General features: G+C 40.4%; 1 protein-coding gene across 1 annotated transcript; it reads left to right on the top strand.

Moving 5' to 3' along the window:
• Positions 1-29,988: 29,988 nt before the first annotated feature.
• Positions 29,989-63,065, top strand: PTPN5 (protein tyrosine phosphatase non-receptor type 5; the record flags this gene model as incomplete). Its single annotated transcript, XM_080619133.1, has 12 exons — positions 29,989-30,189; positions 31,098-31,217; positions 33,075-33,158; positions 36,049-36,287; positions 39,680-39,869; positions 42,923-43,007; positions 47,268-47,347; positions 47,832-47,969; positions 51,209-51,319; positions 55,557-55,717; positions 59,148-59,261; positions 62,972-63,065. 12 exons carry the CDS (start codon positions 29,989-29,991, stop codon positions 63,063-63,065), a joined length of 1,617 nt encoding a protein of 538 aa, XP_080475259.1.
• Between the last annotated feature and the right edge of the window lie 9,024 nt (positions 63,066-72,089).

Here is a 72,089-nt window from a genome sequence, read left to right as displayed (position 1 = left end):
CAGAGGATTGCTTTATGCTAAGATGTGCTGCATTGATTGAGGTGATTTTTGAAGGAGTGCCTCACACATGACTGCCTACTTGCTTTTACCTGGATGCTGTCTTGTATCCTGGTGTCTTCCAAGTATGTGACTTGCTCTAAAATATGCTTTTCCTTGAGCAGTAGATGTGCTCATCTATATCTAGTGGTCACCTCGTCCCTGTGTCGGAGTCTGAATATCAAGGCGGTCTTTGATTTATTAGCCTGTTCAGAACTGGAAGGATAGTTTCTAATGAAAAGAGCTCCCTGTGATTTCAACAGGACGTCTATAGGAGAGGGCATTTTAGCTATTTAGTCCTTCATACTTCTTCAGGGTTAAGCCTTTGTCTCCTAAAAGCTCCTTAGAAAGTCCTTTAAAATTCAGTCTACAGCTGTCTCAAACATGGTTTTTATTTATTTGTGGTAAACTGTAAGTAAAATCAAGGAAGTGGGTGTTTTCAACTCATTCTGGACTTGGTTTTAAGCTTATTCTGTCTCTTACCTGAAAGTCTTGTTCGTCTGTGCAGTGAGGGCTCTTAGAGCTACTTGTCTTTGGACTTTCGTTATGCATCTGGTAAAGACAGACTTTTTTTTTTTTTTTTTTTTTCTTGGTTAGCTGATCCATTTATCTTCTGGTTACAGCCTAAATAAGCCTTCATGTTGCACTGAACCAGCCTTTCATACCATCTTGCAGGTATAGATGTCTTACACACTATTGCAGTCTGTGGTCTTTTTTTACAGTATCAAAGCTGGTACAGTATCAATGATACAATATCAATTACAGTATCAATGATGAGAGTGTGCCTTTGGAATCAACTCCACGCTGTGGAGGAGGCTCCGCTTATGGAAAGAGGATGCTGAAAGCCTTTATTAGAGAGTGTTTGGAGGGCAAAAACATGTTCTGAATGCAAACAAGCAGTAAGGTGAATGGGTTCATTTCATATTCTGTATGCTTTACTTCTGAAAAGCCCTTTAAGAGCAGTGACCTTTTATTACTTATGTAAGAATCCCAAGAAACTTCAGGTAACCTTTCTCCAGGGTGTTGACATTTTCTTTACAGATTAGATACAAGTGGTCAGCTTTGGCCAGCTGATAGTCAGTGCTTGCCCCTTACTTGATGACTATAGGAAGGATGCTTTTTCTATAAGCTCAGAGACTCATGCTAGTGTTCTTTACAGCCTTTGTGTTACACAGTCTTGTCCAGATTCTTTGAGGGCACTGTGAACCTAGCCCATAAAACGTCAGTATTGTTTACTGAGCTGGTGTGAGGTGTGCCAAGTAATTGGAAGCCTTTTAATGTTAGGACGATGTACAAACATGCAGTAAATGGCAAACATGCACTTTTTTCCTCAAAGCACTTACTCTTCATAGTTTAGCATAAGTCAAAACATAACATTGTATGTTACCTTATCTTTATAGTTATATGTTAATTTCAAAGCAGGATGTAAATGCAGTTCAGCTGGTTACACAATATAATGAATTCTGAAATAATTTTGTGGAGTTTATCAAATTTATTCCTGCACTGAAATTTGTAGTAAAATGTAGTTAAAAGTATGGAGTTAAACCATGAGTGAATTTGATCCAGTCACCAACACAGAAACACACACATCCTACTTTTACTAGGTAGTTTTAAAATATCGCTCTCTCTATGTATATATATATGTGGTATAAATCCAGTATATGATTCTTACGGATACTGAATATATTCACCCTGTATTTCTTGTCCACAGGAAATGGCTGCTTTGGGGTCAAATGTGTGAATGGTTGTGGCAGAGTAAGGTTTTTAGGTTTGTTTGGGGTTTTTTTTGGTTTTTGTTCCTCTTCCTCCATCCCCCCCATTTTATATGGCACTATTACTTCTTGTGTTTTCACTTAGGCTTTGACACTGCTCTAAGAGAAGTGTTCCACTCTTTTATTTGCTTCTCCTCATCTCTATTGAATTCTGCTTGGCCAAAATACTGTGTGTTCGTGCACGTAGCCTGCAGGTTGTTTGTCAAAAAGATCTTTAATTCAGCAGCGATAGTCACTTAATTTTATATGTGGGCAATACAAAGGGAAGTTTTTCAAACAGTTTTGTTTTTATTGCGTGGGTAGTTCTGCCTTGCAGAAAAGCTTAGCCTGGGAAAACCTGATGTGGGAGGGGAGGAAGAAAAGATCGACAGTCATTTATCATGTGACATCAAAGTGAAATAGTTCCAAGAAAAAAACTCATGGAAAAGCTTTTCAGCTGAATGTGAACTGAAGGTCATACACTTGCCTTCATTTTAACATAGTAGTATCAGCATAGAAGCATTGGTAAAATATCGTGGAAGACAGTCTTGTTTTCCTAGGCTGCCTCTGGCAACCATGCTTGCTGAAAAGGTACCCTGAAAAAACCTCAGTGTGAGGTGGCTTAACAGACTGGTTTTGGCACAAGAGGCAAAGACAGAGTACCAATGATACTAACTTGAGGGAAGTGTCACAAAATGATGTATGAAATGCAAATTTATGTTTTTAAAGTTGACAGAAGATGCTCCAATAAATGTTTGAAGTAAAAGTCATCATCCAGGCATTGTCACAGGGCTGTAGACTGGCCTTTGTCTCAAATTTGGCTAAGAAAAGGGTATCATTATGTTCAGCTGCCTTAAATGCACTGATAAACTTCGACATTGCAGAAAATGCTGGGTGGAATGTGGCCAAAGGTTTCCAGTGTTTTAGTGCCTAAGTTACGCCATGAGTACAAAGCAGGTATTATCAGAATCAGAATTACCAGGTCGGAAGGGACCTTCAAGATCATCGAGTCCCACCCATGCCCTACACCTCGACTAAACCATGTCACCAAGTGCCACATCCAATCTCTTTTTAAACACATCCAGGGATGGTGACTCCACCACCACCCTGGGCAGACCGTTCCAATATTTTATTATTCTTTCTGTGAAAAATTTCTTCCTAATATCCAACCTGTACCTTCCTAGTTTGAGACTGTGTCCTCTAGTTCTGTCAGTTGCTGCCTGGTGAAAGAGACCAACCCCCACCTGTCTACAACCTCCTTTCAGGAAGTTGTAGAGAGTGATAAGGTCACCTCTGAGTCTCCTTTTCTCCAGGCTAAACAACTCCAACTCTCTCAATCGCTCCTCGTAGGGCTTGTGGTCCAAGCCCCTCACCAGCCTCGTTGCCCTCCTTTGGACGTGCTCAATCATTTCCATGTCCTTCTTAAACTGAGGAGCCCAGAACTGGACACAGTACTCAAGGTGCGGCCTCACCAGTGCTGAGTACAGGGGAAGAATAACCTCCCTGTTTCTGCTGGCCACACCATTCCTAATGCAGGCTAGGATGCCATTGGCCTTCTTGGCCACCAGGGCACACTGCTGGCTCATATTCAGCTGGCCATCCACCAATACCCCCAGATCCCTTTCTGCCTGGACGCTATCCAGCCACACTGTCCCCAGCTTGTAACATTGCAAAGGGTTTTTATGGCCAAAATGTAGGACTCGGCACTTAGACTTATTAAATTTCATCTTATTGGATTCTGCCCATCTATCCAACCTATCCGGGTCTCTCTGCAGAGCCCTCCTTCCTTCCAAAAGATCGACACAAGCTCCCAGCTTAGTGTCATCTGCAAACTTACTGACGAAGGACTCAATACCCTCATCCATGTCATCAATAAAGATATTGAACAACACTGGTCCCAGCACAGACCCCTGAGGGACACCACTGGTGACTGGTTGCCAGCTGGATGCAACACCATTCACCATCATGCTCTGGGCCCGGCCATCCAGCCAGTTACTGACCCAGCAAAGAGTGCTCCTGTCCAAACTGTGAGCTGCTAGCTTTTCCAGGAGTATGTTATGGGGGACAGTATCAAAAGCCTTGCTGAAATCCAAATAGACAACATCCACAGTCCTTCCCACATCCACCAGGCGGGTCACCTGATCATAAAAGGAAATCAGGTTGCTCAAGCATGACCTTGCTGACTGAGTCTAATACCCTGGCCATTTCTTAAGTACCGCTTAATAGCACTCAGTATGAACTTTTCTATTAACTTTCCCGGTGCTGAGGTCAGACTAACTGGCCTGTAATTACCAGGATCCTCCCTCCTACCCTTTTTATAGATGGGTGTCACATTGGCCAGCTTCCAATCATCTGGAACCTCGCCAGTGAGCCACGACTGTTGGTAAATGATGGAGAGTGGCTTTGCATGCTCATCCGCCATCTCCCTCACCACCCTGGGATGGATCCCATCTGGTCCCATTGATTAGTAAGTGTTCAGGTGCCTCAACAATTCTCTAACTTCCTCTTCTTGAATAACAAGAGGACCATTCTGCTCCCTAACACCACCTACCAACCCCAATGTACAGTTATCTTGAGGGCAAGGTGTCTTCCTACTGAAAACTGAAGCAAAAAAGGCATTAAGCACTTCTGCTTTCTCCATTTTCATTGCAGGGTGTGTGAGCTAATGAGAAACCTCTAATGCCTTGCTTGGTTAGGGTAGATTGTTAAACCAGTGTTGACTTTCAAATTCTGAAAAATGCCTTGGGAAACCATTAGGATGTGTTTGTGCCAGCCATTGAAAAGGGATAGTAAAACCATAAAACAATGGGCTAGATTGAAAAATGGTCATTTTAAGCAATCAGCAGGCTATTTGTTTCACAAAACTGCCTCATGTGAGATTTTGCATGTACTTGCATCCAACATAGCATATGAAGCAAAAAGTGCGCAGAGTGAAATAAAACTAACTGGTGTTCCTGGAGGCTTGAAAAGTTTTGCTGTAGCTGTGTGACATAGCCATCAGCTGCTGTGATGCAGTGGAAGCCAGGATACGGATAGAAGAGGTCACATGAGTCTGTGGGGATGAGCAAAATTAACATACTATTTCTGAAGGAGTGTGCACTTGGGTTGACAGTTTGATGGTGAAGTCTTTCAGTTAAATTTTTGTTAAAGCAAGTTTCTTCTGCAGTCTGTACACAAAGCACTGTAGAAAATTAAACTGGTGAAAATCTCTGTCCATCTATGAATAGCATCTAAGAATCAGAGATAATGAAAATGAGGCAGGTTGCAGTGCCAATGTACACTGCATCTGCAGGGAGCCTGATTGCAACAAAGAGTTAAATTAAAAATCAGTCTGTTCTTTTTGACAAGTATCTATTTGATAAATTACCATGTGCCAGTTTTAGTTCTGTGGTCCTTACTGCTTTACTTAAGTTTCTTTCAGGATTATGTAAGACAGTTTGCCTTCAAGGAACTTGACTTTAAGAAAGGTATTGGCTATCAGCAATACGTGAGTGTCACTGTATTTGTATGGTTTTGGATTGGGTTTTTTTTGTGGGCCAGATTGTAATCCCTGCTTCATTTGATGTTGTTGCACAAATGATCCTGATGACTTGGAGAGATGTCTTACAAAAAGAGTGACGTGAATAAGAAAGCCTTAGTCTGGCTGTGTGTGGTTTGTACTGCTTCTGTTTGAGAAATAAGATATAGCAATATACCATCAGTGGAAAGAATGCTTCCCTGAGAACACAGTAGAAGGAAGAAGAGATTGCTTTCTTTACTTAATGGTTTGACAAATACAAGATGAGAGACTGTTCATTTAACACTGAGCTTCCTTTTCATGGACATTCCATAATTTCACTCTAGTATTTATAAACAGTAGTCAGCATTTCTAATGAATGCTTGATTCAGAAAGAGATTTGTGCTTATGAAATGTTTGTACAGTAACATACGCAGAGCTTAGCTAACCATATGTTTGCATGTGGAATGGAAATAGAACCATGAAAAAAGCCACTATGACTTTGGCTTGAAAAAAGTCTCACCTATTTTCTTGTAAGGTTGTTTTTCTTCCTGTTCCATTACAGATCATGAAGAAGTAGCATTTGCTTGCAGCACACCAGGTAAAAGTGGTGAAAATGTCAATTGCAACAACAAGGAGAATCAAAAGAAATGTAACAATGGTTGGAAAACCTTAGTATTTACCAGTGGATTAAATACATGGATAATTTGTATCTATGATGTGTTATATGCTGTATGGGTAACATGGGTAAATACTCATAACAATACTTTGTCAATATCTTAAAGGAAAAGCAATTACTAGGAAAGTAATGTTTGGGAGATGGGGCTTTTTTGGTGTGTGTGGCATACCTTTATGAAGAGCTGGAGAAGTTCTTAGGGTTTGGGTTTTTTTTTTTTAATTCTTTTTTAACTTCATTCTTTGTCAAGATGGCTGAGTGGCAAGTGAGTTGACTTGATGTTCTTCTCTCTTCTCCTGTGCTGTGCATAAAATTGTTTTCTTGCCTCATACCAAGTAAGCGATATGACTCTGGCAAACTGGCATTTGAAAGTTACAGAGTTGAACCTGTTGTCACTGTCTCTCAGTCTATGTTTATTCCCCTACCAGCTTCATTAGAGCCCAGCATAGCAGTCACAATATCAAAGGTATCTTTTTGTTTCATACCAAGTATAATACTCTGTTATTCGGACTGGGATTTTATGAGGCATTTAAGGAAACTGATTATTTGTTTTCCACTGAACTTTCAGTGGAAGTTGGAATCCTTCGGGCACCAGACATTCTGCATGAAAACAGCAGAATTCATTTGCTGATAGATCCCTGGGTCTCTGTGTCACTAAGTGACTTTCTAGGTCGGCATGAAGAGATTGCCATTCATCATGTCACTCTAGGAAATTGAAGCTGGATGGTCTCTACCAATGCTGATAGTTTGGTATTAGCAGAGTATGCATTTCAAATTATGAATTGCTACAAAGGTTTGAACTTCCAAATGCCTAGCAGGCCACATCAACTGCATTAGAGCACACGTTTCAGCAGGCAGCAGTTTGTAGTGATGTGTGTTCTCATCTTCAACCTAGCAGCCCAAGTTAAAGATACCACAGGCTGATCTGGCACAGTTTTTTAGTGTAAAGCTCCAGCCTGTGATTTGGGTTTCCACAGCAGGGTATTCTAACCACTATGCTACTGCTTCTCCAGCAATCAATTCTATTTCATGGTTTCAGCAATATCAGTGTTCCTCTGGATGCATTCTACACTGCTTCTTTCTTTCTCAGATAAACAGTACGTTTCCAATTGCAGTGCAGAGTCATTTGTAAGATGAAGCTGTCTCTTGTTTGCTTGATAATGCTATACTATGCTTGCAGTTTAAAAATAACCAAATTCAGTGGAATGCACCTGAGTTTGGGCTCATGTATTCATTTGACCTTACCAGTTATTTGTTCTGGATTTAGACTTTGGACCTTAATACAAGAATGTCACTTGAGAAGTTTAAAGGTTTGTCTAGAGTTACAAGCATATCCTTGCAGCACATTGAAGCGTACTTAATATGATATGATGCAGGAGTGCTAGCCCAAGTAGGCAGCTGTATTTCAAAGGTGGATCATGGAGTTTGTTTTTTTTAAAACTGTTTTCTGGTAGTCCCTATGAAGACTGGGATCCTAAGTCCAAGCTAGGAGTACATTCTACTGTATCTCCACTACTACACAGGCAGCAAAATAGTATATCCAGGCTTTCCTCCAAGGATTATTCAGGACTGTTCTGACGGTTATATCGTAGAATCATAGAACGGTTTGCGTTGGAAGGGACCTTAAAGGTCATCTTAATTGAACCCCCCTGCCATGGGCAGGGACACCTTCCAGTAGACCAGGTTGCTCAAAGCCCCATCCATCCTGGCCTTGAACACTGCCAGGGATGGGGCAGACACAGCTTCTCTGGGCATCCTGTTCCTATGCCTCAGCATCCTCACAGTGAAGAACTTCTTCCTAATATCTAATCTAAATCTACTCTCTTAGAGTTTAAAGCCGTTACCCCTTGTCCTATATCTACATGCCTTTGTAAAAAGTCCCTCTCCAGCTTTCTTTTAGGCCTGCTTTAGGTACTGAAAGGGTGCTCTAAGGTCTCCCATGAGCATTCTTTTCTCCAGGCTGAATGTGTCCAACTATCTCCTTCAAAGGAGAGGTGCTCCAGCCCTCTGATCATCTTCATGGCCCTCCTCTGGACTCATTCCAACAAGTCGACATCCTTCTTATGTGGGGAGCCCCAAAGCTGAACACAGTACTCCAGATGAGGTGTCATGAGAATGGAGCAGATGGGCAGAATCGCCTCCCTCTACCTTCTGGTCACACTCCTTTTGATGCAGCCCAGGATGCAGTAAGCTTTCTGGGCTGCAAGTACACACTGACAGGTCATGTTGAGCTTCTTGCCCGCCAACACCCCAAAGGTGGTGTTCTCCTAAGGGCTGCTGTAAATCCATTCTCCACCCAGCCATATTTGTGTTTGAGAGTGCCCTGCCGTGGTGGAGGACCTTGAACTTGGCCTTGTTGAACCTCACAAGGTTCACATGGGCCTACCGCTCAAGCCTGGTAAGGTCCCTCTGCATGGCATCAACTGTAACACACAGTTGATGTCATTGGCAACTTTCCTGATGGTGCACTCAACCCCACTGTCCATGTTACAGACAGAGATGTTAAACAGCACAGGTCCCAGTACCTACCCCTAGGGAATGCCACTCGTCACTGGTCTCCACTTGAATATCAGGCTGTTGACTATAACATTTTGCGTGCAACTGTCCAGCCAATTCCTTGTCCACCGAGTGGTCCACCCGTCAAATCCATGCCTCTCCAGTTTAGAGACAAGGATGTTGTCTGTGTGGTGTCATATGCTTTGCACAAGTCCAGATGGATAACATAAGCTGCTCTTCCCTTACCCACCAATGCTGCAACCCCATTGTAGAAGGCCACCAAATTTGTCAGGCATGATATTTCCCTTAGTGAAGCCATGTTGGCTATCACCAGTCACCTCTCTGTTTTCCGTATACCTTAGCTTTGTTTACAGGAGGATCTGCTCCGTGATCTTGCTGGGCACTGAGGTGAGACTGGCGGCCCTATAATTCCCTGGTTTTTACTTTTTCAAAAATGAGCGTTGTATTTCCCCTTCCACTGGACTGACACAACTTCTTCAATATGATGGATAATGGCTTGGCAGATTCATCTGATATTTCCCTCAGGACCCACGGATGCATCTTTCAGGTTCCATGGACTTGTGCACTTCCAGCTTCTTTAGATGGTATCAGGCTTGATCTCCTACAGCAGGCAGTTCTTAGTTCTCCCTATCCCTGCCTTTGCCTTCTGTGACCTGGGTGGTGTGGATAGATCTCTTGCTGGTGAAGACTGAGGCAAAAAAGTTATTTAGTACCTCAGCCGTCTCCATTTCACAGATAACCAGGTCTCCCATTTCCTTCCGGAGAGGGCCCGCATTTTCCCTTGTTTTATTTTTATCCCCAACATACTTAGAAGTGCTTTGCTTATTGCCCTTAATATACCTGACCAGATTTAATTCTGTGAGGGCTTGAGCTTTCCTAACCTGATTCCTGGCTCCTCAGACAGCTTCCCTATCTTCCTCCCAAGCTACCTGTCCTTGCTTCCATCTTCTGTAGGCTTCCTTTTTGTGTTGGAGTTTGTTCAGGAGCTCCTTATGCATCCAAGCAGGCCTCCTGCATGGTGTTCTTGCCTGACTTTGTCGGAATGCATTGATCCTGAGCTTGGAGAAGGCGATTTATGAATATTAAACAGTTTTCTTGGCCACTGTTCCCTTCAGGGCTTTTTCCTACGGTATCCTACCACGCAGATGCCTCAAAAGGCTGCAGTTGTCTCTCCTGAAAGCCAGGGTAGTGAGCTTTATGCACACCCTCCTTGCTGCCCTAAGGATCTGGAGTACATCTTGAACTTCATCATTTTGTGGTCGCTGCAGCCAAGACTGCCCTTGAGCTTCACATTCCCCACCAGGCCCTCCTTGTTGGTGAGAACAAGGTCCAGCATAGATTCTGTCCTTGTTGGTTCCTCTGTCTCTTGGAGAAGGAAGTTATCATCAACAAATTCCAGGAACCTTCTTGTTTGCTTGTGCCCTGCTGTGTTGTCCCTCCAACACATATTGAGGTGATTGAAGTCTTCTGTGAGGACCAAGAGTCCTCGGACGGCCCAGTCTGTTGTATTTGATGTTGTCACAACTGCAATGTGTTTCCTTAGTTGTGACTGACAAATGAAGACACAAATGTGTGTTTTATTCACAGGCACAATTAAAGGAAGTAAAAGCATATGGTAGGCAGCAGTTTGGAAAGCATGCCAGTCTGTTTCAAAAGCAACTGTGCAGTATTGTCTTATTGTCTTTCAGTGTGAAATGGACTCCATATTTTTAAGCAGATTTTGAAAATGACACTCAAAATGGCAACTGGGAAATGGCAATCACAGAGAAGTTTAACTAGATACTTTTTTTTTCCTTCTTTAGAGTTTAAAGCAAAGTATTCTAGAAAGGGAGGAAAGACTCTGAGGTTACTTAATCCTGCAGAAGTTTTTACTGTACTGTACTTCTTGCATATGATGCTGTGTTTGAGCTACTGCCAGATGCTGTTTTTAGTCTCCACTCAGTCCTGCCAGACTTTCACATTCCTCATCCTCCTCCTGTGGGCTTCTCTTCTAAGCCCTTGTATTTATTTTCCTTCTTTTATCTCTTCTTTCATCAAATATTCTCATTTCCATTATTCTCAAACATACTCCTTCATCACTTTTGTCATCTGTATTTTATCTTCCCCCTTCTCTGTTTGTTGCTGCTAGTCCATTGTCTAGCTTAACTTTCATCTTGTTACCTTATGAGAGTAATTTTGCAGGCCCTGGTTTAATGTCATAGAACAGATATTTTTTAGAGATGAAAAATACCAAAGGGCCTATTTCAGGGATGTGGGATCCAAAATGGTACAGTGTTTTGAATTTGGCATGTTGTTACATATCAAATTTTGTGCATGCTTCCTGGTCACTATTTGAGTTATTGAACTAGCTGAGTGATTAGTGGACTAACTAATCACAATTACCTGGTGAAATAAGCTGAAAATCAGCCTGGTAAAAATGCTAGTAATTTTTGAGAACAGAACCTTGCTGACATGTGTCTGCAGCAGTCTTATAAACTTATTTTAGCTGAAGCAAACCATCCTTTAGAAGTCTAATGTCTGTTATCACAGTATCTCAAACCTCTACTGCTTTTGGAAATCATGCTTTCTAGACCTCTGTCTTTCCAGTTTTCAGTTTGAGGTTTTATGCTTTCCTTATGCCTGCTGGTGACATCTCTGTCACCATGGGAAAATGCAAGAAACCTCAATGAGAAAAATATTTCAGTAAAGGTGGCGTTAAGAAGAGAGTAGGAGGGGAATACCATCCCGAGGAATTAGAGGTTTTAATGATGGAATGTTTTCTTCATTGTATCACAGTTCTCTCTCAGAAAAGAAGTCTTGGGAGCCTGAGACTTGCTTTATCTTTATGCATTTTATATCTTTCCACCCACTCATGATCTCTGATCTTCGTTAATCTGGATCTGCTGTGCATGTTCACAGAGAAAAGTTCTTAAAGGAAAAAGGAGGGACTGCAAGGACTGAGAAGCTGGCAAAACTGATGGAGAGAAGGCGTTGAGTCATGCTCGACTGTCCAAAAGCAGTGAGGAGCAGCCTCCCAGCCTTGCTGCCTAAGAAGACCTGTAAAAGCAGGGGTGACCATGGCATGGTCTCATCTGATTATTAGATTTCCAGCTGCAGTGTGTTGCTCTAAGAAATCTGGCTAAATGCAGCCTAGAGTTCACTGTGGTCCTTTCACTACAAAATGTGCCTTCCAGTTCAGATCTGGCTATGTTGCAAAAAATAGCCATATTCAAGCATATTAGAATCATAGAATCATAGAATAGTTAGGGTTGGAGGGGACCTTAAGATCACCTAGTTCCAACCCCCCTGCCATGGGCAGGGACATGTCACACTAAACCATGCTACCCAAGGCTTCGTCCAGCCTGGCCTTGAACACCGCCAAGGATGAAGCATTCACAACCTCCCTGGGCAACCCATTCCAGTGCCTCCCCACCCTCTCAGTAAAGAATTTCTTCCTTATATCCAATCTAAACTGCCCCTGTTTAAGTTTGAACCTGTTACCCCTTGCCCTGTCACTACAGTCCCTGATGAATAGTCCCTCCCCAGCATCCTTGTAGGCCTCCTTCAGATACTGGAAGGCTGCTATGAGGTCTCCATGCAGCCTTCTCTTCTCCGGGCTGAAAAGCCCCAACTTTCTCAGCCTGTCTTCATACGGGAGGTGCTCCAGTCCCCTGATCGTCCTCGTGGCCCTCCTCTGGACTTGTTCCAACAGTTCCGTGTCCTTTTTATGTTGAGGACACCAGAACTGCACACAATACTCCAAGTGAGGTCTCATGAGAGCAGAGTAGAGGGGCAGGATCACCTCCTTCGACCTGCTGGTCATGCTCCTTTTGATGCAGCCCAGGATACGGTTGGCTTTCTGGGCCGCGAGCGCACGCTGCCGGCTCATGTTCATTTTCTCATCGACCGACACCCCCAAGTCCTCCTCTGCAGGGCTGCTCTGAATCTCTTCTCTACCCAACCTGTAGCTGTGCCTGGGATTGCTTCGACCCAGGTGTAGGACCTTGCACTTGGCATGGTTAAACTTCATCAGGTTGGCATCAGCCCACCTCACAAGCGTGTTGAGGTCCCTCTGGATGGCATCCCTTCCCTCCGGTGTATCAACCGAACCACAGAGCTTGGTGTCATTGGCAAACTTGCTGAGGGCGCACTCAATCCCACTGTCCATGTCACCGACAAAGATGTTGAACAAGACCGGTCCCAACACCGATCCCTGAGGGACACCACTCGTTACCGGTCTCCAGCCGGACATGGAGCCATTGACCACAACTCTTTGCGTGCGGCCATCCAGCCAGTTCTTTATCCACCAAGTGGTCCACCCATCAAATTGATGTCTCTCCAATTTGGAGACAAGGATGTCATGCGGGACAGTGTCAAAGCCTTTGCACAAGTCCAGGTAGATGACATCAACTGCTCTGCCCCTGTCCATCAGTTTCGTAGCCCCATCATAGAAGGCCACCAAATTGGTCAGGCAGGATTTCCCCTTAGTGAAGCCATGCTGGCTGTCACCAACCACCTCCCTGTTTTTCATGTGCCTTAGCATGCCTTCCAGCAGAATCTGCTCCAAGATTTTGCCAGGCACAGAGGTGAGACTGACTGGTCTGTAATTCCCCGGGTCATTCATTCCCCTTCTTGAAAATGGGGGTTATATTTCCCTTTTTCCAGTCATCGAGAACTTCACCTGACTGCCATGATTTTTCAAATATGATGGCCAGTGGCTTAGAGACTTCATTCGCCAGCTCCTTCAGGACCCGCGGATGGATTTCGTCAGGTCCCATGGACTTGTGTACATTTAGGTTTTTAAGATGGTCTCGACCCAGATCCTCTCCTACAGTGGGCCTAGGGCCTTCATTCTTACAGTCCCTGCGTTTGCCTTCCAAGACTTGGGTGGTGCAGTCATAGCCTTTGCAGTGAAGACCGAGGCAAAGATGTCGTTAAGAACCTCAGCCTTTTCCAAATCCCGGGTAGCCAGTTCTCCCGATACCTTCCGGAGGGGGCCTACGTTGTCCCTAGTTTGTCTTTTATTCACTATGTACCTATAGAATCCCTTCCTGTTATCCTTAACATCCCTAGCCAAATTTAATTCTAACTGGGCCTTAGCCTTCCTCACCTGGTCCCTAGCTTCCCAGACAACATCCCTGTATTCTTCCCAGGCTGCCTGTTCTTGCTTCCACCACCTATAAACCGTTTTTTTCCCGTCTTAAGTTTCCTGAGCAGCTCCTTATCCATCCAAGGAGGTCTCCTGGCCCTCCTGCTGCACTTCCTTCTAGTTGGGATGCAACATTCCTGAGCTTGTAGCAGGTGATCCTTGAATAACAACCAAGAGTCTTGGGCTCCCCTGCCCTCTAGGGCTATATCCCATGGAACCTTACTAAGCAGGTTCCTGAGGAGGCCAAAGTCTGCTCTCTTGAAGTCCAGGGCAGTGAGCTTGCTGCACGCTCTTCTCACTGTCCCGAGGATCTCGATTTTGACCATCTCGTGGTCACTGCAACCAAGGCTGCCCTGGAGCGTCACATTTCCAACCAGCCCTTCCCTGTTGGTGAGCATGAGGTCAAGCATGGCACCTCTCCTTGTCAGCTCCTCTATTACTTGCAGAAGGAAGTTGTCTTCCACACAATCGAGGAACCTCCTGGATTGCTTGTGCCAGGCTGTACCTTCACTCCAACAGATGTCAGGGTGGTTGAAGTCCCACATGAGAACAAGGGCCTGTGAGCGTGAGGCTTTTCCTATCTGTCTGTAGAGCGCTTCATCCACAGATTCCTCTTGATCAGGCGGTCTGTAACAGACCCCCACAGTAATGTCCCCCATAGGTGTTCTCCCTTTAACCTTGACCCACAAACTCTCTGTTGACTGCTCACCCATCCCCAGACAGAGTTCCATACTCTCCAGCCTATCCCTAACATAAATAGCAACTCCCTCCCCCCACCTGCTGGGCCTGTCCTTTCTAAAGAGCCTGAAACCTTCCATTCCAACACTCCAGTTGTAGGAGCCATCCCACCATGTTTCTGTGATGCCTATTATATCATACCCCTGTAGACATGCACACATCTCTAATTCCTCTTGTTTGTTCCCCATGCTATGGGCGTTTGTATAGAGGCATCTGAGCCGAGCTCCAAATGAAGCCGGCTCATTGGCTGGGGCGGCTGGAATATCTCTACAATATTATTGAAGGAAAGAACACAAAGGGAAGTCTGTCTTGGGGAACCTTCCTTTAGAGCATTCAGAGTGGAACTGAGGAGCTTAATCTGTCAGATTCAGTGGAGAAATGAGAGATTCTGGCACTCAGTGAGAAGAGCTTTTGGGCGGACAGAAGAGGAGTTGAGTAGTAGATACTGATGCATTTAACTTTTTTGGTATGCATTTGAGCAATGTCTATCAAGCTTTCTTTAAAAATATCCAGCCAGCTGTGGCTTAATTGTGGATATTTTCCATACTTGATTCCCAGTATAAGGAATTGGCGTTTTAATTTAACAAAGAAATCTGTTATCTGATTAGATTCATCCACTCGCTCATGGAAATGGAAACCCAGTAGGTTAAGTTTGTTCTTACTTGCTGTCACAGCTTTTTGGTTGTCATCTAAGCTTTTCATAGTCTATTCTGTCCAGATTTTGTGCTGCGCTGAATTCTATGTAATTTCACCCCTGAAATTGCGCCCACCACTGCAATACATGCTAGCACTGGGTTGTTAGACTGTTCTCACCGTGAGATCTGAATGCCTCTTTGCTGTAGTCTGTCTGGCTTCTTGTGTGCTGCACCCCATGCTGTGGTAGCAAGCTGCCTGGGTATTACTATATTGTGGTTCTTTACACCTACCAGGAGCATGAATGCTTATCAGGTGTCCTTAATAGCATGAATTCGGCATTGCTTTCTTTTCAACTCAGCAAGTTTAGCTTAAAGAATGTGTTATTTAAAAGAAAAAAGCAATTTCATCTGAAAGTAAATGGCCAAATGGAATTTTACGTAGTCCTGACAATAGAGGCCATTTGCTGTTGCTGATGGCCATCATGGCACACTTTAAGTGAGAAAAAACATACTACCCCCCTTCAATACACACAGGCCTTTTTTCCTAACAGATTTATTCATTAAGCATATGTTCAAAGACTACAGCTATTACCACTTAATAAATAGAACCATTTTTTCATTGCTTTTCATAGATACAGTAGCACAGTATTATAAAAAACCCATTAACGTTCCAGATTTAATTAAAATACTCTATTAAAACCGCTTTCTACTCCAGCAGTTGTTTGACAGTAAGGCAGATAAATACTGTATGTTGGAGACTGACCTTCAAATGACACTCCAGAGACATACCTTCAAATGACAGTCCAAAGTTGCTACTTTTTGCAAAGTCTTTAGCAGTTTGAATACCTTTTTGTCTTTCCCATACATAAAAAATGGTCTCTTCTGAGGCCAGGAATAGGAGGGGAGGTGGTGAGGCTGCAAGGCTTAGTCCCAGCTTCTGACACAGGTGTGTTCCTGCTGAAATAGGTAAAAGTTTCATCTTGCCAATTTTGCAGGCTTTCAGGAAGAGAGATGGCGCTCCTGAAAGACACTAAATGCCTTCTATTTTATATGCCTTCAGTGAGAGACAAAGATAAATACAGAAAGCTTTTTCAGAATAGGTAATTTTTCTTTGTCATGTTCATACAGGAGCTTTCAAAATGGCCCCTTTAACACACTGTGTGCTCACTGGTACTGGCAGGTTCTGAATGTCCTTTGCCAGGACATCGAAGAGCTTGTGCTTTTTTCTATAGGGGAAAACGCTTGTGCGACTGATCTTAGGTGAAGCTTCCTTTGTTCTTCAGGATTTTCTGCATGCTGCTGAAATGCTTTTCCTGTTAAATGCATGTATAGATTCGGTGATGCTATGTCTTTTCAGTTGGTAAGACCATTCCAAGATCTGTAGAGAATGAAAGGATGGACTATAATGTTATAATTATCCCCCAAAATTAGGACTAGGTATTTCTTTGATTTGTCTTTTTGTCTTTGCTCAGCATATCTGAAGTAGGTGACAGTGCTTCTATCTGAGCCATGCATAAAATATAGCTCTTTTTCATTCTGCGCATGATTTTCCCAGCATAATTAATGCTGTCTTCAGGAAAAAGGGCATAGTTATTGGGAGTTATTTATTATTGGGAGTTATATATTATGCTGGGAGTTGAGGGGTGCAACAAAAAAGATCCTTACTAGAATCTGGTCACTGAGGAGGAAGACAGGTGGGATGGGTGGAAAGTGCTGCATTGGTCCTTAGACGCTGAGAATGAGATTTACAGGATTACTCAGTGCAGGTTTAACTTCTTCATGTTGAAGTCAAGTGTATACCTCTGTGGGAAGAAACTTGGCATTTCCTGTTAATGTAGATGAAGTGTTCTGGATAGCATAGCAAGAATATAGCTGTGTGGATGAAATTTTACATCCAATTGACATATACTGTCACCCACAGTTCGTAAGAAACAAGCAATTGAAGGGAATTGACTACCCATATTTCAAAGTATCTTACATACACAGTACTGTTTCATCATGGAGACTGAACAGTGGGACTACTAGGAGACTGTAAAGATAAGCTTGTTGCCTTTGTGGTGACCTGAATTATAGATCAGAAAATCAGGAGCTCCTGAGAAGGAAGAAATGCTTTCATCAAGGCCTAAGAAAACAATGTTTTTGAATAGCCGCAATTTGTGTGGCATAGATGAGGCAGAAAAATAACTTGCTGTCTTTTCATCCTCAGAATAGAAGATACTGTGAGACCATTTATACCTGCAATAGGAGGTTTTAAGTGTGCCTCCTTGTCAGCAGTACCTCCTACAAATGCAGCATACCTGCAACTTGCTTCTATCTAACATCACATCATATTCAAGTCTTCTCCATAATGGTCTCAGTCTGAGGTATCAAAGAACATTTCTGCGCTGTTTGCTGGACTACAGAATGAAGATCGCTAGGCTAGCTAATACCAAGCTGGCCCTGGAAATAGAAGTGCTATGCTAATGCAGGACCAAAAAATGGTGTCTCCATATCACCTTTTGCCGAGGTAATTCAACATGAGGCTGTGCTGCATAAGATACAGTCACCTCAGATCAAGTGGAGCCTTGGAAAGCATGTGTCCATGAGAGGTTTGTTTCTTGGGGCTGTTTTGTAGAGTGAAGCTCATAAGTGCAGGCGAATGATGCAAGATCCTCCCAGAATAATTGCAAAGCTCATCATCAGTGTGTGCTTTTTTTATCTCACCTTCTCTGACATAGATCCATAACTACTTGTGCATGTCTGCTTATCTGTCTAGACAAAACATTGCTCTGTGGATCTTCCCTCACTGGGAAGAAGATGAGAAGGCAAGCTGTTGCATTTTTTTAGTTCACTACTTAAGGCTGTGTAACTTGTGTTGATGAGCACTGTATAGGAACCCATGTAGACTACACGTAAGTAAACAAAGTGGACTGTTACCTTCTCCATGCACTGTTCATTTTTGTGCTGCTATGTGGTTAGCTAGAGAGAAGGAGAGATTGAGACAGTTATACTTAAAACATTTTAATAATCTAAGCATGCCTCTAACATGAAGGGACTGCAGTTAGAGGTAACAGAGCATTGAACTGAAAGCAATGACATTTAGTTGTGCAGGCTTTGCATTTGGGCCCATAATGGTGTAGCCCTGGATGGAAATAGCACTCTAGTACAGAGAGAAAATTGAGCATGGGCATCCTGTTTCCAGATGTCCACACCTTTATCTATACAAGTGCTTACTTTGGAGCCTGAGTTACAGCATCTGAATTGATGCCATTGCTTTTTGAGGAAGTCAACCAGTGCAAGCATAGCCTTTTTAAATACATAAAAGAAAGCAAGCTGCTTATACTTGGGATAGTACCTTTGAGGCATGTATCAGGTTTGTGGCTGAAGATGATTGTTGAGACTGGTCTTGATATACTTTACTTTGCTCAGGGAGAAGAATGTCTTTGAAATAAATGTTGAATGTGATAGTGGCTTTCCTAAATGTTTTTGGTGAAGGCTCCGGGGCATAAAATTTTAGTCACTTAGTAAAGCAAGCTATCCCCAAATGAGTGACATCAAAGCGTTCCTGTTTGAACCTGTCAGGAAGCCATCATATCACCCATCTGCACATTCAGGGCGTAAAACCTCTCATTCACCAGAGCAGAAAGCACATTTAATACCTGTGGGACACCAGGCTAGCAAGTCACTGAAGAGAAATCAGAAACAGACAATGGTATTGGGTGTTGGAGCTGTAGAAGTTATTAATTTATGAGAAGAAATGTGCTTTTTTCAAGTGTGCTAACACCAATTCAAATGATAGTAATGTGAATAGTAAATACTTTCAAAAGTGCATGAAACCAGAATGTGTTTGTTGCTTTTAATTATCAGATTCGCTCTTGTGTCACAGAGGCCATTTGATGGGTTTTAAATTATTGCTGCTGGTTTTTTATTATGACTTCAGGCACATTTGAGTATATCCTGTAGTTACAGGCTAAAAGCACAAAAGTATAATTTGAGTTTGGGAGGGAGAGTTGATGATCCTCTTTCAAAAAGACAATTCGACCGTGTGCATCTCAGTTTGCATCATTGAGCTGTTGACAGTCCTCCCTGGTTATGTTGTCTGTGCAAGGCTGATTCATGAGCAGGAAAAACCATATCTTTTTAACTGTGGAATTACAGAGCTGCTTTGTGGGTTTCCATTTTCAGTGTTAAAGGGAGTTTGCAGGCTGGGAATAATTTGGGACAACTAGCTCCACTGAAAGTCAACTTGCAGTCTCTTTACAAAAGCTCAAGGCACCTCCAAAATTATCACCAGGCACTTGAAAACTTTCCCTGAAGAAAACAGCATGGCAAAAAAGTACTTCTTTTTTTTTTTTTTTTTTTTAAATAAAGAGGCATTTTATTGTTAAGCTGTAATGAGATGGACCTTTTCTATGGGGTTTAATAGGAAACAAGGAAAAAGCCTTAAGAAAAATAACAAACACAAGAAGCTTTGAATAGAGCCCTGGTTGAAAGATGGCAAATGGTAATTATGTGTGGGTGTGATAGAAGTTAATATTCACTGTCTCCGCCCACTGAGGGTCTCCGTTCACTTAAGAGCTATAATTTTATACCATATTTAATATTTTGTTTTGAAGCAAACACTGCTGTAGGGGCTGTAGCTGCCATGAGAAATAGCATATCCTTTAACTTGACATGCTTCACCGGAGAAAAAAGAGAAAGGACAGTGCGTAACAACGCATCTTGTGTTTAAGATCTGTAAGCGTTAGTAGAGCCATTAAGAATAACCCTCTTGTGTATTTGATTTAGTAGTGGGAGTACGATTCAGATGTGGACAAGAGCATAACTAATCTTGCACTGGAAATTAATAGCAACTCCCCCATTATTAGTAGAGACACAGCAATTTATAATGAGTGCTGGAGAAGAATCAGACCCCAACAGATGGTACAGTAGCTCTCATGCTTCCCATCTGGTTGTTTTCTTTGACAGCCCCTTACTGCTTCTGATGGCTCCTAGGAGTTCATCTTTGCTGAGCTGGGAGGCCTGTCTTTCTATAACAGAGTGCCTAATGACTTTGTTTTCTTCTCTCTCTCATGTGAGTGAGGCTTACACCTGATTGAGAGTGGTGTCAGCCAAGTATTGCCTTTCATATTATACTTTAGTTATTGGGCTGTTCTAACCTCAACCCATGGGGTTTACATTCTTTCTTTAACGTAAACAGCTGCTTTGCCCTTGCAACTCTATTTCATGTGAATTATTATGGACTAGAGATTTGGTGAGATATCATCTAAGTTACTTTCTCTCCTACTAGATGGGCTAGGTAAGCGAAGTAGTCAGTAGCACTGTTTAGGACTTCAGGTCTAGGGGGAGTGCTGTCTTGAGCATCTGGCTTCTTCCAGGAAGGAAGGGTTTGATGGCAGCTCCAGTGAATTCTCCCAGTCTCTTAAGTGAAATGAAGCCTCTGGTAGCAGGCTGCATTCTTCCTTCTTCAGGGATGACTTCGTAGACTGGAGTCCTGTCTTGTAAAATTGTGTTTTGCAAATTTTTTTGGTTATTTGGAACAAAAAAAAAATGTATGGAGCCAGGGAAATTTGAGAAGACTTTGAGTTTTGCTTTTATCTGTTCCTTATTTCTTTTCCCCCACAGTTACATTCTTTCATGAACTATTTCTTGAGCAACATGATGATAAGCCGCTCTAGAGGGTGAAGTTATATTAATGTGACATGTTAATGTGATGTCATCAAACTCTTCCAAGACCAGAGTCTTTGCACTCCAGGCCTGTAGAGTACAAGCACATTTTCAAGCAAACAGTAATTCTTCTGGTGCAAATCTGAGAATCAAGGCTGAACATTACCTAAGAACAGACTCATTCTCACAGGATAAAACAGGCTTATTTTTAGAATTGCTGATTTTGCTTAATAAAACAAAATCCTTATTTAGTTCTTAATAAGCCCTCAATTTTTATATTGAATACTGAGAGTAGCAGTAGGTTAAGAATGAATCTGAAAATTCATCACAGTTGTCCTGGTTTAATCTGAAAGTCAGTTTCAGAAGCGCTTTTTCAGACACTGATTTCATAAAATAGGATGCCTCATGGCATTTATTTTTGTCATTATCTATAAACTGTACTGTCCAGAAATCTAATTACAGAAAAAAATGCTATCTTGTAATTTAATGAAACTTATGTTTCTATATGTACAGCATAACTTATGAGCAATCTGGACCCTCTGTAAGCATGATAAACATGTATCCCCCCACTGATACCAGAGTCCCTTTTCTATATGAGAATTTAGTAGATAATAGGAGATGTTGGCTTGTCTTCTGGTTGGGTTTTATGAAAGCTACAAAAAAATGGCTAAGGTTTTTTTTGTTGTTCTTGAACGATGAAAGTTGGGGCTGATGGATGTTTCCACTGCGGCAGCTCAGCTGAAGATGCCCTTAGGAACTGCATATGTCCAGATGGTATTGGGGCTTATCATTGTGGTATGTCCCTGTGGCACCCACTCCATTACTATGCAGTACCTGTTTATAGCATCTTGAAAGCTCTTCTAAGTCACAGAAAATAGGGAAAACCTCTGATCTGAAACCCGAAACTTACAGAACATAACAGCAAGCACATCACATCAGTGACCGAGAGTCGGATGAAAGTTTGCAGCTTGTTTGATGGTTAGTCTTCTTATTGAGTGAGAGGGGGAGGCAGCTTGTTTTGGAATCTTCTCCATCCCTCTCTAGCAGCTTGCAGGCTTGCTTTTTTATGTGACCCTGCAGTATCATAATAATGGACCTGGGTGAACATGAACGTTTTTTCTGACTTCACCTCTTTTTCTCTCCTCCCACCCATCCCAGATGAAGTAGCAGGTGGACTGAGTGGGAGTAATGTGAAAATTAATGCAGAGAAAATGTGTGACTCAGCAGTTCAGTAGGGAGCTGCTGAGAGGAAAGGCACCTAATTCTCCTTGCACACTCTGGCGTCAGGTGCCTGTTCCCTCAGAGATGAGAATAGGCCATTTATGGATGGAGCTGTGCAGCCCACCAGCAGGAAGAAGGGGTTGCATATTCTTTTCAGGAGAACTTAATTCAAGTAGAGAGGAAAGTTTCCTCTCCAAGTTTGATAAAAATGTTGGCGGTGAAAGGGGAGAAGGACTAGAAACACATAGACCTTGGTTTGCTGCCTGGCTTACTCACAGATTCTCTGCATAACTTTCATCCTTGCTAGCTTTCTCTCTTGATGCATCTTTCCATTTTGGTAATTGGAGCTTGGCTTAAGCAGTAGCCAGCCTCTACTAGCTGAATTTGAAAAGCCTAAGTTGCCAGTGCTTTCCCTGAGTAGTAAATGACATCCATTTCCCTCTCCGCACTGTTCTTTCAAGAATTCCACAGAAAAGGTTTGCCTTTCTTAGGATGAGGCTGCTGGCTATAAGCATGCTAACTGCCACTCATGGACAAGCAAGTGCAAAGGAAAATTGCCATGTCTGGACTGTCCTCTGTCAAATAACCATAAATTAACCTTTTTCTCACTCAGTATTAGGGAGGGGCCATTGCAGTGTCTTTCTAAGCAGTTTTGTAATGATGCAAGAAGTCGTGGTATTTTATTATCAGTTTCTGTATTTTTCTTTCAGAAGGTAGGACTGAAGCAGATTTTTCTTTACAAGCTAAGTAACAGCAGGTAGGCATTTTTATATTTTATATGCTCATACTTACTAGAAGCTCCATTTGAAAACTGTAGTGTGCATCGTTGTCACTGAATTTTCCAGACTTGTGTTCCAGAGTTTGATCTTTCAGATGAACTTTCTCCCTTTCAGCTGATGTAGATAACGTGCAAAAACCCCCAACACTCCAGACCACCTCTAAGGCATGGGGTGGTGTTCTCTTGAATATTCAAAGAACCTGAAACAATGTCACTTGAGAGCTCCTGAGCAGCTGAATTCCTCGATAGGTGTATCAACACAGGAACAGGAGTGCATTAAACACCAATATGCTTGGCAACTTTCAGTGATCATTTTAGCAAAAATATCCAGCTTTCCAAAATAGAATCCCTGAGTCTTAGAAATTTTGTTTGTTCCTCATACAGCTATGAATACCCGTAGCTTGGCCCAGCTAATTCTTATGTTATCAGGGTAGATACACTTAGTGCAAACTGAAAGCATTAGAAATTGTAAGCTTAATTTCATCTCAGAATGAGTAACACGGGAGACTGACAATCAAGTTGCTGGTATGTAGACTGAGTCTTGGTGAAGAGTTTTCCGTTGCTCTGTAACGTGTCAGAGATGGTAATTACAGTTGCTTGGACCTTTAAGAGTGGGTTAGTGGTATGTCAGGCTTATTTCTTCTTTAAGTTTTGTTACACAGAAGAGAACTAAGTCTGCAGTTACAGTTTGCTGTTGTACAAAGGACCACTAGATAATTTAACTGCCTTCTAATTAGGTACCAGAGTGATTTTCAGAATTGCTTTGGTGCAGTGTTTAGTGGTAAACTGAGTGTGATATGTGGATTTGTCTGGGTTGTTGCTAGTGTTTGAATTAAGCTGGCTGGTATCTTCTGAAGTAGCTCTCTATGTGGTTTTGCATTACAAATGCAAGATCTACCAACCACAAGATCTTGGCAGCTAAAACTTGGACTTTTCCCAGAGGGGAATTGGAAGTATTGAAGTGATTACATTGTTGTGAATTCCTTCTACCTCCAGTGATGCAGTAGTAGGTAGCTGTAGGGTGCATTGGGGAATGTTTTTGTTTGCAGCTCTTAATCTGGGTGCTTTTAGGGACTAGATAGCTCTCTTCACAGTTAGTGTGTTATTCAGCCATTTGGAAAAGGTAAATGTATCAAACTCTTGTAAACAGAGCAGGTCAGGGATCAAGTAAAGCAGAAGTAATCACTGCTGTATCATGACTAGGAATGGAAAAAAAAAATAAAAATAGAGGAGCCGGAAAGAAAAGAGATGCATTCTTAAGATAACAGCAAGTGTTGGAAATAGCATTCCCAGCTTTCAACACAGCTCATTAGATCTGAGTGTAATTTTGAACATAAGTTGTCAGATAAGTTAGGAGTGCAGAGGGTGTCAAGAAAAAACAGACTTTTCTAGGTGGTGAATTGTATCAATCTGTAAACAGTAATCGTAGAATCATAGAATAGTTAGGGTTGGAAAGGACCTCAAGATATCCAGTTCCAACCCCCCTGCCATGGGCAGTGACACCTCCCGCTAAACCATGTCACCCAAGGCTCTGTCCAGCCTGGCCTTGAACACCGCCAGGGATGGAGCATTCACAACTTCCCTGGGCAACCCATTCCAGTGCCTCACCACCCTCTCAGTAAAGAATTTCTTCCTTATATCCAATGATGCAGCTTCTGTCATCATGTTTAGTTCCTTAGTATCTGAATGTGCTCAATTATAGAGAAGTTCAGGAAAAGTTTCTGAGTTGTAGAGTAGTGACCCACCAATTGGTTTCCTGCAGAGAGAGTAAGCGTAAGTACACAAGTTGTGTTTGCCTTGCAAGTATGAAAGGTCTTCTTCTTCTAGCCAGTTTCCTCTCATATCACTACAGTGCAAAAGAAAGATTGACTCTTAGTCCAAAAGATAATAATTTTGTTTCCATTCTTCTCATGTTGCACTGACAAGCAAAAGAGAGAAGGTTGTCTTAGCCAATACCTTTCTCCTAAAGCTCCATTCTTTAATTAGATGAGCTGTGTTTTTACCGTCCAGCGCAAGCTACCTCTCATTCATGTGCGCTCTGAGGCACTCCTTCAGCTTTGATCCAATTAATGTGTCTTATGACCTGCAGATTTGACAAAGTCTTGACCAGATACGTGAGATAGTATGCCAGGGCTATCCTGCATATGCAGTTTTTTGATGTATGTGAAACTAAGGAGTTGATTTGCAACACTCTATCAGTAGTATGCATTCATCTACTCTTCTCTAATCAACAGCAAGTCTCCCTAGTGTTAAGATGGAAATCAGTGACAGTGATTTCAGTATGCAGTTGCATTTTTATATCTGAAAATATGAAGGCTATACTTGGATTTAGGGCTCTGGTTTGAAGTGTAGGTAATCTTGAAGAATGTGAAGTATTGCTTGTATGTTCATACTTTGCAAAGCTTCCACTCTATGATCCCTTCCTATAGAGTGAGTTCTTGCCATGCACAGATATAAAAATACAGTGAGGCTCAGAGGGATGTGGATCTCCACAAACATAAAAATGTGGGGACAGTGCAGCTGAGCTGCTGTGGTGTGTTGACTGCTACAGCTTGAGAGTTGGCAGAAGAGGTGAAGCCTGTTTTTTCCCTCCTATCTTTTGTGTCTGTTGGGTAGTTCCACAGAGCTCAGGGATTCTGCCATGAATGAAGAAGCAGCCACCATTAAAAAAATATGTATTTCCCAGTGAAAACTCAGTACCACTCAATTCTGCAGAAGCATAATTCCCACAGGCACAATACAGTGGATGTAAGTAAAAGTCTAATAGCTGTATGAGTACTGTATTTTCATTGCTGGGTACATCTTTTCCTTTTGGTAAGGAACAAGTCTCTTTTTCATCTCAATAACACATTGTTAATTAAGTCTGCCAACGGAGCTGTGTCAACTCTTGAGCATTACCATCCATGCACAAGAGAGGACACAAGTTCCTTTGAAGTGCTAACTTCATTAGGAAATACAGACAGTATTCATGGTCCTGCAGGGTTGGTTTCTGTTTGGTTTTTATTTTCTCTGAAAGCTCGAAGTATGAATCAGTTGAGTTACAGAGCTGCTGATACCTCGCCCACAGCAGCATTTCAGAATCACATTGTTGCTAGGGTTGGAAGGGACCTCTGAAGATCATCTAGTCTGACCTCCCTGCCAAGGCAGGATCGCCTAGAGCAGGTTACACAGGAACGTGTCCAGGTGGGTTTTGAATGTCTCTAGAGAGGGAGAATCCACAACCTCCCTCAGCAGCCTGTTCCAGTGCTCTGCCACCGTCAATGTAAAGAAGTTCTTCCTTATGTTGAGGTGAAATTTCTTGTGCCTTAGTTTATGGCCATTGCTCCGCATCCTGATTTAACTGGCATATTTGTTACTCTGAGGCATTGTTGATTTATCATTAGTACAGTGCCTTTTAGTGTTTTAATTAAGTCTAATACCCAAAGCACGTGTTTCTCTGGGAGTGTATATGGGTATTGTTTCATTCTTCTGCTGTTTATGTACCCACATAAAGTCGGGAAAAGAAAGAGGTGGAGGCACAGGGGTTGTCTGAGTAACAGAAGCCAGCTGTTAACCTTGTGAGTGGACAAAGATGTTTCCCGTATAGATTATTCAGTAACAAAGTGTTGTGCCGGTTATTTTTGGCAGCTTGTACTGGTAGCTATGTTTAAGGGAAGAATACAGGATGAATAGATCACTGGCTTGTTCCAGGAAGTTCCTTTCCCTGAACAGCAAGGCTTAGGTTATGGTGGTGTTTTGAAATTTTAAGTTGCTTTAACAAGACATGTGGCTGCTACAGATGTCAGACCTTTTAATTCTTCTGCCAAACGGGTTTTTCTAGCAAGCATAGTCCTGTGTCAAAGCAGAAGTACTTCTGGAACTTCAGTCCCGATCTTCATGATGCAGGAATTCATGAGGATATTGCATGGATGTTAGATTTTACAGTCAGTGAAATCACTAGCCGTGGAGAGGCTTCATTCACTCCTCCTGCATGTAGTCATCCTGGTCAGCTGACTCCAGACCTTCATGCTGACCTTGACACAAGAAAACTTTACTGATGTCTCCTTTACTGCCTAATCTGTGCACTGAAATAGTCCAGTGTCCATTAGGGCAAATAATACAGGAATATAGGATTGCAAGATGAAGTGTGAATGGTAATTGAAGTATTGTTTAAAACTGACATAGTTAAATCAATACAGAACCCTAGGTGGGCATGTTTGCTAAAATCTAATCTTTTGTGATTTTAAGACTTTCCTTAATCCAGGGCACTTGCTTTGTATACCAAACACCTGAATCATGATCTGTACGTCTATACATATGAATTCAGACAGTTCTCCATTGTTTTAGTTCTTGCCCCCGTTGTCTTTTACTGTGTTAGTGAAAATACCCGTTGATAACAGTATCAATTCAGCACAGCTACAATCCTGGGCTCTTAGGTCCATAGATAAGATCTAGATCTCTATGTTATGCAGTGAAAATAATTGAAAATAGATGTAGTCTGTTGTCCTTCATATAGGGCATTCATAAGAAGGAGAATATGACTTGTACAATTGTACAGCTGTTGCTAGACAACACTGGAATACTGGGAATTGGGCTTCTGGGGTGTGGAGAGGCATAGATCCCATTGTGACAGACACAGCAGCCCCCTAACTTTGATGTCTTTGTTCCAGAAAGCATGTGGTTAAGTGGCCTTCACGTCATCATATTAGAGTCAGGATACTGTTTCCAAACTCGACAGAAGTGACCTTGTAAAATTTCAGGCTGTTACAGATATGAAAAAAAGAAATTCTGTTTACATGCTGCATAAGGCAGGTGAATGTGCTTTTGATCAGTTTAAAACAACAAAAAAAGGCTTTCTGAAATATGAAATGTTATGACTTGTAGTTGAAAGCTGAGCTTGGTATCTGCATTCCCTGGCTTCTTGTTCTGGTTGTCTTCCCAACATGTTTTAGTTTTGCTCTGTGTGTACTTTACTTTGGGAGGAGTGTCCAAGAAAGGAAGTCATTATGTTTTGGAAAAACAATAAATAGGTTCATTAGCCATTGTTAGGGACAGATGTGCATTATTTAATGCAGATAAAGGGAAAGTAGAACTTAAAACATGATAAGCGAAAATGAAAACTTAGATACTTAGGGAGCAAATCGTAATAAACTGCATGTGAATAAATACTATTGAAGGTTTATATCTCAGCCACAGGTACATGTCTTTTTGCATGGGTGGCAAAAATAATTCCAGACATCAAGGTTCTGTTCCTGCTAGATTTCAAATTCTTGTTGCGAAACATGGCATAGGCATCCCACAAAAGTAGCCGGAAAAATAAAATGGCAATCACTAACAAGGGCTTTCATCTTAATTCTTGTCCAAATCCAGTGAGACATGGAGCAGTTTGGAAGCTTGAAAATTTTCAACTGCTAAGTTTTAGCACATTATAGAAAATGAAAACAAAGATGAGCATTAGAAGTATTTAGGCAGCTTAACCGTGGCTGCTTAATGTGTCCACTGTGTTGTCTTCCTAGAGAATTTTGAGTCCAGCTCCATGTCCATGGTATCAGAAGTCAAGGTGTTAATAATATGGTCAGTGTCCAGGGACACGGAGGACTTTGTGTGGGTTTTCTGTTTCTTGGCAGGGGATAAGGGGAAGGTTTTCATTGACTGTAGATTATCAGTTGGAGCCTGAAGGACAGAAAGGTAGAGCTTCCACGATTTCTTGAGCTATATTCCAGAAGCTAAGTGCTTTTCTTTAAAAACCACTGTTTTCAAGAGATTGTCTTCTAGCTTTAAAGATGAGTCATTTCATCATTGTGAGAAATTAAGGCTGGATTGTTGACCCTCCTTATTTTACCTCTTTAGTTCCATATTTTCCAATGTTTTATTGACCTTAATATGTACTTAATATGAAATCTTGATAGTATTTATGCAAAAAGTAGAGTTTTTCTTGGCAAATAGTCCGTTAATTTCAGCATATACCTGTGGTATGACACACATGGGTGTATGTCTAGATGCACATTCTCTGTGTTTCCTGGGAAATACCTGTGTAACGATAATGAAAATAGCTATGTATAGCCAGTTACACCCTGCGTACCCTGCTGAGAAACCAGTAATCTGAGCTCCTGGGAAAGTACCTGGTAGTACCTTGAAGTTGCTCTTCCTTGTCATTGTACAGTGATGACCCTCTTGTTTCTGGGCAGCTGTGGGAATGGAGAACTTTGTAGAGGAAGCCATCTGCATTTCCCAAACACCTTGTTCTTTTGTACAGGGGTGGGTATCCTAAGGTCTGTTTCACTGAAGGGAGGAAGAACAACCACAGATTGGAAGTAAACATCTCACGTTCACATTCGCTCTTGCATCTCTGTATTTTAGAAATCATAATGGGAGATTTTCATGAATCCTTACTGTAACAATGGCCAGACCGTCAGCTGATACACGGATCCTATGTTTCATTTGCCTAATGAGAGCTGTGGCTAGTTAATGGATGCTTACCTGACGTAGGGTTACTATTGTGAAATATTTGGAGAGGAGCATTTTGTAGAAACTGACCTCAACAAACCATGGAAGGGCCAATGACACAGCCATTCCCTGGAGCACAGGTGGCTGGTTTAGGCTTAAGGCTACAGTGTTGTACACAGGGCACCCCAGCCTTGGGGATTTCTTCATGTAGGAAGATGGAAATAATTAGTACTTCCTTGAAACTGGTTTGATCTTTCACTCCTTTTAGCTTGTAAATTAATTTGTAGCTACACAGACTGTGTTCAGAATACTGTTAGTGAGGGACTAGCTGCTCCAGTGCATATTTCTCCTGAATGGAATAGCATTACAACATTATTAAATAGTACTTGAGTATGAATTCATCCAAGAAGTAGGTTGTTAGAATAAAGTCTATTTTATTAGTGCCTTAGGACACTCAACCAAAACCCAGGGCCCTTAAGTGTTATTCAAGCACATAATATGAAACTGTCTCTACCTCAGAAATTTATAATCAAATCAGACAAAGCAGACAAAAAAGTGAAAATAAGACAAATTGAGGCAGGGAGGGACAAAACATTTTCTCTGTCACCAGGTAGCCGAGAATGTGGAGCTGGGAAGTAGCACAGATGGTTCCTTTTAACAAGTAAAACCGAAAAGGTGCAGCGATGTAAATGAGAATTTATTAACAACAAAGCCCAGAATCTGCACCTCAGGAAAGAAAGGGAAAATAATTTATCCACCCACTCTCACTTTTTTCTGATGAAGGCAGGTGAATACAGCTGCACTAATAGAGTGTGACGCTCGCAATCCTGAGCCGTGCTTAGTGATGCAGAACTGAGAAGTAACCATCGTCTCTACGAAAACAATAGCCCTTGCAGCCTCCGCAGTGGCTGCAGGGTTACATGCTATTAATTCCCTGCACATGTCATTTTCACATGAAGGTCTTTCCAATCCAGCTGTTATGGAGTCAATGGATGAAGCTGAAGGACAACACGGGCAGCAGAACAGGAAGGAGCAGTACCTGAAAACCTCCCAGAAAACAGCACTACTTGGTTGGGCTGCATGGTGGAATGAATTAATGCCTGGAGACAGGATGTATCTGTTTGTCCTTTCACAGATACTGGTAAGGCAGCTTGTCATTGCTTTGAAATGCTAGGACCTTTCTCTTGAGTTTTGTTGGCTTGAGAGGTTTCCTCCTCATTCATTGTAAATGTAGCAATGGGCATAGCTGCAGTACTCTTCTTTCTGAAACCACCTTGCTTTGCAGGCAGTCCCTGTCTTTTCATGTGCCAGACTTCCATCCTGTTTGTTCCCTGCCTTTCTCTAAATGCCTTCTTTGCCAAATGAGACATCTCCCAACAAATCCATATTCTGTAGCTGAAAACGTATGGGGGTAAATAACTATCTTGTTAACAAGTTGGTTGGGACGTATATCCTTTAAAGTTGCAGTATGCTCTTTATGGTCAGGGTGCAGGTATACCTCTGTGCGAGGGTGATAAATATAGCATCATTGCTTTTGTAGTGGTGTGGTATGTGCAGCAACCTTAAGTGATTCAAATGAAATGTTTCAACGTGTGCATGTCTCTCTGTATATGCCTTTATAGGGATGCCTATGTGAACATGTCTATTTGTGAAGTTTGTGTAGATGAAATAGGCCTTATTAGTCTTCTAATAACATGCAAATTTCACTGAATTACCAGTTTTGATCTTAAAGTAGTAATGCTGAAAGATCAGAAGTCAGAGGAATCTGTTGCTTTTTCAATGTACAGGCTACCTTTTGCTGATGTAGATTAGAGTAAGCTTGCTTAACTCAATGATACACATCTAGTTAATGGTAGCTGAGCATTTAGCCTTCAGTCTTCTTATTCTTGTTAAGCTACAGCCTAGAAAATACCTGATGTCTTAAAGCAAAAGTAATTATCAACATGAAATCAATGAGAACTAAATTAGTTAATTATGCAGTCTTGAAATGAAAATGAATGTTTGTATAATGAGAGATGCTCATTATGTATTTTCTGATTGCTTGCACAGCTTCTCGGCACGATGCTGTGGTACAGCACTTATGGGACCATCCCAGCAGCTCAGAATGCATTTGACCTGCTGTCTTACTTGCTTACTCCATTTAAGCAGTTTTTGTCAGATCAAGGAGAGGTAAGACCCTGTACTCCTTTCTGGTTATATAGTTGATGTCAGTAGCCTGAGGTGGTGCTTCTAATATCTCTTCTTATTAAAAGTATAATACACATGTACTTCATATAATATAGTGATTGCGGCATTGTATGTGTGTCCTGAAATAGTGAAAAGAGTTTACTGAAAACAGATCCCTATTTTATCTTCAACATACAGGGCTGAATTTTTGGCTATGATGTCAGATCAGCACAGCAGGGTTTTTTTTTATAATGTGCAAATGATTGCAAATGAAACAAAGCAATAAGAAATCAGCCCACTAAGGTTTAGTCCACAGTAAAGGAGGAGCTGGAGGTTAATTTATTAGGATGGTTAGAAGCTTAGATTTTGGAGGAACAGATTAACCCACGTAAAGGGTGCAAATCAGAGGATACTCAGTCACAAAATTCTGGTTTTGTTGAGTATTTAGAGCGTATCTGTGTGCAGTAAAAGTATTTCAGGTATACTAGGTGTACAGATTCAATGCTATACAAAGCTACCCCAGTAAAACTGCCTGTCTTCTCACTATGACATAATGGCACATACCAGTATGATTCATCTGACAAATTAGTGGGGTAATTATACCCAGTGCAAATTTCTCTAGTGTGGACAGAACGTTAATTAAGTGGTGAGCAGCTGCTTTCAAAAATCAAGTAAAATGTATTTGCTATCAGAATGTTTGGATTCATTGTACATAATCTTTGTAGCAGAGGCTATGCAGTACAAATAGGAAATCTGACTCTTGTGGCTGAAGCACAATGGAGACTGTGTTCTGTGTTCTCTTTACCAATGTTTGAGCTGCGTGTCACCTGCTCTTTTGTTTATTTGAAAGAAGCACTTTTTCTTTGCCCTTCATCAGTTGGATTTATTATGCATAATCAGAGCTATTCATAGGGTATTGCCTCTATCTTATTTGTAGGGGGTCAATTATTTACAAATTGTTCCTTACAGAAAATCCCTGATATATAGGATTTTGACTTAAAATTAGTGCTCATTGTGATTCCTAGAATGCACCACAAGAACACTCCGAGTATGACTCTGTGCAGAAGTTCATGCATCTCTTTGAGAACTTCTTACAATAGCACTATTTATTGTGCAAAGTTAGGCTTAAAAACAGTAAAGAAAAAAAAAAGCCCCACATCAGTTCTGGAATTAAAATAAGCAAATGAAAGGTTTTAATTGTGAATTTCTCTTTAGCTAGCTGTACTAGTGGGTCAGAAACAGTAAAATTCCTTGCCCACTGAAGCCCGTTAGAATTGAGTTTTGCACCTACTACTGAGAAGAGGCTGGGCTCTGAATTACTTAAATATGCCTAAGACATCAGAGGGGATTTCACTGCCAGTGCTGTGAATGAACCTGATGGTATTTCACAGGATGTGCAGAAAACATGGGGAAGTCCCTTGTGGCTGGGTTTTATGTAAGGACCCACAAACACAGATACAGTGCTAAGCTGTGTTCAAAGCCCTTTGCCATAGTATAAAATCACACTGCCCATGGCAATGAAACATTGGTCCAGGCTGCAAATGGAATTGTGGATCTAGATGTCAGTTTTGGCAATGCATGAGGGTAGGAAGCAGGGTTCCTTCTTGCTTTCACAGTGAAATCTGGTTTTTAGACCTTCTGAAAAGCTGGGGCTTAGCAATGGTTTCAGTTTGTCTTTTCCAAAGCCTAGCATTTTTTTCTGATGGTGGTAGTGGCTTTTCCACAGACAAGTGTATGGTATGACTAAATCTGCATGGGAAATCCAAGGATGAATACACAGTTTGCCCAGAACATGCATGCAGATGCTATGCTGTGCCCCTAAATACTTTATGAATCATTGCCAATTCTGTTGTTTCACAGGGCCTGACAAGAATAGGGAGCATTGTGGTATCATACATCCTGCTGTCTTTAGCTTCTCTAGGACTGCTATTTGTAGGATCTCTGGTAAGTTATGATACTGTGCAAACTATGTTTATGGCCTTTCTCAGTGAGTTTTGATAAGATGTCTAATTTACCCGAAGTTGTTGAGGTTATGCCCAAGTTCATTGTAAGAGAACATTTTTTGGGGCTATTTCTGTATAATTATCTGCTTGCTTTTATGTAGAGGTATCAGAGCTACACTTATCCTTACTTAATTTCTTGATGAATTGGGGATTACACTGATGGGTTTTATGCATTCCATCCGCAGACAGGATAAGTAGAAAGGATATGGTCCAATAACAAGACCATCTAATATTGCTGCCTTATGAATTGCTGCGGAGCATCCATTGATTTACGTGGCAGAAAGAGCTGTTCCAGAGCACCAGTGTACTTGAGTGTAATGCCCTTGTAGATGTAGGCCATGAAAACAGATTTCTTTATTTTCCCTCTTCCTCTCATGGGCTTTAAACAATGTGCTGCCTAGAAGAGACCATAAAGGGGTATTTTACGTTGAGGATGCCTTTATATACTAGAAGGTATACCAGTTGATAAGCAGCTTATGCATTGTTTTTTATTCAGCAACTGTGGTACTAAAAGTAATGCTTTAGTAGTTCCCTGGGGAAGAAAAATGTGCCTGTTTATACAGGTGCTTTGTTGCTTCAGTGTAGAGCAGTAACTGTTAGTCCACATAAGAAGGCTGAGGAATGGTGGTCAAGTGGATTCTTAGAAGTAATACCAAGAGAACAGAGCCGTGCCTCATCTGTGCACTTGCTGAAGTCCAGCTCATTCTTGTATCAGGGAGTTTGCAACTCTAATACATGTAGAGCCAATTTTTCAGGAGAGCAGACCTCAGCTAATACTGGAAGCATTTGGCTGAGAATACCCAGGTTCCAGAATGCATTGGGAGACTAGGTTAGCAGTGAAAATAAATGATAGAGTGCTTGAGGCTTTTTGTGTTGTCGTCTGTTTTATGTCTCATGTAATGGTGCGTTAAGACCCAGGCAGCTGCAGAAAACCAGCATTGAGCTGTCCAGTCTTCCTGAATTAGATTTTCAGAGCTGACTATTTTTCCATTATTTAGTTTAACCCCTCTATGTTTAAGTATAACTTAATTTCTTCCAATGTCTTGGTCAGCTTCTTATTTACCACACACTTCTTACAACCTAAAGAAAAACTGCTTTGTTTTTAGGGTGAACTTTTTGTTCCTTTGGATTTACAGTATGTTTAATCACCAGCTCTAGAATCTGTGATACATAATTGGTACCTAGACCTTATATTTGACCCTCAACACAAGTGTTGATTTCAGTAACAACAGGACTCTCCAGCAGTACAAAGTAGTTGAGTGGCTATGTTACACTGTGAACTGTTCAGCTATTACAGCCTTGCAGTATTTGAGAGAACCAGGGCTGATACTGTGGGACTGTCAAGCTCTAGAATCTTTCTTGGGGAATGAAAACAGAATCAGATCTTCAAGCTTCTAGCTTGTCATCCAACAGGCTAGGCATGTAACACAAGACTCAGTTCAGACTTGATCCCAAATTTGTGTAAAATAAAAGTCTAATAATCATGTTCCTGTCTGCTTTTGTAATTACTGTGTACTCTGATTAACTGAAACAAAAAAAAAAAAAAAAAACAAAAAAAAAATTTTGTCTGAAGTAACTGTCAAATGAGTACTGCTGCTTTGTGAGAGTAAAATCAGCTAAAGCTGACTGTGGACAGAGATTAAAACCTACCTCACTTCCTTTCATTCTCTAGATCCAGAGAAATGAGAGTACATAAAGATGCACAGGCACAAGAAAAGTTGTTTAAAATCCTGTGCAAGCTAATGTGCTTTAGTAGCCTAGGAAGAGAAATTTGGCCTTTTTTTAAATGGCATGTTTTCCAAATTCAACTGCCTATTTCAAGCCAGATAAGAAAAGGACAGAAGATGCTTTGCTCTGGGGCAAAAAAAAGACCTGTTCCTAGTCTCAAAAGGATGCATGACAATACAATATAGTTCATATACCATTTAGCCTGTTCAGTACTGCTCTTAATTCAGTGCTAGAGCAATGAAGTTGGCCTAAAGTTCCAGATCCTGCAATTCAAAGGTAGGCTTGAAATTTTTAACTGAGGCCTGTGTGGAGGATTAAACAGTTTACTGATATAGTCTCCAAGTCAGTTGTCTGCCCCAGCATCCATGCAAACCAATGTGATGCAGTAACTTTTAGATTCATGACATTTCAACTTATAAATTTTAATATTACATTTATGTCCTAGGACTTCACAGGATTTTTTATTTAATGTCTATACCATGTTTAAATCATAATTATGTTACAAAATGGTCTTTGTCACTGGCCAAAAACTGATATGGGCGTTCTGAGTCTCAGAAATATATATCAAAATCAAGGCCTCTTAAAAAAAAAATGATTAGTTTATACATTAATTCAGGGTACAGTGCCAGATTATCGAAGACTTGCAGTTCAGGAAAACTGTGTTTATTTAACCCAGCTATATCTAAATTTTAGATGGAAAAATGACTAAGTCAGAAGAGGTTCTGTGATTTGTAAAATAGTATAGTAGAATGTTATTTTGTAAACAAGCCTAGGAAAGGTAAGAAACTGAACAAAAGGACAGGAATATCACGTTGGCTTGCATGTGATGGTCACAAGCACGTTCTGCTTCCACTGTATCCACAAGTTAAGCCTGGACAGCTCTGTGGAAACCTCTGTGGCTGAAAGCACGTTTGAATGGGTAGATGTGAATCCTTGTAACATGCACCACAAAGCTATTTAGCATGGAACATTCCTGTCCTCTTCAGTACTCTCCAGTTCTAATATGTAACAGTGAGCTGGGATGCTGCCCTAAAGACCCATCCTCTAGGCTTTGTGGAAGGGTGGCAACAAGCCAAAAGCTTTTTCAAATGTTTTTTCTCCAGTTTTGGCATCTAGTGAGAGCCCATCCAGACCCTGCTTTTCCACTACAAGAGGACAGACGCCAGTCTGTGAGCCGGCAGCCTTCATTCACGTACTCAGAGTGGACAGAGGATAAAAATGAGGACGACTTCCTAGATTTGGATCCTGTACCAGAGACTCCAGTCTTTGACTGCGTGATGGACATTAAAGTGGAGACAGATCCAGCTACTCTAACAGTTAAATCTGTGGGCTTGCAAGAAAGGTAGGGTAGATGTGACTAATAGGGGAAAGTCTGGTCCCAGATTTTGTAGATATAGGAGTTCTGTGCCTAGTAGGAAGCTTTATTGCCTTCACAAATGTTTTTACCTTTGTTTCCTGTCTTGTTTTCAGTCCAGTCATAAATACAAACATATTAGCCAAAATTTCAGTTTCTAAATACCTGTCCTTTGAAAATTCAGTTGTGTTTGATCAGTCTTTTGCCATTCCTAAAGATGGCAACTGCACAGCATGAAATCTACTATAGGGCACTGAAAACTTTTACTTCTGAAAGAGGTGGATCTTGTTTGGTTTTTTTATTTTCTGGCACTCATGTGGAAGGATCAGTCCTTTCTCCAAAAGCAAACTATAGGACAAGTGGTAATCTTCAGTAATTCTTATATAAATGGGTTAGTCCAAAAGTAAATTAATTCCTTTGAAATTAACACATAACAAATAAACTTTGGGGTGAGCTGATGTTCACTGCTTGAACCATCAGAGCAAAGGAGCTTCTCTGAGAGATTCATAGATGGAAAAAGGCAGTTATAAGATGATAAAAGGAAGATACTTTTCTGGTTTGTGTTCTTTCAGTTGTCTTGGTGAAATAGAACAAAGATCTTGATCATAGAAATCCTGTGAAGAAATTCTGCAAAGGTGATGATCTTATGAATAAGAACGAGGTTACTGAAGGGCCCAGCACAGCAAAGTATCACCTTTCTCTATTTCTAGATTTTCAAGCTAAATTGGAGTGCTAACCGTAGTTAATTCTCATATCTAAAACTTAAAGTGCAGAACTTAGATTTTTCGAAGTATGGTGCTGATTTTCCAAAGCTCCACATGACACAATAAGAAGGGAATGTATCAGAAGAGGCTTCTGTTTTGCACAGGGGTAGTAACCTCTGGGGCTTGTCCCTGAACCTCCTGCTGTCAGTGAGTAGCCATTTTTTCTTATTATGAGTAAATTGGGCTTGAAATGCATCAGTCGTTTGTGCTTTTCACTATCCCTGATTTCATTCCATCTCTCTCATTTTAAAGGTGCTGACATTTCTTTTCAGGTTACTGCTAGCCTATGGGAAAGATAATCACTATTTCAAGAAAGTTGGAGAGAATCAGTTGGGGAGTATCAGTTGGTTCAAGTAATCATAGAATCATAGAATGGTTTGTGTTGGAAAGGACCTTAAGATCATCTAGTTCCAACCCCCTGCCATGGACAGGGATGCCTCACGCTAGACCGTGTCGCCCAAGGCTCTGTCCACCCTGACCTTGAACACTGTCAGGGATGGAGCATTTACCACCTCTTTAGGCAACCCGTTCCAGTGCCTCACCACCCTCACAGTAAACAACTTCTTCCTTATATCTAACCTAAACTTCCTCTGTTTAAGTTTAAACGCTTTACCCCTTGTCCTATTGCTGCAGTCCCTGATGAAGAGTCCCTCTCCAACATAGACCCCCTTCAGACACTGTAAGGCTGCTATGAGGTCTCCATGGAGCCACCTTCTCTCCAGGTTGAACAGCCCCAACTTTCTCAGCCTGTCTTCATATAAGAGGTGCTCCAGCCCCCTGATCATGCTTGTGGCCCTCTTTTGAAGTTGCTCCAACACCTCCATGTCCTTCTTATGTTGATGACCCCAGGACTGTACACACTACTCCCAAGGGGGGTCTTACAAGAGCAGAGGAGCAGGATCACCTCCTTCAACCTGCTGGTCTCACTCCTTTTAGTGCAGCCCAGTATATTGTTGGGTTCTGATGAAATACAATTAAAAAAAACTGTTCAAGAAGTAGAGATGGGGAAAATAAAGAAAGAGAAAGCAATTGCTTGATGTTTTCACACTCAGTAGAATGTGTACACTTAGGATGTAAAATAAATTTGTTTTCAACATACACATATGCTTGAGAAGCCAGACATCATTTCAGGTTTGGGCTGTGCTCTGACAGATTTCATTTATACCACATATTGGTCATTCTTCCTTTGTTTAGTTTTGTATTGAATTATCTGCCTATCCCTTTTTTGCATCCATTCTTCCTCTCCATCTTGCTTCCCCGTCACTCTTTAACCATCTACGCTATTAGAAGAATTCAAACAGCAATTCTTAAGAAGAAACAATTTCATTTCCTCATGTGAAGAACTATTAATACTGTTAAATATGTAGCCTCTTCTACCTTAAAAGAACCAAAAACATTTGTTACCAAAGGCAGCTTTTTCTGGGGAGGAATGCAGGAGCTATTCAACAGCACACAGGGTCAAAGTCTCTTGAAAGGTATCACTAAAGATTCAGTGTCTACCACTAGTGATAACATTTCATGCAAAGTCACTTCCCCATGACTCTGAATAATAGCAGAAAGCTGGCTGCACATTATTTTGGAAAAGCTTCTGAAAAACTTCCAGAAAAGGACTGTGATCCCGGTGACAACTTCTACTGTCTTTTCTGTGAGCTGGTCATGCCTGCGTGTTTAATTGGTTTTTCAACAGCTCCTGCAAACACCTCCCAACTAGACTTTGCCAGTTCAGAGTCATCAAAAATAGATTTACTGTGTGGATGCATAGAATATTACACCTAGTAATCATCATGTTGCATGCTTTTATTGTTATCTTTAAGATATTTGGCATTTGACTCTTACCTTTGTCTGTGATACAAGATTGACGAAAGCTCAGAAATGCTTTAAAACTGCATTCAGTAAACAATGCAGGCATTTTGAATTTTTTGTTTTGACGTGTGGCTGACTTACAGTAAATCCACTAAAATTCTATGTTCTATATCATCACTGTTTATAATGTAACTGTTAAAATATTGGGACCTTCATTTTATCCTTCCCATGGTGTACTGTTGTGGAAAGAAAGTTTTTCAGGCAGAAAAAATATTTGCTGTAGTGATTGGCTTCTCATGTCTTTATTAATGTTGAACAGGTAGTGTTTATCCCAAGATCTTACCCCACTGATGTTTGTGCTACTAAAAAATAGTTACTCAGTGGGATCTGGCCTGACAAAAACTAAGACCAAGATTTTTATTTATGGTGTCTAAAATGTAAGTCCATCTTAAGGCATCCAAAAGTATGGTGTGATTGACACAAGTATGAAAACTTTCCTGCAGTTGTCTGCTCAGCACCTTTGACAAGCAAATCGCTTCTATTTAGGTGACAAAGTACATAGTTACCTCAGTACAGACAGTACTTTGAAAGTGTTGGCCTTCATATTCCAGTATACAAAATCAGCTTCTGGTTGTCTCTATTCAAGAAGCATCACCCATTTTTTCATAGTTAATGACCCAGTTGTACACAGCAGAATGAGCTGGGTGCTTTTCTAAAGCTGGTGTTTTTCCGTCATTGGAACTGTGTCCATTGCTGCCCATGATGGGTCAGGCTGTTCCATTGTAAGCAAACTTCAATCACTATGTTTTGCAGGAGAGGCTCAAATGTTTCACTCACACTGGATATGTGTACCCCAGGCTGTTCTGAGCAAGGTTTTGGCTATGTCATGTCACCACGGGAACAGTCAGCCCAGGAATACCTTCAGACGGCATCAAACATCCTTACTGAAGAGGAACTGCACAAGAAAGCACTGGATCCTTTCATACTCCAGGCAGAGTTCTTTGTGAGTATCTGACCTCTCTCTTCTAGGAGCATCAGAAAAATTGGTTATTGTTTCTCTTCTATGAAAGTTGCTATTATTTTCTGCAAATCTATAATTAGTACATGCAAACTTCACTTCGGTCAGCGAAGCATCTAAGCAAATTTGTCATCTCCTGAAATTGCAATGTCTGAAAGCTTTCAGTGATATTGTCTCTTGAAAACTAGAGGATTGGTTCTAGTAACCAAAAAAAACCTCTGTTTCCACAAATCTCTTTTTTCTGTCAGCATGCTACTTTTTAACAAAAACAAAACCAAACTTTTTCACTAGACTAAAGAAGAAAAACTAAGTTTTCTGTAGGCATAACAACTCTGTGTCTGGAGTTGCCCTAGGAGTAAAATTGGTTCAAGTGCATGCTGTTGAATGCTTGGCATGGACCTACTTTCTAAGCTTGAATGTTCTCCAATTGACCAAAGCAGAGGATGGCTATGTCATTCAGCAGGAGCTGTAGCAGGTATGTCTTACTGAGTTTTCTTCTGGACAGAAAGTATTTGCTAGTTGTAAGCTGTTCTCTCAGTTGCTTTTAGGGTTCTGAAGTATGTTTCCTTGGCGTACTGTATCAACTGTTGCTTTGGGAGAATGCTTCAACTAGTTTTGGAAAAAAATAAACATGTACAGACGAAGCAAGCAGTTGGAAATTGTATTTCTAAGTAGCTTAGGCTAAAGGCCAGATACAATTCAGTGTAGTGAGTACACTGACTTTTCAAATATTTGCATTATCTGAGTCTCTTCTCTAAGTGCCTGAGTGTCCCTGATAGGCATTGTCATATTTGTTATATCTAGCAAAAAAACCAAACAACAAAAAACCCCAAACAAACTACAAAGAAAATCCGACATGCAAAATGCTGCAGTGGGTCTAAATATGATGTCTGCTAGGCAGAACTGTAAATTCGTGCACAAGATGGGAAGTAACCAGGGTACAGTCTTTGCATGCTAGAGTATTTCAGGGCAGTTGAAAAAGTTAATGCTGCCAAGTCAAATACTCTCTTAAGCATGCAATCTCAGCAGAACAGGAGGAAGATGATGTTTTGCATCACAACAGCCCTTTCAGCCTGTCCTCTTTATGACCTGTATGGGCCTGAGAGGGTAGGAGTTTGCTTGCTGTCATCCCCTCTTGTGCAATTTCAGGGCTGTTGGTTGTTTTTTCTACTTTGCAAGCACAGGCAGAAATGAAATAGTCTGGACTTCCGTTTTAAAACAGATTTCCAGATATCTTTGGTCCTTAATTCACTTAGTGCTGTATAAGTTGGAAAAGAAGGCAGCTTTTGTGTAGGCAAACCCTGATTCTTTTGAAGTAAAGCATATATTGCTGTTGTAGGGAGGAAACATTTACTTGGTGAGTGTCTGAGCTGTCTGCTGAACAAGTTGACATACAGTTTCATTAGTCTCTGAGGTGCAGTATAGCTTTCTTTCAAGCAAAAAAAATAATGTCAGAAGTAGGAAAAAAAATATGCTTCATTTCTGTAAAAGATTTTTGAATTAGTTTTCCTGGCATTTAGAAAATCATTCAACAACCAAACTATCCCAAGGCATTTTCATTCTTTAATGAAAACTGAAAAAGCATAGATAAAAATGCTCTGTAATCAAAATGTCATTTCTGTAATTAAAAATTGCAAACTAGTTATTTTTTTTACACAACAGTTATCACCAGCTAGCTCTGCATCATGTATTTTCCTTTTGTCAAACCTAGTTGGTTTTCAAAGTCCTGATCCATGGTGAAGCAAGCAGCTCTGTTTCATTTTGCAAGAAAAGTCAGAGGGAACATCGCTTGCATGGCTAAGCCCTGAAATTCTTTCAAAATTTAGAGTTTTTGCTCAGGCAGACCTTCTGTTGATTTCACCAAGAATTTGCTTGAGAAGTGAATGACTAAGTCCCAAAAACAGACCATGGAACTTGGCTTAGAAAGAGTTTTGGGTGGCTAAATAACAAGTAACAATTGAGGAAAACTTTAAGGTTTCATTCCCATGCAGTTCTCCAAACTGATAGAAAACTTCTTGAACAAAATTATTTTACCATTCATCACCTCTGGTTAAGCCCATTTAGTGCTATGTAAGAGGCAGAATGCAGACAGTCAGTCTTCCGAAGTTCCAGAATTTAATATAGTTCATAGCTCTGCTCATGTTAATTTCTTCCCAGAGTGAGGCTTCTTTTACTAAACCCTGACTCCTGTTAGCAGTATTTCTGGTACTGGCCACTCAAATCCAGTATGCACCAGATGGGATGCTGTCAAGCTCCCATGAGCCTTTTCTCTGCTGAGCCTGGATAACACGTCCTGTCTCATCGCATGCCTGTTGACTCCAGTTGGTGGGATGTTCCTCTTTGTTCCTCCCTGGAAGTGGCATTGGCCACTTTCTTTCAGGAGATGAGTAATGGAGAATAAGAATCCTATCCATCTTTGTGCATTCTTTGCGTCAACAGTGTAGAAAGCAGGTAATCGCTGAGCACCTGTTTGATGTCCTTGCCCATGGAGCTTTAAAGTGTGCTGAACAAAAAGAGTGATGTTCCCTCTGCTCCACAGAGTCAGGCCAGTACACCAACCTGTCATAATGTGTGTCATAATTTGTTGCTGATGAAAGTCACTAGAAAATTACTTCCTTCCACCCTCAGAGAGGAAGGAGGAGTGTGAGTCAGAAAGGATGGTGTCTGAGGTCCATCACTTTTGGAGCAGAGTGTCTTGCGTACCACCTTTTGCTTAGTTCTGTGCCTACACTTGCAATACAGTCCTAATAATATTAGGAGCTAACATAACGCCGTCACATGTATTACTCAATGAATTAGTCACTCTGAGCGTGTTCATTTTAAGGATTTCAGAAAAGAAAGCCAGTGACAGTACAAGGAAACATCAATGGTATTTTGGTGGTAAATTGCTATAAGTATTGTACCATGTCAGTTGACTTCATCACTTTGCCTCCCTCACAGGCAGGACATAACGGGCTTGGGGTTTTTTTATTCCTCTTGTGAATCTAATAATACTACCTACTTTGTTTTGTGGTTTTGTTTCTTTCTTTTTTAAACAGGAAATTCCTATGAACTTTGTTGATCCAAAGGAATATGATATTCCAGGCTTAGTGCGTAAGAATCGCTACAAAACAATTCTTCCAAGTAAGTTTCTGCTTTTTAAGTCACTGAGGTAGGCTGGTTTATTCCACATGGTGAAGGGCCTTGTACTTCCCTTTCCAGAATGCATGACATATGCTGTTACTACAATGTATTGTCCAAAAGCCGTATTTATGAAGCACCAACATGGCTTCAAAGCATAAATCAAATTTCAAAAGAGGTGCAGAGCATAAAGAGCCTAATATTCACCGAACAGCAGCAGCACTTAAGTTTTAAGTCATTAGAATTGCATCATTTGATGCTGCTTAAAAATTCTACCCAAGAACTCAGTGTGTTTATTTAGATGTTAATTAGGGGGTTCTTTGATTAAACTCCTTTAGAAGGACTAAATTCTAGTGATGTTATTTTCCTGACTGATGTTATTCTTGGAATCATGCCTCAAATGCAGTCTGAGAATATTGGGAAACGATGGTCTGATGGCATTAAGATGATACAGAAAATCAAAATCTTTTTCTTTTCTCCTACACTATTTTTATTTGTAGACAAGAGTAAGAGTTTAGAGACTCATTTTGGTACAGATTTTTACAAGTGTCATAATTTCCCCTCTGTCATACTATATCACTTTTCAAAGTAACTTTAATCAGATGTCATGCTTTTAGCTCTAAATTTGCAAAGCCCGTAAGTTTCAGTGTCAAGTTAGCAAAGATAACTGCAGAGAAGTAAAAAATGTCTTCAGCTATAACTATAATTTCAGTCAATAAACCTAGGCTGGAAATGGCTCCAGAAGAGGTTTATTAATCTAGACTTACAACTGTGGCAGTTGCAGACAGTGATCCAATGTGCACAACTCTTCTGATGACTTCGTACTCCACTTTAGACCAGAAGTGCAAAAACATTCAACTGCATTTCACAATTGCTGTGCTAATGACTGAGGTGAATCATTCAAGTGTTAATTCACTGGTTTTGCTGTAATAGAAGGTTGTGAAAGTGTCTAGTGATTTCAGATGCCCAAACTGCGAGGTTTTAAAGCGATCTGTATATTCTGAATTTGATATCTGATGTGTCCTTTTAGAACTGGATCCATTTTATGTATCTCATATTGGATGTTTAAACTGAAAATGAGAATTTCTACTGTTTTGAACACCCAATTCCAGAGTTGCAAACAGATATGAACTGGTCCACACCATATGGACCACTACCATGTATTTTTAAGAATCATCACTTAGTGGATTAATTATTTGCTGCAAACTTCATCTTAGTCATATGGGTATCTGCTAGCAGCCATTGGTTTGTCACATTGACCTCTCCAGCAAACTAATTTCTACCCTAACATGCCTCCAAGGGTTAATAAGCCTATTCCAAGCTCATTTGATTTGGAGGCTAAGATGAAGGAGAGTCCAGTGCTTTTCAGGCTTTGATCCACTGACTTCTGCTTCTGAGCTGACCAAAGGTAGCCTGTGCTACCTTGAGTATCTGTCTACCTAGCATTCCTACAGGTTCCAGCTTTAGAAAGCAGTAATGACAGGAACTGCTGAACAAGCTGCAGTACAGCAGACTCAGACGACTCATTATCATAGGGAACAGCAAAAGCTTGATTATCAAACTAGAATCAAACCCAAAATTGGAATTTAAAAGTAACTAAAATTCCCTTACCAGCTGTATCACCAGAAGCAAACTAGGCAGTCATCATTAAAAGGTGAGCAGTCATGATAATATGATAATCAGTTACTTGCAACCCTAGAGTTGATTGTAGTAAGAGACATGATAATAGTCTGTAGTTCATCGCATTTGTATTTCTTTTGGAGAAGAAGAATTTACTACAATTTTGCTGTTAGTAGTAAAATGGCTTAGAAGATGGCTTTTTTATGGGAGAAGGGTGTTTCTGTGAAAATGCCAAGCTAAAGAAGTTGATTTGGATATTTCATAACTGCAAATTTGTTTGTAGGTAGTTCTCTTCTGAGGATGAGTCCTATGGCATTTTCTGGAAAATAACTTTTCTCTAAGATATTTGGAGGAGGCACTGTTTTAATATATAGAAAAGAAAGTTCTTGTTACAGAATTCTAGAGGTGGCAAGAACTTACTGTAATGTTGTATATCAATCTCATAGAATCCTGTTCTGAAGAGTAATGTCTAGACAAGCTTTTTAGATTTCTACATAGCTCTGTTGCTTCTGTACCATTTTAAGTTATACAAAACATTTCAGTTAAGTCTACTGAGTTCCTCTAAAATGTCAGACATAGTATAAACACAAAATGGCCATCAAAGAGGCTGTAGAAAAAATAGCTGACATGTCATTTGGTTTCTTAATGATACAGACTGTTACTGTTTTTTTAAAGGTGTGTTGTCATCTTGGACCTGGCCTGTGCACTGGTTTTGTTCTAGGATAAGTGTTTTCAGTAAGAGTAGGATCTTGTTTTGCTTAAATGCCTCTTTACTGAAAATTTGAAATTCATACTGCAAGCTCTTTCATTAAAAGTCTTACGAATTTTTTTAAGGGAGGAGTTATTCCTGTTCATATATTTCTAAGAGCAACTCAGCTTCAGCTACACTTTCTGCCAAACAGTGTATGTTCTTGTATCGACAGTGTGTTAATAGGCCTGTCTTACATGAAATAAGATTGAAACTGTTCACTAATGTACTACCACAGCAAATGTGTATACTACCTTAACAGAAAAGTCACAAGCCAAGTATTATAATTTAAAATAAAAGTGTATTCTGAATAATGTTTTAATATTTGTCGATACAGCAATAGAACAGTCCACAGTGAAAGGTAACTGAAATTCTAATGCAGTTGAAGAATACTAAAAGAAGCCTGTGCTTAAAAGTCAGTGGCACCCATTGATAGAGTTTTTTCTGCTTTATGTCTCCCTAAAGACCCATGAAGAGATGGACAAAGTAGGATTATTTCAATTACTAGTAGGGCAAAATAATGGAATTTTTACTCAAACTGCAGCAGACTCCATGGATGGATGACTGCATAAAAGCCAGGCAAAGGAACTTCATGCAAGGGGTCTAACTACTCTGTCCAGTGACATTTGAATAAACATCTGGCAACCAATATCATTCATCTTTTTAATGGTGTGACATGTTGCAGGCTATCAGAATCACTGATTAAAAAGAAGATTTTTATCTCTTGTCTCACCGTCTCCCCAGCACTAGTGGTGTGAGCAAAGTTGAGCGGGAGGAAACTGTATTAGAGAGGAACTTGCTCGTTTCAGTACTCCTGTACTATAAAACAGTATCTTTGTTAATTTCTTTACTTTGCAGATTGTGATTATATTATCACATAATAGATAACATGAAGCTGCTCTTAGGACAGCGTTTCATGCTGAGTCTGGTTTTGTAGTACTGTAGAAGTTACTGTGTGCTTAGACATCAGTGTGATTACACTGGGTAAAGTGCAATTTTTTGCATATGTTTTGTTTTGTTCTGGTTTATAAGCATGCTGGATATTTTTTACGAAGAAGTCATCTGTGGTTTGTTTTTAATAATCTCCTGATGATGTATACTGTTGCTGTTTGCTGAGGCCTCTGTCAGGAGAATATTTCTTGTCAATGATAACAAACTGTAGTAGTGGTGGAAGTGGATGAATGTGGGCCTGTGTCAGCTCGATTAAAATCAGTGGAACAGCTCCCATTGACTTCAGTAGGAATTGGACTGAACTTCACAGGTGGAATAATGTTTTCATTTGTTGTGTTATTCAAACAAGAATAATGCTTCATAAACAGCCCCAATGCAGGAAACTCAAGTACTGAAGAGACTTACAAAAAGTACAAGAGACTGTTAATGTTCTTTAATTTCTCTTTAACCATTAGCATTTATTAATAGCACATCTCGGAGTTTAGTTCACTGAAAGATGAAACAGGGAAAGAGTTACTGTCATTTGGCCTGCCTGTGTGCAAGAAATGCATATTTATGGTTTGGGAAAAAAGCTGCTTGTTGGCATTTCACAAACTATATTCTAATGTCTTACAAGTCAGAATGAATCCGTTGACCTAACAAAATGAGAAATAATTTTCTGGAGCAGAAAATTGCTTTTCTAGATTCACTCTGGCACACTGACTTTGCAACAGGAGCAATTAAGCAGGCTTCAGAGAGTGGATATCAGAAGCAGCCAAATTACCCCAACTGTCCTTTCCCTTTTTTATGGTAACGTTTAACATGGGAACTCTCCAAGGCCACTTGCATCTGTTGTGATGGCCATGAATACATGTAAATGTCTTGCTGTACAAAATAATCTTGTGCATCTCTTTCTCTCCTCTGAGCAACTAATGAACTATTACTTATCTCTTTACCCCTTTCAGATCCTCACAGCAGAGTGTGCCTTACCTCAGCTGATCAGGATGACCCCCTCAGCTCTTACATCAATGCTAACTACATCAGGGTAAGAGCTCAGTAGTCTATTATGTCTGCCTAGCCTTTATCAGCCACTGTTTATGTTAACACAATTGCAACAACCACTGGCTTTTAAAGTCATCCTATTGCAGGAGAGAGATTGCTCTTCTCTCCTGCTTACATTAACTGAAAACCAAATCTCAAAGTGCAACTGTACAGGTTCAGACCAGACAAAACCACACTTTTGCACTTCTTGATTCAAATTGCTCGTCAGCTGGCCTGACCAAGGCCAAGTCTGAATAAGGCTCTTGACCTAGCCAGCATCATGTGGGCTGTTGGACACTCATTGCTGGAGTTATGTGAGTCCATCTTGTGCCTTTGCTCCATGTACACATGTGCAGGAGAGAGAGAGGGGAAGAACTGATGCCATGAAGTCCATTTCACCCAGTGGTAGCTCTCTGTTTAAAGACTGAACCTTCGTGGTTGCGGTGTACTTGCCTGTTAAAATTGATTTTGTGTTGTTTTGTTGGCAGGGCTATGGAGGAGAGGAAAAGGTATATATTGCTACTCAGGGACCGATAGTTAATACTGTCAGTGATTTCTGGAGAATGGTGTGGCAGGAACGTTCTCCCATCATTGTCATGATTACCAATATAGAAGAGATGAATGAGGTAATGGTATTACATATAGTCTGTATTTTTATCTGTGCTCTAGCAGATATTTTTGGCATAGATGCAAGACAGCGAACACAAGTTAGTTCAGTGGCCTGAGCAATCAGAGCTAGATTAAATTCTTCAGGACCAGAGAAGACATGGGCTTCTCTTCTAGTTCAGTTTGTCTTGTTTTGTTGTCTGACTTAGCCTACTGCTGGTTTTGCCATTTTTCCTCTCCCAGCTGACCTAAAACCTCTCCAAACCCAGCTCTATTTGCAGACACTCCTTCAAGTTCTCCCTAAAGGTATCAAAAACAATAGTACCCCATAACTACTAAGGTTGACAATCTTTAATTAACAAGATTGGTGCAGCTTTATCTTGCATTTATTATGATTCAGTGTTTATATCCACATTTCAGTAAGACTGTCCCTGACTTGTGAAAGATGTTTGTTACGATAATCAGCAACTAGAGCTGACTTGGGTATGGAGGACCTTTTCCTGAATGTGTCTAGAAAATGCTTTTGAAATATGGAAATTAAGATGCTGACAATGTCTATGCACCACCTACTTCCTGAATGTAAACTGTCATGGTGTTTCTGCTAATCCACCTAACGTGATCCTTGTTTGCAGTTTAAAATACCACTGCCCTCCAGCTGTTCATTACTTACCTGCTGAATTATTTGCCTCATAGCAGATTTGCAAGAACCATGTGCCTGGGCTTCAGCTCACAGACAGGTAGCTGAGCTTACATCTGCTTTTATTGGCAGTGTAGGATGTGAGAAAGTGGTCTGGGCATGTGTTGGGTTCTGCATCTCCCTTACCACTGAGCAAGGTGTACTGGAGAGATCCACAGAGTGTTTCTTAAGCTGCAGCAGCAGCATTTGTCAAAGCTTTTCCCTGAGAACCCGTTAGTAATTTGGGTGAGAGAGTTTCCTTTGGAGAATAGACTTTGGACACTTAAAAGCCCAAGAATATGAGCATACCTCCATTATACACACAGAATTATAATGGCTTAACTGTTAGCTGGAAGCTTAGTGCTCATAATTATGCATGTGCATAAACCTTTAGCTTTCCCCAGTTATGAAGTAAATACATTTAATCTTGAGCTTTAGTGGAAAAAAGACATGAACATGACAGACACAGAATTATTGTGCTTTGCAAGTTAAAAATTGTCCATTGTTACAGCTGCCTGATTGGACACATACTGTCAAGGCATTGCTGATGCAAAATACAGCATGTTGCTGATATAAATATTTTGTTTGCACTAACATTTTAAACTCATGTCTGCCTCTATCTGAGAGGCAGCACTGAAGTAATAACTTGTTCATTGATCAGAGTTGCCAGTTTGTGGCAAGTAAGATGCTAAAATATTGTGGCACAGTGTACCAGAATAGTTTAAAGACTTAGAGGTTTAAAGACGATAATGCAGAGGAAATATTGGTCCTGAATAACATATCTGCTGATAAGTTCTTCCACTGTAGTCTTTGTAGCAAGGTTGAATAACAGCAATGTAAAATAACCTTTATATCTGAATTTCACCCATCATATCAGCCTATGCATCATAACAGAGCTGCTGAGTCTTTTCTGATACCTTTTGTGTCAAAAATTAAACAGTGTCAGGAATCTCAGCCATCAATATAGGGTAAGTCCTTTCATGTAAATGTTTTCTGTATTCGTTTCCTTTCTTCTATAGCACATATATGAATAACAGGACTCAGAAGTACATAGATTAAAAACCAAAACCTTTGTTCAGCAATGATGCTGCTAACAGAGGCTCTGTGTTCCTCCTCAGTGCAATGAATTTGCTAATGTGAGTATTAAAAGCTCTGTATCTCAGCCCTCTTTCACATCTAATCTAAACTGACAGACAGCCCACAGAAATGAGTGGGCAATCTTACTCCTCTCCTTTAGCAGAGGAGCGTCTGTGCTATTGATAGCTGCTAGCACTCTTGACAATTTTTACAATGGATTTTGCAGTTTAAGAGTAGAGGAAGAAAAAAAAACTCAAATTGCGTAAATAATTTTAGAGAGACACAGTGGGCCACACTACCAGTGGGTTATTAACTGATGCACTATGCAGATGGAACAGCACTGGTTCTCCCACGCAAAAATTTTGACTCAGTAGCTTTGCAAGATACTTCTCTGTTGTTAGTCTTTCTCCTGAAGTGGAATTATTTTTGGTGGGGAAGAGCAAAATGCTTTAACTTGCTTCTTTCAAGGTAGTATACAGTCATGTAAAAGAGGAAGCTTACAAGCGATGTCTTTAACTGGGTTTGTCCAACAGCAGATTCTTACTCTCTTATGGTAATGAGATTGCATCTTCCATTTTCACAAGGGAGCCTTTTTGTCAGACCCTGCCTTTTTCATTGTTCTTCTCTTGTTCATTTCTTGTCCATGAACTAGTTTGTACATTGTGTGGAAGCGCCTGTCTCTTCCTTTGCATATTGATTATTTTAAGGAGAAACTACACACAAGAAAACAGCCTTCCTTCCAGGATAGGAGTGCTTACAAATTCTCACCTACTAATCTCTAGTGTATCAGTACCACAATGTACATTTGCAAATGAACTGTAGTTTGTGCTTCTCTGATTGTCAGCTTGTGCTGGCTGCATCTCTGACTGTTTTGGGGCAAAATCAAGTGTGGTAGTCTAATAGCTGTCACAGCTATTGTTTCCTTTTGGTTCCTTGACTTTGAAAGATTCTTAGTGTCCATTTGAAGTGGATTTTGGTACACAATCTAATTCGCAAAGCACCCGCAGTCATGTTCTTTTGTACAAAAGCCTATTCAAATGATCATCTTGTATTCAAAGAGCATTGACCCATTATAAAAAATAGAAGAGATGTATTTTGTGTTTCATATCTGTGTATAAATACCACAGAAATAGTGATAACTAGCGTATATTATACTAATCATTATTGTCTTAAGAAAAGGATTAATCTAAAAACACAAGCACATTGCCACTGGTCTTTCCGATGAATCTTCAAAATGCACATCAGTTGCATAAAGATAAATAAGGATGTGTGTATTTAAATCATTGGTTTGTTATTACTTGATTTATGCATGTTCAATCGGGCAGCCAGGCTATTAAGAATGCAGCAAAAATCAGCTGAAATGTGGTCTCTGTTTAAAAAGTAAAAACTTACAGAAACAAAGTTTATTCATAGTCATCTATGCATGTGCTATATCTAGTTTCAGAGGAGTAAAAATGAACCTCCCTTGATATCTGCTTAACTAGATTTATTTTATATTGCACACAGAAATGTACAGAATATTGGCCAGAGGAACAGGTCACCTACGAAGGAATAGAAATCACAGTTAACAAAGTCATACAAGCAGACGATTACCGTTTAAGGCTCATCACCCTGAAGGTAAATCATCCCAGTGTACTTACAGTAGTTTGGCTATCTAAACCCTTAAATAGAGATGTTCATGGAGAGTTGCTCAGAAGTCTTATGCACATGTACTGCTGTGCAAGTAGTACTTTTCCTTACTGAAGTCATTACAGCCTTGCCCAGTTCACCAGATACAAAGACTACCGTAAAACAAGCAGTCAGAGATTTAGACTGCATATGAACAATCTGAAAGCTACCAGGCCAATTGTAGTAGTATGGAGTTCGCTCAGTGAAAGAAACCAGTGACTCATTCTGTGCCTGTATCTTCTGCATTCACTGGTCATTTAGAGTGGCATGTTAGCTAACAGATAAAGGCTTCTTACCAGCCTTTGCAAGTTATACCACAGACAGCACTTACGGAATAATCTACTAAACTCTGTGATGATGTTCTGTAGAATTCAAAGGCTTGTTTATTCTTTAGGCCATGGGCTTAGGCAGACTGATTACTAACAGGGAACTTTTACTTGTATGCCATTTTACACATTTTGTAGTATGGGGAGACCCCTAGGAAATAGTTAAATTGTGCTTGTCTTCTTAGGATCATTATTAGATTGCTGTCAGACTGCTGGATACCCACCAGCTGTTTGTACCTAAGATGATCTGTGCCACTAACAAGAGGTGGGACAGTTGAGAACTGAGTAAAAGGCATTTTAATTTTGCTTACCTGTTTTCAGTTTCTCTAAGCAGTGAGACTACTGGTCTGTTTGGCACTCGTTAGTGGTGTAGTAGTACCACTCCTGTTCGCTATGACTGAACTCCTATGCTAATTTATTCTTTGAGTGATTTGACTGACTTGACTTTGAAGATGCTTTGAGGGATCATCTCACTTCAAGACACTAAAGCTGTTGATGACCTTGAAAAACACTTTCACTACAGCATTCTTCATGCTTACATTTCTAAATATTAATATCTTTCCAACTACTTGTATATGTAGTTTTACATACCATAATCCATTCTATCATCTTGTGGACAGAGAGCTTAAACACAGATTTAATTTTTTAAGTGCTTAAATGCTACTTAGTCTAAAGTAAGAGTCCTGTTTTACAGCTGTTTTCATTGCTAGCTTCTAGAATCTCAAGCTACATGCTTTAATAAGAATAGTCTATTTACGTACACTTCATACATCTTTCATCTACCATTATCTATCCCCGATCTCAGTATAACACCACAATTTATTTCCAAGCTGAAAAAACTCTCCTTTTATCCAACCAGTTTCAAGTGTCTTCAGCCATATGTTAATAGGCAGAATGCCAGCATATGAAATCCCATATCTGGATTGAGAGTGTGGAAAGTCTGTCACTCATGCTTTTGGCAAAGGCAGCAAAGAGAAAATCACACTCCCTAACAAGTGGGAAGTAAAGAATATTTACAAGTATATTGCAGACTTGTAGCTCATCCCAGTTTGTTTTTCAGTTAAACAGTGTTTTTGTTTTCAGTACTAGTGGGGTAATGTCTCTTTTCCCCCACCCCCAAATGACTTGGTAGTGAAAACTAGAGAAGCCATGAATTAACTCCCGTTTTCCCTTAAACATGAGTGGTCAGAAATACATGATTTCAGCACCAGCAATATATGATTACTGTATTACAGTGTAAGTTACAGGGTGGACTGTCATAGTTCTGTCAGAAGAGGGGGTAGGATTTGGCAAGCTTTAGGAATTTAGAAAAATCTGAGGCAATAGGACAAAGCTTGTTTTATTTTTTCAAAGGAACCTGCCAGTGTCTAGCCATCGGTTCATGATCTCAGCCTGTCATGGTTTAACCCCAGCTGGCAACTAAATACCACACAGCTCACTCCTCACCCCTCCAACCCTCTGTGGGATGGGGAGGAGAATTGGGAAAAAGCTTAAAAAACTATGGGTTTAGATAAGAACACTAGAAACAAAGTAAAATATGATAATAAAAGGAAATAGAGGAATAACACAGACACACACACACATGCACAAAAACCCCAAATAAGTAATGCACAGTACAATTGCTCACCACCTCCTGACCAATACCCAGTCCGACCCAAGCAACGACCCAGCCCTTTCCTGCCAACTCCCCCCAGTTTATGTACTGAGCACAATATTCTGATGGTATGGAATATCTCTTTGGCTGGTTTGGATCAGCTGTCCTGGCTGTGCTCCCTCCCAGCTTCTTGTGCAGCTCCTGGCTGGCAGAGCATGGGAAACTGGAAAGTCTTTGATTTAGAGTAAGCATTACTTAGCAACAACTAAAACACTGGTGTGTCATCAGCATTATTCTCAGACTAAATCAAAAGCACAGCTCTGTACCAGCTATTGGGAAGAAAATCAACTCTATCACAGCCAAATGAAGACACAGCCTCAGCTGCAGCATACATGATGGTGGACTTCAAACCATCAGTTAAATCTTGCTTCCTCCTAGGTGTTCCACAGTCTTCTCAGTCTCATGGAAGCACCAATAGAGAATATTTTGTTCAAGTCAAAGTCTATAGAATCACAAAAGTCAAGCTTCTCTAAGCAGAAGCGTAAAATTGGTTAACAGCATAGACAAAACTAAAGAACTAAAGAAATGCAGGGTTCGTCATTAAAACTTTGTCTGTTTTCTGTTTCTGTCAAATGTAGTGATTAATGTTTTTCTTCAGATGACTTATCTTTTACTTTTTGTCTCAGTATTATTGCCAACATTTTAATTAGAATTTTTCACAACTTAAGAATCCAGTGTTCATAATCTCTGTGGTTCACACGGTGTCACACGTTCAAAACAACTGTGTATGTTCATGTTTCAGAACAGTGTTGATCTGATTTACTGACACTAGTGAGCTCAAGTACTATTCATGGCAACTAGTTATGCTCTCTTAACTAGAATATCTTCTCACTAGGGTAAATAACCTAAGGCCAAGCCCTGTGCTATGATAGTAAGCCTTTTAAACTGTACTTAAACTGAGCTTAAGGTTCCTGTAGCTGTGTTTCAGTGAGCACTTTAAACCCAGTATAAGCTGGAATTGCAGTTCAATGAAGACCAGCTTCCCCTTGTCTGACTCTCTTGTTCTTATGCTTAAGCTGTTTTCTGTGTTCTTACGCGTAAGCGCGTATGTGACTGTGTGTAAGCCAAAGGGGGAACTGATTGATCCATCTGAAAATTAATCTAGTATGAGAAAGAAAATAGATTTTTCTAGATCACTTCCCTAGTCTAGTTCACTGTGAAGATATGCAAAAGCTTTGTTGACTGAAGAGAAGGATGGAAAGTGGCACAACCACAGAGCACTTTTAACATCCAATGACTGTCATACGGACTTAGGAGTGTAGATGACAGAAACTATTTCCAGATTTTTGTGTCTGATTCTCTAGAAAGAGCCAAACTTGTTCCATTTTTCCTCCCCTCTTAAACTCAGCCAGACAAGTGTTTAAGAGAAGGTTGTGGAAGCTAAGGCTTCTGTTCCCAGACCTTTTGAAGACATTTGCTTAGCCCTGTGCCAGCTGGCTTACGTAGTGGCTGAAAGGGTAAGGCCGTTTCTCTGAGCTCCTTGTTAACTATTTTGCTCTTTTAGAAATCAGGCAGAAGGATGTCACTTTGAACACATAAAATCAGAAGCACAGAGTGCTACTTGGCACTCAGAAAAGGTAACAGCATATTTGCTGTATTCATAGCCATGCTGAGACAGAGAGAACTGGAATCTGTGTCTCTCAAAAGCCCTGGGCTGCAGCTAGATACAATTCCCACCTTCCATAGTGTCTCTGAATTTCTTGCCATGTCTAAGAGAAGACTAGAATTGACAGAAAACTGATATGAGTCTATCAGAAGAGATAGAAAAATAAGCTCCTACCTATCTACCTATCTATGACAGAGATATGGTTCCTGGCTCTTTGTATGTCAAATACTTTATGAAAGCAATTATGTCAGAAGCACAACTCTGGCTTTGCTGAATGAATCTGTCAAGAGAGAACAGACTGCCTGGAATGTTTTGCACACAGTTCTTGGCACTAAAGAGCAGAATACTTTGGGGGGGGGGGGGGGGAGGGAAGGGAGGAAAAGAGGGGAGGAATTATATTTTTTAAGGCAGTTTACTGAAATGCAGATGTGATATTTGAAATCCAGATTTCTGCATTGTGTGGCTTGCCATTTGAATCTCCTGTTCCATTAGGCATTGATCTACTCATCTCATTCTTAAAGCGAAGACCAGGTTTTGATATCAATCTGCAACCAAAAGTTATTTTAAAACTTTGTGCTGTTTATCTTAACTGGATTGCAGAAAGGAGAAGAAGTCAGAAACTTGAAACATTACTGGTACACATCTTGGCCAGACCAGAAGACACCAGATCAAGCCCCTCCTCTGTTACAGCTAGTACTGGAAGTGGAAGAGGCCATGCAGAGTGCAGAAGAGAATAATGCACCAGTGATTGTTCACTGCAGGTAAATAAATACTGTGTCTGATTTCTAAGGGCTTCTTCGTATACAGTGGCATAGTGCAGATACTATCATATTGGCCATCAGTCAGACATGGGAGATCTTGCCCAACTGCTTCTGTGAAATGCTTGGAACTTCTAAAATTTAATGACAGTAATTTTCTATTTCTAAGTGTTGCATTCACATACAGCCTGAGCTGAACACAGAAGCTGGTGGTGGCTCAGTTACCTGTAAGAAAAGTCTTGTTTCATTTGCTTTACTAGTAATATATACCTTTAATGATCTTAAAAGGGCCAGGTTAACAAAGATTAATGTGCTGTGAGTGAAATTGAGTTGGAAGACACATGGAAGCAGAAAAATGAGAGCATTCAACTTTAAACCTCAAAACCCCATTTTGTAGATTCCTTCTTTGATTTTAAAAAATCCTTATTAGGCCGAAGACAATAATTTAAGTTTAATACATAAAATGAAATAGTCGCAAAGCTGATTGCAGCAAGTACTAATCAACCAACAGGAAATGTGTGCAGCTGATAGAAAAACTGAAGTATCTGTGAAAAGCCCCTGGCAAAGATGAAAACTTTTTTATATTAAAGAAGCAAAATCTTTACAGTTGCTTGAAGCCTGACGATAAAATTGTAATTATCAATCATAGAGCAGGAAAAAAAGCATGAAGATAGATACTTCTGTCTTCAGAAAGAAGTAGGAGGATTTACTTATCACTTGTAGACATGATTGTACATTCTTTTGCACTGCTAACTAGGGATCATGTTAAACAACTGCTAACCATTATTAAATCAGCTATAGTGGATGACTTTCACCCAAGAGTGTTTAAAAAAATTTGGCCATGCACTCTAAGCTATTAAAGTTTAGTATAGCTGAATTCTAGTTCTTAAAAAATTGGAGAAGTTCCAAAGGTCTAAAAACAAGTCCTGTTTTGCAAGTGTGTGGAAAGGTTAAATATGATTACTTGAAAACTACAAGCCAGTTCTGAAAATAATTCTTCCAGGTAAGTAGCAGAAAGCCTGATGAGCAATGCAGTAATCTCACCAGGGTAATTTTCCATAATTTCAATGACATACATTTTGCCAAGTTTATCTTTGTGATTTTTTGTAAGGAATTTTACTTAAGTTTTGCATAACATTTTCTAGGAAATAACAGATGGTTGCTACCCAAAAGCCATAGTAAATGGGGTATTATCATACACTGGAAATGTTTTTAAAGAGAGTCTTGGCATGAATGGTTGGTAGCCCGGTGTCATCAAAGATCCACCTATAAGCTAATATGGAGTAATGGCTAGTAAAATGTTCGTATGATGCCACATGTCCAGTTTTTCTGCCTGTTTTTTAAAACAGATTTTGACAAATTGGGGAGAGTTCAGAGAAAAATAAGAAATGGTTTGTAAGAAGGTCCCCTTTGTCCTTGGAAATCTGTGGTTCTCTAAGAGCTCCTTGAAGTATTATGGTATTTGCTGCAGGTAAAGATTCTGGTCACCATGTCACTCTTGCTTTGCATACTTGTTGTGTCCTCTTGTATAGTGTCATCCCCATGACACAGTAATAATTTGGGGGGAAATGGGGCATTTTTATTTGAAGTAATTACTAAGAGACATGGTGATAGGATTATAAAGTATTATATGTGATTAAGTGTGGGCCAAAGCCCTTTCAGATTATTCCAGTTGCAATCACTTTTATCTGAAGAAGGAATTTAATACACTGCCTCTATTTGAGAGTGGTATATGCAGCAAGCCATTAGCCAAGGCCCGTGTTACACTGAGTACCGTAGCTGTTTTGACCTTTGTGGGAAATCCTCAGTAGAACGTAATTGCTGTGGTTGAGGCCTTCAGTGATGTAACATAATGCACCTTAAAGAAAAAAAAGATACAAACCTAATCATGAAGCTGTTCTTAAAAGCAGCTTCATGCCAGAGGCAGGCTAGTAGTCCTGTTGAATGTCCTGTGGATAATGTGCCACTCTTGGGCAGTCTTGGAGGGATTATGACTTTATCTCAGCCACTGAGAGACCTGCAGCTTGTCCTAGGACAAGTGCTTTGTCAGTGCTGTTTGCTTTATCTAAAAACAGGTGGTGTTCCCTGTCTTTGCAAAACACGCTGAAGTCTATGGATAGGAAACAAATACAAGAGCTGTGTACTGTGACCTGTTTGGTTATGGCATCAACTGAAAGATTTTTTTTCCTCCTTTTTAACCACTGATGAACATGCACATGCAGCAAAGAGTTACCTGAAATGTTTGAAGTTATAATTAACAAACTAGAAGTAGCAAAGAAAAGAGTCAGTTCATGAGGTATAGAGAGCTTCAGGGACAAAGATTTTAAGCCACGTAGGTGCCTCCATACAATTATTTGGAGACTGAGAAGAGTTCTTAATAATAACATCTCCCAAACTTGCATTGAATTGCCTTGATCATTCTGTACTAGAAATTAAAATTATTCCAATGTAACTGTTTTCCCAACAAGCATAAACTCAGAGTAAAAAAACTGTTTATACAGTCAAAAAAAACAGTATTAGGACTTTGCGAGTAGCAGCTAACTGCTAATCTGTTGTTCCTTGTAGACTTGTTGCAGTGTTTTTGTATTACAACTTTAGCACAGTTTAAATGGAAGCAGGATTTCTTGTGGTTGTGTCAAGTAGTTATTCCTGAGTATGCTCACTTAATTATTTAACACATAAGATCTTTCAGCTTTAGCTGCTGTTTTTTTATTAGGTGATAAGAAGAATTCACAGCTTCAATAGCACTGTGCCTTTGAGAATAAAATCAATTTTGGTCATTAAGCAAGGGCTTAATCAGTATAAAGGTGCTCAAGAAAGAGAGAAATTTCTTTAATACTAATTTGTTGTATCCTTCCCTAATTCAAAGAATTGTAGATCTGATCAGCAAATGACTTCACATTTGCCATAGTGCTGTTAGCTCTAATTATTTAAGCAAGGGCTGTTGGCTTGGTTTTTGTTCGTTTTCTTTTTTTTTTTTTTTTTTTTTTTTGTTACTGTACATGTGAATGAAAATAGCTTTCAAAGAAGCTATTAGGATGAAGAATCTCAAAACAAAGGTTGTCTTCAAAGCAAGTTTTGCCCTCAAACTAAGTCTAACTCAGAAGTACTGTTTAACTGCTTGCTTACAGTGGTTCAGTGACAGGTTCAATGACATATTGGGTCATATGGTACCCACTAATATTCCATTTTTAGCACTGTATGTGCAGTGTTCACTCTTCTGCTGTGAGTGGCTCATGCTTTATTCTGTTCTCCCGTTGAAGTTAGTATCTTTTCCTAGTTACGGGTTTATATTTGCAAGCGCCCTGGCAAAGGCTGGTGGGAGGAAAGGATGATGGGGTTTGATTGCTGGTTTAATGGCACTCATTAAACAAGAAAGTTCCAAAGCCATTCTAACATCTCCACTGCCTCTCTCTGCTTTTCCTTACCTTAGTGCAGGCATCGGGAGGACTGGCTGCTTTATTGCAACTAGTGTCTGCTGTAAACAGCTGAAGAGCGAGGGCATAGTTGACATATTGCGAACAGCCTGCCAGTTACGGTTAGACAGGTAAGAAAGCCTGTTTTCTTTCCAGAAAAATAAAAATGGTAATCTTTCCCTTAACTGAAGGAGAAACAAGTGGGAAGAGAGGAGGAACAAGCATACATGGAGGCCAAAAAAGGAAACATCGGAGGATGTTTTCATGTTCTAAGCAGTTCTGACTTGTAATCTTTGTCTATTTTATGAGCAGTAAGCCTTAATGAATAGCCGCAGAGGTGAGCTAGATTCACAAGTGGCATCAAAATCAGCATAGCTGCACAGCTCGGTGCAGCAAGGGATGGTCGTTCACCAGCTGAGGAATTGGCCCCATGTTCGTACAGAAGCAAAGGCTCAAAGGTCTTCTGTGCTTAAGTGCAGAGCCACAGATCAGCATTTTGTTCATTTGGGGGAGTAAAGAAAACTGGCCTTGTATATTCGGAGCTGTGAGCACTGTTGAGAGGGCGTGACTGCTTGGGACATTGCAGGGAGAGGAAGAGTATGGACAGCCTGGAGTGTTTGCATACATATGAAAGGAGCTGTGAAATTCCCCAGAATTTCAATGGTTTACAGTTAAGCATTTCTTAGCACACCACCTTGAGTTTAATTATAAAGTAAACAGACTTGAGTTTTGTACCAGAGATGTTATTTTTCCTCTCCCACTGATTTCAAGTGCCATCAAAACATGTCTCAGTGCTCTCTCTAATGATAATGATAAATGTAGTTAGGGGATGTCACGAAAAATGCACCAGAGATTTTTCTGAGCAGACAAAAAAAAAAAAAAAAGAACCTCAACCCCACGCTGAACTTTATTTCAGAGGAGAAATTATGCTCAGTGGGAGGCAGAAAATGAAATACTTGCTGCCCTGCTGAGGCGCTGATAGACAGGGACCTATAGAGGCTTGGAGGTTTGGCTCTTTCAGTGGATTTCAGGACAGACAAGGAAAGGCTTCTTGAGAAGTATACCAGAATATGAATATTGAGTGCTCATTATCCATGACCCAGTGAAATAATTGGCTGGATCTGAAATATCTGTGTATCTGTGACTAATGTTGCAGAGAAAAAATAGCCATACAAATAAAGGTTGACAACACATGCCTACAAATGTGCGTGATACAGAGGGCCAATTGAAAATACTAGCTTTGCAGGGTGAGGGGAACTGGCAGTCATTTACAGAGGCTGAAAAAGGGAGATCATACTTCAAAGAATGCCATCGAAGGAAAGGAGGACTACAGGGACCTCTGTAGCTGCCATGCACTTCTTAGGAGTGGGGTGGGATAGGAAAAAAGCCATTTGAATGTCATGGGGAAAAATACTCCAAATGGAAAACAGTTAAATCACCATCCTTGCTACAAAAGAGCATGGTTTCTTCAACATCTGGAAAATTGGCCTTGTAGTTTCTTGGCAGTCAGGCTGCCATCCTCTGTCATTTCACTAAACCCCCACAAAAGCTTTGGGTGACTTCAGAAGCAACATGAAAGGACAATACGGTATCCAAGCAGCTACAGGGAGGAAGGCCCACTCTGTCTCATCCTCTTGTCTTGTGGTTACTAGCTAGAGAAAATAGGGTGGGTGGGAAGGAGTCACTAAGGACTTAGGGAAAGAGGGCTGGGTGTAGACCAGAGCAGATATATAAAGGAATGCACCTCACTGCTTCACAGAAGTAGTGGAGTTGACATTAGCCCTGAGAACCACCTTTGAGGTTGCTGTGAGGCTGAAGATCCCTTGGAAAAATTCTGTGCACTGGGCTTTGCACCACTGGCCAGCGATTGGTCCTAAAATAACTCAGTATTGACTAAGGAGAGGAAGTGATCATTCCTGCATCCTTCCCACAGTGCTGAGAGACATTTGCTGTTATTTCCCACAATGTAACTCAGATTTGGAAGGTTTCTGTGGCAAGTAGGAGTGAAAATGTAATTTCTCTTCTCTGTGCCAAAGCCTGGACAGCAAGCACGTGTCATGATGTGCATGTGGGAAGGGGAGGAAGCCACCACATAGCAAGAAACCACATAAAAAGGAAAATAATTTCTAGCGGCCACCCTGGTGCTTCTGTTGCTACAACTTCAGGGTGCAACCCCACTGTTCATGGAATTGCATGGAAAGTAATTGCCAGATATGACTAACGTTCCTTGTGTGTCATGGACAGACATAAATATATTTCAGTGCTGTGTGCAGCACAGGAGGGCTCAGAAACAGCTTGACTGTTAGCTTATATTAAGTAGAGGAGATGGGAAGGAGATGCTTAGCTAGGAAATAGTTTCTTTTGAAATACTGTGTGTTTTCCGCCTTTGCTTGTTGATGAGAGGTTGGAGCATGGGTTCCTGCCATCCCATGCTCATTGTCAAGTGTTACTTCAAGCAGCCGCTTAACAAAATAACTTCAAAAGGCTGAAGGATGAGGTTGACTTGCACACTCATCTACACCTTACTGGTATGGTTATTGTGTGACCCACAATTCACAGGTGAAGCTTAATTCAGGTGAAGCTGAACCCTGTAGAGAAGGGTAGTCCCCACGAAGGGTGCTAGCAGTCTGCTATCCATCTGGCCCAAAGGAAGCAACTTTTCATTCATTTCCTCTGGTGAAGGTTTCTGATGGAATGCACCATGTGTGTTTTCCCTCAGACTGACACAATCTGGTTGGCTTTGATCACCCATGGATTCCCATGTTCCTCAGTCCTACTTGTTTCAGCCTCCTTTTGGCATTGTGTTCTTGGCATCTGTGCACCAGCACCAATGCTGGCACAATTCTACATACATCTTCTGTGAATTTGAATCATGGGGTTTAGTTATAATAGGTTATCAAGAGCTCTTATCGCTGTTGCTGAGGTACTCTTAGCAGAATTTTAAATGTTAGTAAAATCTGCTTAAAATGGACAACTTTTAGTTCTTTTTGTTCATTTCTATCTCCCATTGTAGTACTCGTGTTGATTAATATGCCACTTGCAAATATACAGAGGCTAATGATATATGGAAAAGCAGACTATTCTGCTTGCATTTCCTTTCATGTTTGCAGTTTTAAAGAGAACAGCAAAAGCTGAATTAAAAGCTGAACCAAAACAGATTTCTGTGCTGGGATCTTACCAATCAAGGTGTGCATAGCAGCCAATTCAGTTACAAATCTGAGTGTCTTCCATTAAAGTTCCATTGTCTGTTCTAAAACCTGCTGGCCATCCCCTAGTTCCCTGGTGAACTTGCCAAATGATCAATGCGGGATGGCATGGAGGAAAGAACTCTCATTCCAGAATGCGAAAATTGTATGATGCGTCAGTTGTCTCAGCTGGCCTGGTCCTCTATTCAGTCCCTAATGCAGCTATGAAATGTTGGATAAACTAGTTGCCCTCTTTATTCCCCCTGCTCCCATCTATCTGTCTAGAGCATAGGGGTGGGGGTTGCTTTTCATGGTGTTTAAGATGGTGCTTGGACTGTAGGTGCTCCAGTGATGTGAATGTAAATGACAATGGTGTTGCCTTACTGGATGAGGGCCTCTGCAAAGAAAAATGAAGGTAAAGCCCATTCCTTTCTGACTACCTTCTGTTCCTTGGCTAGCAGAGACTTTCAAAATGGAACTGGAGGTCAGTCTGTAAACTGATTGCAATCAATGAATGGGGACTTCTCACTTATTTCAGGAATCTTTGGAAGAGATCCTTTGTGTGTAACAAGCTTCATTTTAGCTGTGCCACTTCCTCATATGTTTGCATGTAATAAGGCTACTGTTTCCCTCCCCTTTTTTTCTTTCCTTTTCAGGGGAGGAATGATCCAGACTTGTGAACAGTATCAATTTGTCCATCATGTCATGAGCTTGTATGGAAAACAGCTTTCTAGAGCTGCAGAAGAATAAATGTTCATGATATTCCTAAAGGCTAAAACCAAGAGAAGTTTTGACTGCATTCAGATATATTTCAGATCTGATAAGAGACACATGGTAACCTGGCTGTCTTAGCTGGAAAAATATATTATTTTACTTTGATATTGCTTTTATGCTCTTGTTTGCATTGACATTTAAGAGCTGAGATACGCCTTGTCTTAAACATATGTGACAGGACATAATCTTCACCAAAAAAAGGCTTATTTATACTGTAAATAAGAATAAGTAGCTTCATTTATTACAAAAGCAAGAAAAAAAAACCCAGAAAAAAATCCACTGTCTTCAGTTTGCTATTTTTGAAAGATCATTGCTAATATATTCAAATACAGTGTGAAACTTTTTGAATTGTCATGCTAAAATGTGGCGTATATTGACTAAGTTTGGAAGTAACTTTTTGCCTATTTCTGATTGTTTTTACATATAAAATTACCGAATACTGTGTATATTGTAAACCTTCTGAGCCTCTGCATTGAAAGGTTCAAGTAAATTCACATTGAAATGATGTTTCATACATCATCTTTGCTTGTTTATTTTTTCTAAAGCAGTCCATCATCAGTGTTATCAGAACTAAGGGGGAGAGGGGGAAAATATTTCAGTGATATGAGTCAAATTCTTACCTCTAGATCTTACCAGCAATGTGCCCCAGTGTCATGACAGCTGGGTGAATCTGAGGAGCATAGTAGAAGTTAATCTGAACAGAAATTCTTCATGCTTTACCTTTTCTTTGTCAATATTTTGGTATCTCATTCAGCCACCAGATTTGATTTTTGCGAATACTTTCTCTTTTTACGTAGTCAGATGACAATCCGAATACAATTTCCCCTGAAATTTGAGGTTTAAAATCGGGTGAGGAATTTGCTGAGTTAAATCAATCTTTGTTAAAAATGTAATAAAAACACTTGTATTATATGAAATTGAAATAGTTTCAAAACTTTGAGGGTGATGAGGTGCCCAGTGCTCGTTTAAATTCATGCAAATCCTATAGAGAGCTTTAAAAAAAATCATTGTGAATGTGCTGGCTGCTTTCTGATAAATTTGCCCTTAAACCAAATTCAGACAATCATTAGCCCATTGTAATCACTAGTCCAGCCAGCAATGTTTCCTTTTCAATAATATAGACTGCTGCCCATGCTTTTCTTTTTAGACCTCAATCAGGCTGTAAAGACTTCAGTTTGTGCTTTTTGCTTAGAGGTAAGCACATGTTTAAATACTTTATTGAACACAGGAAAATGGAGGTGCACAGGACCCTTAACATGAAAGATGAGTGGTTCGTGAATAGAAGCTGTAATGATCTACTAAAAATATTTTTGCTTCTCTTTATTTGTAACAATAACCAAAACCCACTGCTTTTATTAGTGCAGGAGATTCTGAGAATTTACTGCACTTCCTAATCAGGAGAAGGTAAAGCAGCTCTCAGAACAATAAGGGCTGATCCTGCTCCCACTGAGATTTTGCCATTGACATCAGTAGGTGCAGGGTAGGGCCTGAAATGTTATGCCTACAACTTCATCACTGTGGGGAAAGTTTCCCAGTATTTCAGTACCCATCTTTGTGTTTACGCTGTATCCATGAACCTGTAAAAATCCTGTCAGCAGGGTTTGCATGAATGTGTGGCAAAATGTGTTATCTTTAAACCACTTGATTTTATTGCTGTATTTAAAATATTTTCTTCAGTGAGAAGCTAGCAGGAAGAACTGGCATTCTTTTCAAAAATACTGGTGGTACTCATTAAATAGAGCAATAAACTTAAGCTTTTGAGCATAACATGACTGTTAGTTTTATGTAAACCTTGCTAGCTGTATTCTCCCCATTGCTACTGATTCTTTCAAAGAGAGAACACTATTCCATCTAAGTACTCCTTAGAAATAAAAGAGGCACCACTGATGTTCTGGATAACATTGTAAGTGGAAATCCCTATAAATGTTTTCAGCTGTTCAGTGCCCTTCAGTGTCATAACTCAGTGAATAAAATTACTTGTTCTGTCATCAGCTTCCTGTGCATCTGCTAAATCATGTTTTTTGATGTTTGATAGGAGTGTGCATATAGGAGCGAAGTTCTGTGTATAAGTTCTAGCAGTTAATTGCTTTATGGCAAACAAAGTATAAAGGGCTCTAAGATACTAACTTTTAGAGGTCCTTGCACAGATGTTCAGCAGATATTACTTGGCAATACTTCACTGATTTCAGTATAAGAGAACGATTTATACCGATGAAGGAAATTTAGCCTGTTCTCCACTCCCGTTCTACATATGTGGAATGTCCTGAGCAAGTGTCCATTGATAAAATCAGGCTGCTTTGCTTTCATTCACTAGTACAAAGCAAGTGTCAGCCTAGTTGCACAGTCTGGTTATGAGGGCTGCACTGCTGCCATCTCACACCAGGCAAGGGCATGCCACTTGGTCAGGATCAAAATATTGAAATGCCTTGTTATTTTGTTTAACAGATTTGGAGCTAATCCTCCTATTTACTCTTCAGTCTTACTGTAATTAATGTATTTCTCTCTCCTTTTTTTTTTTTTTTTTAATAGCATTTGGGGTCTGCGATTAGCAGGAAGGAGCTGTGGCCATGCAGAAGCGCTTGAGATGAGTGGGGCTGCTGCTTCTGTAGTCAATAGGTTTGAAACTGAGCTGACAATAGGAATTAAGTGGAGCTACGTGTCTTATTAGACTTCTCTTTTTACTGGGCACCCTCTCCCTGTTAAAAGAAAATTCCTAGCACATGTCCTTCACTCTCTTCAGCTCCATGCCTAGGTGTCTTTGTACTGCAGACTGCAGCATTAATGCCTGCAAAGTTGTTCCCCAGAGGACTGAATTCCTCTCTCTATGTAGGTTAGCATACAACAAAACTTGAGATGATTTTATTTAGAATCAACTGTGATGTCTATTCCATAAGCTTTTTCATACTTTGTGAACAGGGCAAAGCCTAGCTCAGTGCCTCACTTGTTTGCTGGTCAGTTGGTCATTGGCCATCGCACTTAAGCAGTGTTACCCTGTTTATGCTTCTGTCATGGTAACAGACTAATGATACACTCTGTTCTTTTGTAGGTTCTCTGAGATCAGCAGGTACACAGTTATGTAAGAACAAAAACTAATATTGCACTTGAGAGTAAGAGTTGTCTCCAGGTAAAGCTGAAGGATCCTTCATGTCTCTGAAGGATCAAGATAAAGATGACTTAGTCAAATTATTCTGGAACTATGTAGCAGTCATATTTACTTTCAAGAGTTTCAGAAGTAGCTAACAATTCTGCACATTTCCACTACAATTAGTCTACTTTGGAAAATCTTAACCTGTGAACTTGCAGTTGCAAAAGAGCTTGAGACTGAAGAGATCACTAAACGGGACCTACTGTCTTTGCAGTGGAGGAACCATGTAGCTTGCATACATGTGGTCTTAGGAAGTGTATACCTGTTAATTGGTGAGTTTAACAGGTTTTAGAAGTGGACTTGCGCTATTATTTTTTATGTGTCATTTCCTGGAAACCATTTTAAATGAAGAGAAATGGTAAATCTACAGTTTGTTAGCCATAACTATGATTGTCTCTATGCTTGACATGAAATGTGCGTCACATTTGCTAGAGAGAAAAAAAAATAATGCTTTGAGATACACTGGGGATAACCTTTTTTCTTCTGCCAAGTCTGTAGATGTATATTTGCTGATGTCTATGAGTGTGACTATCAACTCAGGATAATGTAGGGCAGCTCAGGAGTCCTGCATGAAAATAGCTCCATTCAAAAGCACAGAAGAAATACGTGAGTGAACGCAGCTTCGTGAGTAAGGGACAGATAGAGAGAACTGCATGCTCTAGGCAACACAACCATTGATTTCTAACATCTCCAAGTGATTTTCAGATATTAACAAAGAGGTAAATCCTTTCTGCTTCAGGCAAGGAAAGAGTCCACTCTCCTCTGAGTACTGATACAGACCAGACTCCAGCACCTGGATACAACCAGTGCCACACCCTCATGGCATGGTGTCAAAGTCACAGAACGGGGTACAATTAACTTTGGTGTAGAAGACCTGCCTAAGCTTGCGCACCATATAATTCTCAGCAGAGCAGCAGTGCCAGGTTCATTCAGCTAATAGTAAAGATCAATGCAGAAAAAGGCTGAATTATTTACTCAAAATTAAAAGCTCTGTGGGCAACAGAGCTGGCCTTATGGCTTAGGGCATTTGAGAAGATAAAGCGTAAACAGTCAGGCAAAAGACTCAGGTATTGCAATTCCAGGTCATTTCACTCCATGGGATCATGCTACTCAGCCTTTGTTCCTTATTGCTTCTTCATCACTTAATCTGCATGTTGCTTCTTAGGCTTAAAATAAAGCTAAATAAGTCACTTTATTGCACTAGTTTTAGCCCAAAATGTTGATAGCCAGTGTTTTCCAGGGATTGTATCTTCCCTCAAAGAGAGCCTGTCTTGCTAGATGCTATCCAGAGGGCTCAGCCTATTCTGCCTACTTTTAAATCTCAGTACATCTCAGAAATTTTGGGATAGAGAAGTCTGCAGTACTGTGCATCTTACTAAAGGCATTTATCCTTTGGGAAACAGTAATGTTTGCCTGAGTCAAAATTCTCTTATTGTGTCTGACCTTAGCTCCCCTACTCCCAGTATCAGCTGCAGGGTGTCTGCTTTCCTATGAAAAGGCAAAGAAAGTACTTCTCTCCAGAGATTAGAGGGAAAAAATCCTGCATAGGTGCTTGTGCCCTTTCTTCTTTGCATGCTTGTTTGCCTCTGTAGTGGACACAAGGAAGACTGTCAGGGAATTAAGTCAGAACTAATAAGGCACAACAGCACAACAGAAACCTCCTCATGTAAATTAGCTTTGACTCCTGTGTCAGAAGGAAAACCAGACGTGATTGATTTCGCTACATCCACTATTGGCTTCTTGGTCTTTAGGCTGTTGTGAGGAATATGAAGAGCAACACCCAAGCATCACAAAGGTCAGGGTAATGAAAAGGTCGTCCAGAGTCACTCCTTCCCTTTTTGAGGTCTGTGTCTGGCAGTGTGGTCAGACTTAAAAGTCCAAAATGAAAGATCATCTCATTCATTTGCATTGGTTTTCCCCCGCAGCAGGGTGTCTGCATAAGCACATGCCCACTTAACGTGCCACAGTAGCTGGAGGAAGAACGGAAGCATGAGGGAAGATTCACAAGCGCTGTGAAATGAACATGGAAAAGGACTGCTTGGGTTTTGAGTCAGTTTGGATAGGTGTGAGGAATTGGATTGGGTTGGCAGTGTTTTGTTTTTATTGGGGGAAAATGTGACTTCCAGCCCAGATACCAGTTTCTCTGAATTTGTTCCTGACTTAGAATATTGAAGAGGAAAGTGAAATTTTGTTCCTTTATATAGATTCATTAGACAAGTAATAAGAAATACTGTATCCACTTTGCAGCATTACCAATCCCATTTCCACACATCTCTGATTTGAGAAATGCATCTGTGTTAATAACACTAACTCCTAGAGAAGGGAGCACAGAGCCTATGTCTTGCTGGAATCCTTTTGTTGTTGTTGTTGGTTTTGTTTTGTTGGGGTTTTTTTTTTACCTTTCCCTTTCTTTCTTAGACTAGCAGAAATCATCTTATAATCATCAGGAAAGATGGCATATTCCTAGAGGGGTAAGAGGGGGGTGTTTCTATTGCTTTTTCAGAAGTTTACCCTTAGAATTATTCCTGTTAGCCTGTGGCCAGATTTTTATGTTCTTTGGTTTTCTAACATCCTTTCAGCCTGGAGAAGAGAAGGCTGCGTGGAGACCTCATAGCAGCCTTCCAGTATCTGAAGGGGGCCTACAAGGATGCTGGGGAGGGACTATTCATCAGGGACTGCAGTGAGAGGACAAGGGGTAACGGGTTCAAACTTAAACAGGGGAAGTTTAGATTGGATATAAGGAAGAAATTCTTTACTGAGAGGGTGGTGAGGTACTGGAATGGGTTGCCCAGGGAGGTTGTGAATGCTTCATCCCTGGCGGTGTTCAAGGCCAGGTTGGATGAGGCCTTGGGTGACATGGTTTAGTGTGGGGTGTCCCTGCCCATGGCAGGGGGGTTGGAACTAGATGATCTTAAGGTCCTTTCCAACCCTAACTATTCTATTTTTCTATGATTTGGAAATGGTGGACACTGCTGCCAGTAGAACTTAAAAATAAACAAAGTCAAAGCCTGGCCATTTCGCTGAGGTGTGAAAGGAGCACAGAGGACTGACTTAAACACCAAAGCAGGATTTGCTGAATGTTTAACTGTGTGAAACCCAAACCCACATATTTTTCTTTTAACATGGCTGTTAAATTGTTTAATAGTCTGCCTTTGATCAAAGTTTTGAAATGATGTCACAATCAATTGTAGCAAAATCGGGGGTTGGGGAGGTAATGTTTGTTGGGGTTTTTTTAAAAAAATGGTATCCATTTGGCCTACAGAAGATTTATTCCTTTTAGCCTCGTACTTGGAAGTTTTATCATCCTATTATTCCAAGAATGGTAAACTGCTGAAGCCAGTGTGAAGGGTGAAACATCATAGCCCAAAAGAGGCCAGTATGTATCTAAATTTTGGATTACTTGAAGTCTTACATGTCCGGTGTAAAGGGACCCAGGTATCTTCCTAGGAATGCAACTATCTGCAGGACTTCATGTGAGCTGAGGAACACAGAAGGGTCACTAATGGCCTTGAAAGCTTCTATCTTTTTGTAGGAATGATCAGGACCTTAGCAGCTTGGGAAAAAAAAAAAAAAAAAAGATAAAATATATGTAAGCATATATTCTTAAGAATGTCCTAATACTTCATATTCTATGACTGTGGGCAGGCAGGGTGGAAATCGGCTGTGTGAGATGAATAGCTTTAGTCTCATCTGCTTTGTTTTTCCATTCCTTCCTTTCCAAGAAAGGAACTTTGTGAAGTATCAGCCTCAAGTATAACTCCTTGAGGCACTTAAAACCAAGAGTAAAAGAGCTGCAAAAAGAATATTGTAGGGATGATTCAGTTAGCTACAAAAGAATTAGTCAAACTTGTCAAACTCTGTCTTCTGAAACTGAAATTACAGTTCACTTGCACCAAGTCTTTGTTGTGGTACTGACAAATCTTTGCTTTGAGATCTGTTTTGCTCTGTAAATGTGCACAGATTCTGTTAATCGCATCCATAGTAAATACAGTGCGATCACCCCGTTCTGTGTATATGTGTGTTATGAGTGAAGTTAATCTTTCTGCAGAGTGCCTGTGGTATATCTGTGTTACTAAGCACAGCATTTTGCATTACCATTTTGTTTTCTTTCTTGCCCACAGTCAAGGTTTGGGCACATTGAGTCACGGTGATGGGAAGTAAGAGAGTGTCGCATCCTTCAAGCACAACCTTTTGGACTCTCGAAGTTGGTTCCAGTCCTATCAAGAAACAGGAACTCTTGTAATTTGACAAGGCTTCCAAAAGCTCATCACTTACTGTTAAGGGTAATTTTTCTAACACAGTACTTGCTTTCCTGACTGAAGGATAACGAAAGGTAATAGCCCAACGATTTAGAAAATATCTGTTTCTCACCAGCCATTTCTGCTCCTTAGCTGGCACAGACTCCTGGATCTTAACTGTAATATTTTCATGTTCAGAAAATCTGTGGCCGAGGATGAAAATTTTGATTGTGCAAAAGAAACTAGGAGTAAAGGGAATTCCATTTGTAAGATGAAAGGAGGAACTGTTAAAATGGTGGTCCTTACTGATTTAAATACTGCAGTTCTTGTTTCTGCAAAACTTGTGATCAAATGCTTTGGGGAAGAGTCTGGGGCTGGAAGAGTTTCACCTTTAATGCATATGTAAATAAGACTTTCGGTCGTGTATAATCTCTCCCATACAACAGATCTGTGACTGTCCATAGGGACAGAAAGATCATGTGAGTCTTTATTACGTATCACAAAAAATCAGAAATCATTCCTGTCAGTGTGCAGGGTGCTGCTAATGAACAAATTTCATTCCCAAAGTAGAATCTGTGATGGATGTGAGGTTGTAAGAAGTACAGTAAGTAAAGTAAAACACGGTTAATCTGATCTCCATAAAGCTGGCAGGAAAAGAAACCATGTATTTAAAGTGAAAGTAGACAAAGTAGGTAACAGGCCTCTGTTGTATTTCACTCATTCATTTGTTAATTCCAAAGTTTCTTCTTGAATTTTAGGAGACAAAGCAATATTATGAGCTAAAGTTCAATGTAAACCAAAGCCTGATGTAACATGGAAAAGAGAAAGTGGGTACGAGTGGAATGTATTTTAAGAAGTATGTGCCAAGGTAACACACCTTTTATTCTTGCCATTAGCTCTTGCTTTTTTTTTCTTCTTTTTTTATTCCCACAATAAAAACTGTAAAAAAGAAAAACTTACTATATTATTCCTCAGCAGTAATAAAAACGTCCCTGTTTGCAGTCAGTCTACTGCAATAATTCTACTTTAAAATAATTTTTTCAAACACTTCTTTATTTCTAATCTGAATGCTGTTTCTGAGATGATACAGATAACTACAAGTGTGTCGTGTCCACTGATGCCATCTACACTGTCCCCTTGATCATAACTAAAGGTAAGCTCTAGAGGTCTGGCTTGACTAATAACTAATAAATGAGCTTGGAAGAACTGTGAAGTTAGACAAAATGGAGAGTCTTTGCAGGACAGATTTGCTGCAAGTAGAGTGGGGTGAAGCAGGATGAAGCAGGATGAAAGACTCTACCCTGTGCTGACTTTAAAATGAGCACTGTGTGTCTTGCCCTTTGCATCCACTGCACAAAAAGAACATGTTTCCAAAGGTGTAAGCATTATGCTTATGGGGAAGAGCCTTTGTGTTCCCTGTACTCAATGAAAAAAAAATTATATCACAGTATCACAGTATCACAGTATGTTAGAGATTGGAAGGGACCTCAAAAGATCATCTAGTCCAATCCCCCTGCAAGAGCAGGAACACCTAGATAAGGTTACATAGGAATGTGTCCAGGCGGGTTTTGAATGTCTCCAGAGAAGGAGACTCCACAACCCCCCTGGGCAGCCTGT

The sequence above is a fragment of the Psittacula echo genome, assembly GCF_963264785.1.
Source record: "Psittacula echo genome assembly, chromosome: 5".
In the NCBI taxonomy this organism is placed as follows: domain Eukaryota; kingdom Metazoa; phylum Chordata; class Aves; order Psittaciformes; family Psittacidae; genus Psittacula; species Psittacula echo.
The sequence above is the reverse complement of the archived record's forward strand: the minus strand, read 5'-3'. Positions and strand labels throughout refer to the sequence as shown.